General features: G+C 40.7%; 6 protein-coding genes across 9 annotated transcripts; 4 read left to right on the top strand and 2 right to left on the bottom strand.

The window, feature by feature from the left end:
* Positions 1-24,299: 24,299 nt before the first annotated feature.
* Positions 24,300-29,550, top strand: syf2 (SYF2 pre-mRNA-splicing factor). The gene is made up of 7 exons (XM_029461452.1): positions 24,300-24,370; positions 24,691-24,774; positions 25,021-25,146; positions 25,848-25,965; positions 27,135-27,225; positions 27,769-27,867; positions 29,119-29,550. Exons 1-7 carry the CDS (start codon positions 24,353-24,355, stop codon positions 29,282-29,284), a joined length of 702 nt encoding a protein of 233 aa, XP_029317312.1. The 5' UTR covers positions 24,300-24,352; the 3' UTR covers positions 29,285-29,550.
* A 3,463-nt stretch (positions 29,551-33,013) lies between these two features.
* rsrp1 (arginine/serine-rich protein 1) lies at positions 33,014-36,219 on the bottom strand. 3 transcript variants are annotated; one of them, XM_029461249.1, is made up of 5 exons: positions 36,000-36,219; positions 35,082-35,556; positions 34,806-34,975; positions 33,465-33,542; positions 33,014-33,369 (listed from the first exon to the last, which is right to left on the bottom strand). In XM_029461249.1, exons 2-5 carry the CDS (start codon positions 35,533-35,535, stop codon positions 33,211-33,213), a joined length of 861 nt encoding a protein of 286 aa, XP_029317109.1. In that variant the 5' UTR covers positions 35,536-35,556; positions 36,000-36,219; the 3' UTR covers positions 33,014-33,210. The 3 variants fall into 3 exon arrangements, 1 of the variants encoding a protein (XP_029317109.1); XR_003834397.1 differs by having other exon boundaries at positions 33,297-33,369; positions 33,465-34,009; XR_003834396.1 differs by having other exon boundaries at positions 33,297-33,369; positions 33,465-34,012.
* An 828-nt stretch (positions 36,220-37,047) lies between these two features.
* mgst3b (microsomal glutathione S-transferase 3b) lies at positions 37,048-38,696 on the top strand. Its single transcript, XM_029460681.1, has 4 exons — positions 37,048-37,285; positions 37,392-37,514; positions 37,804-37,876; positions 38,370-38,696. Exons 1-4 carry the CDS (start codon positions 37,160-37,162, stop codon positions 38,468-38,470), a joined length of 423 nt encoding a protein of 140 aa, XP_029316541.1. The 5' UTR covers positions 37,048-37,159; the 3' UTR covers positions 38,471-38,696.
* Positions 38,697-39,634: 938 nt separating this feature from the next.
* On the top strand, positions 39,635-43,210 carry tmem50a (transmembrane protein 50A). 2 transcript variants are annotated; one of them, XM_029460949.1, is made up of 7 exons: positions 39,635-39,791; positions 40,277-40,382; positions 40,745-40,857; positions 41,764-41,831; positions 41,983-42,075; positions 42,362-42,422; positions 42,514-43,210. In XM_029460949.1, exons 2-7 carry the CDS (start codon positions 40,281-40,283, stop codon positions 42,557-42,559), a joined length of 483 nt encoding a protein of 160 aa, XP_029316809.1. In that variant the 5' UTR covers positions 39,635-39,791; positions 40,277-40,280; the 3' UTR covers positions 42,560-43,210. The 2 variants fall into 2 exon arrangements, with proteins under 2 accessions (XP_029316809.1, XP_029316810.1); XM_029460950.1 differs by lacking the exon at positions 39,635-39,791 and adding an exon at positions 39,845-39,993.
* Positions 43,211-43,225: 15 nt separating this feature from the next.
* rhd (Rh blood group, D antigen) lies at positions 43,226-46,742 on the bottom strand. The gene is made up of 10 exons (XM_029460948.1): positions 46,517-46,742; positions 45,815-46,001; positions 45,231-45,381; positions 44,966-45,113; positions 44,643-44,815; positions 44,369-44,506; positions 44,167-44,294; positions 44,012-44,091; positions 43,586-43,659; positions 43,226-43,392 (listed from the first exon to the last, which is right to left on the bottom strand). Exons 1-10 carry the CDS (start codon positions 46,665-46,667, stop codon positions 43,366-43,368), a joined length of 1,257 nt encoding a protein of 418 aa, XP_029316808.1. The 5' UTR covers positions 46,668-46,742; the 3' UTR covers positions 43,226-43,365.
* Positions 46,743-47,980: 1,238 nt separating this feature from the next.
* On the top strand, positions 47,981-60,497 carry maco1b (macoilin 1b). The gene is given in 12 exon segments (XM_029461436.1): positions 47,981-48,404; positions 49,778-49,919; positions 51,151-51,277; positions 52,366-52,489; positions 53,187-53,365; positions 53,980-54,547; positions 56,046-56,204; positions 56,504-56,570; positions 56,572-56,687; positions 56,808-56,928; positions 57,682-57,856; positions 58,304-60,497. Coding segments are annotated over 12 exon segments (2,163 nt in total). The 5' UTR covers positions 47,981-48,324; the 3' UTR covers positions 58,609-60,497.
* The last annotated feature ends 451 nt before the right edge of the window (positions 60,498-60,948 follow it).

A 60,948-nucleotide genomic window follows, 5' to 3' on the forward strand; every position in this document is an offset into this window, starting at 1 on the left:
GTGTGTTGTTAGCTAATGGCTGCCGCTCTGCACTGTACTCATACAGTGGTTACTGCTAATAACGCCATCCCGACCGACAGCGTCATCGCGGAAGCTAGCAGCCACCCTCAGGATAACACTGTTGTCTCTGTCAGCAGTGGTGCCGTTGTTTGCGTGCCGTGTGGAGGCAATCCCTATGCTCTAAACTTCCAGAACCTTCAACACGAGTAGCAATCGGCGAGTAGAGTTGCAAAGTCATTTCTCAACGCCACAGGTCTTCTCTGAACTGCATGGCCAGTGGCCAGTGCAGGGTGATAAAGTGGGATTGCAGGCAAGAGGGTCGTTGTGGACATTGTCTCAAAAAGATAAACAATAGTAGGTATAATGCAGTGCACTTGTGTACAGAACAACATTACTAATGTAGAGGCTGAGTGGAGAGTCGTACTTTGGCGCTGTACGGAAAGTCTTTCTGATTAGGCCCATTGGAACGCTGGTGTGTTCCCCTCAATTGCCTAATCAGAGGAAGATAGTGAAATCAATGAGGTGCATGGATCCTAACAGGAATCTGAAATTAACACCAGCCACTTGGATCAATGCGTGTCTTGAGGGGCTGAAGAGGTTCGACCTTCGCCATGATAGCAACGCTTTACACTTTGGCTGTATTGGATCACTTTTGGGAAATGATAAAGGATGAGGAAGGGGGAGCAAAAGGGGTGTTAATTAGAGGTCAAAGTTCTGCAGAAGGAGTCCGCCACCACAAGCCACTTCACTAAAATCCAAACACAATCTTTCAAGGCCAAATCAATCTATATATTGTATGAAAGGACAACTGATCCTGAACGATCAGTCATAGCCACCATGAAGGATGTGGGAGTTGAAGTGAATGCATATTGATTTAGTCTATGGCAATTGTATTGGAAATCAAAGGCAATAAAAAAACATTTTGATGGCGACAGCAGAGGAGGAGCTGACAGATAAGATAAGTGAAGGACCAAAATAAAACCACATGGATGAGAGGTGAAGAGGAGAGAGACATGGGAGTGGCTTGTCACCAGCTCTTCACCATCTGGTCCGCATCACCTCTGCCATGATTCCAGTGATGTCACTCTGAGAGGAGATGGTACCAATTAGAAACCAGACTGAAGATCTCCTGAACAGGCAGATATGGGCTCAGTCCCAGGTCTTTGTGTTTGTGTTGTTAATGGATCAGAGGCTTAAGAGGATGGTACCTTTGCCACAAAGGCCAGGCTTGTATGTTTCTAGTTATGGCTGTTTATATTTCTACACGCTAAAGTATTGATCCTATAATTGTCACACACAAAAAAGAAGAAGGGTGCAAATCAAATCGCATTATCGGTATTCAGCTTTGTAGATAATGGCAGTCTGGCTGGGAAAATCCACCACATTTTAAAGCTCCTCTGTCACCTCAGGAGCGAGACGAGCAGCGCTGGCTCTCCTCTTATTTCTTTATCAGAACAGGAGACGGCTCAAGCGCTTTCCCAGAATCTGTCAGGGCCCGGCGAGCACAACGCTTCATCCATCACAGGAGCCAGCTCCACAGGCTTTTCATTTTACCGGGGAGGCCCACTTCAGAGGCCAGGCCCATTAAGTTTTCACATTCGTGTCCCAACGCCTGTCATTTGGCTCACATCAACCGAAACGCTCTTTCATTCTCGCTGTTTCTCCCTCTCTATTCCTCACGTCCCATTTATCTTGATTTCTAGCTTCTCCCTTTTTGCCCCCCACTGTCACTCCATGACTTTTCTCACTTCTAATGAGGAGTGAACTCGTTTTGAAAATTATGAAGTGATCCCGAGGTCAAAGCTGCAAATGAAACGCACGTTTCGGAGCTCACCCAAGACAAAACAAGGGCTTCCAAAATATAGTGTGTGCGTGCATTTGTGTTGCTTTCAAGGTGTGACTATAAGTTCCCAGTTATCCCACATAAACAGAACATTGTCCTGTAATTGCTGGTTTAACAAAACAATCTGCCTTAATCCTCAAGTCACGTGCATAACACGAGTGAGAACAGCGCTGGTCTTCCTCAGCAGTTAAGCAGAAAATGTCTGAACGTGCTGAATACTTGAATTGACCATCTAAACACTATCAGGTTCCTGCTATTACTCTATTTTCCCTTCTAAAAGTATGGCGTGCAGCGTGTGTCGTTCTGGAGGGCCAGATCACAGGCTAACATTGTTGACAGTCAGATTTAGTCTTGGAACAGACCTGATGCCTCAATCGCTTTTTCCCTCTTCATCTTCTCTGACCATTTAAAAGTGGTTCTGGTATCACTGCCAATCATTCCGCAAACATTTTCCCTAATAGGAATCCGATGACTCAAGGCAATTTATCCCTCATTCTGGCGCTGCCTAAAATTGTTGTGAGGCCACAAATCTGGCATGATGACATTTGGTCTCAAAGGAGGAGCAATGGCGTCTCTGAACTATCCTTGTTATGTGTCTACTGTAACACAGTGATGCAACAAACGCAAGGTACAGTGTGTCCCTTAACTTACATTAAGTACTCTTCATTTAAAGCGAGAATTAAAAAGAAATAGCCCATTCGTTCTTTACAAATGAAAAGTTTAAATTAAGAGGCTATAAAATGTATAATAGCCCAATTCTATACATTCAGGGATGTTACCGATACAGCCTTACATGTTCTAGTATTACTCACCAAACAAACGTATCAAATGCATTTCCTTCCTTCCATTTACAATGCCATTTTTTATTTATATTTTGTAACCAGAATTGTAAATCCATGTTCAGCGTTGTCTCCTTAAAGTGACCTTCACATACAACGAAACTGCATTGTCAATTACGTTTGGAAGAGAAATGTATTTTCCCCTGATTATGTTTTTGTTTTATACGTATAACAAATACATTTCTAATGGTAGTGAGGTCGGGGTGGATGGAGGGGTCACATAAACACAGGACTTTCGCCCAGGAGACCGCTGTTCCTGTCCCTTGTGAAATCAAGTCAATGTTTACTCAATTGAATTTGCAGTTTTGTTGTGTTTCTATTTACAACATTAACCACTTACTTAAAAACGTTATTGAGAATGCAGTTTAGATGTATGGGAACATAGTTTTGTAGCAGACAGGGTTGCCATGTTTACATCAGGCAGCATTCTCCTTTCCCGCGTATCCCGCTGTGTTTTTTGGCACATTACTAACATTATCAGTTGAATAGCTATAAAGCTGCTGGAAGGAATGTGTATTGAATCACCGACGTGTGTGTGGTAGTAGAGATACAAACTAAGGGGACCTGCTCCTAAAAACATTGTACCATAGCACCACTATTATTTGTCAAAAGGTCCACAGGGTACCTTTAATAAATTATGATTCAATGTATGATAGCCATTATACATAAAACCTCCAGTAGCTTTTAAAAGTTTTATAACCAAAACCAAAGAGTGGTATAATCCAGTGGAAAGATTATAATGTACTAATGTAATGTACTGTAAATGCTGTCAAACACATGTATTATATAAAACATCATAAGTTAAGCACAACTGAAAGCCACAAATGTTTTTCAACAGGTATTCAGTAGGTTTTATATTTCTTGTAAAGGGTAGCACAGAAATAATACTACGCTGAAATTTACTTCCCTGCAGCTCTTCTTTACAAAACATGCCACAGCCACAACCTTTGGTAAATCCCATGTAGTATTTCTGTAGTTAGGTGTTCTCATTGAAACCACAGCTCCAAACTCATTAGACATGAACAGACATGGCCAGGATTGGGTTTTGCCATCTCATGTGCATGTTTTCATTGTTGGTGTGCATAGCACAGATTTTTGGCCATCCACATCGGACTGCCAATAAGGCAGCATTAAAGTAAACATGCTGAACAATCCTGTGTGTTGTGACCGTGGTACAGTGTGTTCTCGCACATTTCTGGGGCAGTGTTTGAGACACGCACCGCCCTCTGCCTGTCAACACTCGACACTTAGGGTCCAAAGGGAGAGTATTGATCAGGGGTCAGCGGTCGGCAGGCGGTTTATTTACTCTCTTCTGCAGCTCGTAATTTGAAGGGAGGAGTTGAAAAATTCTCCTGAACAGCCTCTTTGTCGATTTTGACCTTTTTCTCCTCTCTTATTCCTCTCTACCACTCGAACCTCCATCCAGGAAGGAAGCAGTTGTTGTGAAACACTTGGCCGGTTTCCTCTGCACATCATCTCTCGCCTCTCTCGTAAAACAAAGACAGAAGTGGTTTTGGACATTGTTCTATCTACCCATCAGCATGTTTGGGTTATCTTGCAAAGCACCAAACATTTAGTTTGAAGTCTTTTTGCATATGTGCAGCACTTCAACGAAAACTCCACTTTTATTTAATCTTGACTCGTTCTCTCTGTCCCTCTCTCTCTCAGCTCTTTAAGGTGTTTACATAATGAACATATTGAATTTGTTACTGGTCCCAAGTCTTATTTCCACTTCGCTCTGGGTAAATAAAAGGATAGACCCTATATTAAAACATATTTTTAAAATTATATGATAATTAAACCAATTAGAAGTTGTTTATGGCCCCGTGCTTGGGTTATGGCCACTTTGGGCATACCATTGAACAATGTGGATCTTGTTTGGCTGACGTTTGAAGCGGTTTGGCTGTTTGGAGGGTCCTGTTAACTGAGACTTTTAAATAGCTGCTTTTTGAAGCCCTGTCGTGCGCTCCGCACTCAGCCCAATCCGTGGGCTCCTGGAAACCCGAGGGGAACATTATCAAATTTAACACAAAAACACACATTCTGTTTTATATTTTGTCAACCATATCCCCTCCTCCAGCCCGCCCCCCAATAAAAAAGACACTAGTCCCCTTTTTTCTGGTGGAGCTCCACCTACTGTATTTCAACGTCTTGACTAGAAAGTGTTGATCACACTTGGCCATAATTATCTAAATTTTCCTGGAAAGGTGCCGGTGTGTTTCATGTTGATGAATCATGGAAATCACTTTTATACAGGCCTGATCTCAACTGTAATGGCCCCTTCTTTCACGAGCCACTCGATGCATCAAAGTCTAACACTGTTCACCTCAATTGACTTCAACTTATACTATTACAACAAGACATTTATATAAAACTTATTTTGTTTTTATTTGCATGTCATCTGAGCTTTTAAAAGTTATGATTTTGTATTGAGAATGTCATTACACTGATTGTCTTGCTGCTTGGAGTTGAGCAAAGACGGATGAGAAACCATGCATCAGTGCCTCTCCTCCCGTACATTTCAGAGAAGGCTTTCACAAACCACTGGTAAAAATGTTTGTCTCAAGTTAATGGTCCTCTCCTCACACTTGAGACCAAACAGAACAAACAAAAAGCACTTATGTCAAACAGCATCCTTCATTACATAGGAAAGAGAATGTTTTATTAACTCTAAATAAGCCCCACACCTATCGTAAACACCTATATTACTGTAATGCTATCAATAAATGAGCGAGAGGAAGCCTTTCAGCCTGATAAACAGCAAACAGGTCTCCATTTGCCTCTGACTAAAATGATTTAATGGCCAGATTGAATCAGGGAAATTAAGTTGTTGTTTCATTGCCAATGTATAAGCAGCCTACCCCGAGCCAATGGAAACGTACAGTATGTTCCTCCAACTCCAGGTAACTATAACTTTTGAAATTTGCAACAAACAAAACAAAACGTAAACAGAATACAGTAATAAGTCAAGAATATAATTATATATTTATATCATTAAATAATATTAAAATAAATATAAAGCCTTTTCCACACACTGAGCCTGGACCAATTACTGCCCTGGACATACATGAATAAGCCCATCTCATTATCACATAAGCATTAGGAAAATTGCAAAAACAAATTGTGAGGAAGTAGGAAATAGATGAATGATAAAATGTGTGCCAGAACCCCAAAAAACTGCAAAACTAGAATGAACACAGAACTCTGCCAAGGCCAATGGTGCATTCATGTGCTCTTTGGATGATACCATTTCCCCTTGTTGTGAGGTCGTTCCGCCTCTTGTCTTCCAACTTCGGTGTGTTTGTGTATTTGTAATGTGGAAACAACATGGGCACTACGAAGAAGAAATGTTATGTTTTATTGTTTACAACACATTGAACTATTTTCAAGTTTTTGTTCTGACTTGAGGGGGCATGGAACTCATTTTTTTGATTATTTCCAACACTACATGAATGCAGCACATTGATAGTGAACCAAAATTTGTGTATCCTCCCTTTGATTCGGATCTGCTCTCAAATTGAATGGGTTCTTCCTTGGCCCAGGCTGCACTCTTCCATCCAGCTAATATGAAAATCAGGTCTGTAGTTTTTCCGTAATCCTGCTGAGAGACAAACAAACAGAGAGACAAATCAAGCCAAGAACCAAACCTCCTTGTGGATGTTAGTAAATAAATTACTCAGTGAAAGATAGAAGGTTTTTCAGTTTATTATGAACAGATTGGTGGTAAAGGTGCTTTTATTAACAACTGGTATAAAGCTTTATATTTATTTTTGCTCCATTTGAGCTATTTAACTAACAGTATTATTTATTGATATACTGTATACAGTCATTTCTGTCTCATAAACTTTAGCTGCATTTTGTTCATTTCAGGGCTCCATGTGACCTGTTTTATGAAGCTCAGGGTTTATCAACACTTCGCCTTCGCAGCCATAAACCTTTCCACTGCCTCTAATATTGTTGAGTGTAGAAAGACACAACATCATTGCAGCATCATACTGCATGATAAGGCCTTGTTTACTTTTGAGTATCAAACGACTTGGTTCATGCCCATAAAGAACCCACACGACTTCATGTGTGGGAGGACTCCCAGGCCTGCACTCATACCTCTGGTTAACCATTATCTTACAAAAGGTTTAGAATGCTAAGCCGCAACCCAGATCAGGCCTGAAATGGGAGGTTGATGTGAAGAGTGTGGGGGGGGGGGGGGGGGGGGGGGTGAGCGGCATAGGTCTGCTCCAGCCGATCGCCGTTAGCTGCAGCACCGCTAGTCCGGCTCAGGATATTTTTAACTGTCAGCACTAAATGCCTCATTCAGCCCCGGCATACCCCCCCACCCACCTCGTAACCTCAGCCAGAATACCTTCACTTCTGTTTACACAGCACCACAGGCAGGCTTGCCAGCTGTTTACACATGCATACACACACTCAGACACACATGCCCTTACACATACTTAAAAAACACAAATATGCAGCATGCTTTCTCTGCTACACACACAGACAAACACTCAAACACAGAACACATCTATATAAACTCAGTCTCCATGAAAACATATTCATATTTGCAAATGTACTCACACAAATAGACTCTTCCACTCGTACACACACATACACACACGCACACACACACACACACACACACACATACACACACACACTTACACACACACATACACACACACACACACACACACGCACACACACACACACACACACACACACACACACACACACACACACACACACACACACAGACATCATGTGATTTGGCCCGGGCCTGTCCCGTCTGTTGGCGAGTTAGAGGAACGGAATGTGTAAGAAACGGTGCCCACACATCGAGCAGCCGCCCAACACCCAAGTTGGCATCACACACAGTGGGGAAGTGTACCAAGTGAACAGGCAGAGAGGAATGCAGACACAGAACTTGTCTTTATTAAACAATACTGCAGCAATTAAACATGCTCTTTCTCACCTTCTGTCTCATTCTCTGTATTATCAGATTAGCGAGATAAAGGGTGGCACTATGTGACGAGACGATGGTTATCTGCCAGAGCCAGCCAGAGGGCAATCAATCATTTTGGCGTGACAGCTTTATGACTTCTAATTAATTTCTCCCACGCCACCATCAACGCTGGATATACAATGGCAGCCAGAAGAAGTTTTTGTCTCCAGGCTGAAATCTAAAGCGGCATTTATCTGCCGCTCATCTGACTTTGTGCTCTTCTGGCAAAAGAGTCTGAGCTTTTTCTTGGGCGTGGATGAGCTCTGAGTTTGTCTACTAGTTAGTAGGCAGCCGTTGTTTTTCCACACCTAATGTTGGTTTTAACATTGCATCACCCCGTGTGCACAGCCGTCTCATGGGCCCCTGCGCTTCTTTCCCTCTGTTAGCTCCTGAGTCTGTTCAGTGCTAATGAATGAACGAGAGGAGCTGTGGCTGAGCTTCTCTGTATTTTTAGGGCTGTGTGCCTGTGGTCTATGTGGCCTGTCCCATTCAGAGGAGCCATGGGGGGATATTTTTGGCCACGGGCTGAGTTGAGTCCAGGCCCACACAGAATCGCTGACAGACGCAGGCAAGAAGGAAAGAGGGATGTTTTCCTATTGGGAGGAAACCAGGCCTGATTATGGAGGGGAGAGAGAAACCAAGAGAAAAGGCAGATGACTGTGTGTGTGTGTGTGTGTGTGTGTGTGTGTGTGTGTGTGTGTGTGTGTGTGTGTGTGTGTGTGTGTGTGTGTGTGTGTGTGTGTGTGTGTGTGTGTGTGTGTGGACTAAAGATGAGAGGAGAAAAGAGAATTTTCTCAGATTTCCACACCCTTCCTCTTTTTTGTCCACATATTTAAATTTGACATTTAGGTCTAATGACGAAAAAAAAACTGCCCTTTGTCAATTGTTAATCGTTAATGTTATCCAGTAGCGCACCCACACGAGGTCAAAGAAACCATGCAGTACACCACAGCAAGTTTCTATGCAAATTAAAACAAAATAATGATAATTACAGCAATTGTTTCCCAGTTTTATGTTATCTTTTCCCTCCGCAGATGGTTTAGTCCATATTAATGATATCAAAGATACACATAGTCTTATTTATACAGCTCTCCAGATGCTATTGCAGTTGGCTCAATGATTGGAGCGATTTGCATGCTCCATGTAATGTGGATACAGCTCTCAGGCTATGATTCCCCATATTAATATTTAATTGCCATCAAAGTGTGTTTTCAAAGTATAGGGTGACGCTCCGGTCCACAGCCCAGTCACGATAGAGCTGATTCCGGAGTGGGGTGAGGAGCGTAGTGTGGTTCCAAAGAGACAAGCTTTCGGTCATCTTATCCGTCCCTCCTCGTGTGCTGGCACCTGTAGCGCCTCTCCAGCAACAGTAAATCACATGACCATTTCCTCGCAAAGACATCCTAATCCTCGAGCCAGATCCGTCCGGGGAAGAGGCAGCCTCGGCCCAGGACATGTTGAAACCTGAGGCGACGGCATTAAGAATTAAAAACGCTAGAAAGTGGTCCCTGTGCGCGCCTTGTTTTGTCATCAATGTTCCATTAGTGTCACTTTATTCCTCGCCTCCCCTCCTTCTCCCTCAGTGTGTTTGAGTCAATATCGGGAAAGCCGGCCCGCTTCTGCCCAAATGGTTACAATATACCTTCTTCACGCCTGAAGAGCTGACAAAGGTTATTAAGCTTATCTGTGTTCTGAGCAGTGGACAGGGCCCAGCAGATAAATCAGAGCTGCTAAAGATATGTTATCGCAAGCCCTGGGAATTCGCTCAGAGAGAGAAAGTGTGAGGGACATGGGCTCATAGTCCATTAATTATTATGAAGTGGCAAATTGAAACCATCTTAAAATCTAGAATAGGTCACACGTTGAGACACCTTGTCAGTAGTTCTTTCCTCTGTTGTTCCCCTTTAATGTCTTGGTTTCACAGTGGCGTACCTGACTTCCTGGACAGTGGCCTTGGTGTTTAGATGGTTGTCCTCCAGCAGGAAGTCTCATGGATATAATACCTATGTGCGGCTCCAGCCAGTGGCCAGTGTGGTGATGTTGATACAGAAGCAGACCTGACCCACAGCTGTTGTTTATGATGTGGCCAGCCCAGGTGGACGGGCCATGGCCACAAGCCAACCTGACCCCGAATCCACAGATCTATAGTCCCGACCAGAGCTGTTTTTAAGTCTTTTTGGGGAAGAGAAGTCAGTCAGGTCTCACGCAAACTCCAAACTCCTTTCAAGCAAGCTCTTATAAGAAAGGAAATTGCAGGTCTTTCAGGTTTAATTGGATTTCAACATTACCTTATACGTTTCCTCTTTGTACTGTCAGTGGTTAAAATCAAGTCCCTCAAACACATTTTATTGGCACTTTTGAATTATTTTTAAATATGCTACAAATTTGTGAGAAGAAAGAATTAATGTTCAGATTTTTACAGACTTTTTGTACCCTTTAATCTTACATGAGTCAAGAAGTGTGATTCCAGTATGTTGTGTGTGCATATTAAGATATATAAATTGACATTAACTACTTCTTTCTCTCACACAGTGGATGACACAATTAGGAACATTTTCAGGTTCCACTTTCTAATAATTCCAAGAAAGGAGTTTATATGTAACGAGTCATTTATAAGAGGTTTCCTGGAAGCATCATTATATACTTATTATATTGAAAATGGAGTAAAAGGCCATTAGGCACAGCCAGTAAAAGAAAAGTCCAGTAATTATATAGTAGTTATGTAGAAATAAAAGAGGCCAGTTTGATTGAGTTCATAAGAAGATGTTAATGACAAAATATTTCCCTGGAAAGAGCTGTCAGGCTGCTGGATTCATAATTGGAAAAACTGAGGCAGAGATCCAATGTGTGAACCATGTTGGTGAGTAAAGTGTTTTAAAATGCTGTAGGATCAAGAGCATCAGTTATTATTAAAGAAACAAGCAAAGGACAGTTTCAGACACGTCAACGACAGGCTAGTCTGTACAAGCAGGTCTTCAGAAGCTGTGTTGAATAGCCAAACTGCTGTGTAATGTCTGTACAAAGACTGTGTATCGAAGCCACAATGGGAAACACTTTGTCACTCTCACTGTAGAACTTTGGCAAACATACTTATTTACCTAGTTGCCGAGTTTTAAATGAGAAGATCAAAACACTTCTTATAGCTGTACTTTAAATATGAATCTAGAACAGAACTTTTTCACAGCGGCCATTTTGACATGTCATTGCATTGTAAACGCAGGTATAATTAATAACGTTAATTATGGTTCCATTCAGGTGGGCCAGGGCCCTGGTGTTGTGCATGCTGGCTCACTGGAATGGCTGTGACACACTAAGGCATTACTATTTAAGAATATACATATTTCTAAGCAGTTTCTAAGAAACAAAGAAAATAAAAAGATGATTATCAGCTGTTTAGGGACATTTAAAAAAGCTTTCAGCGTTGTATAAATAGGAAAATACAACCTTTTTGATATAGACTTTCTGTCATGATATTTGTGAACCTATACAAACATTGTTAAAGGCTGACGGCTGCATGTACACTGAATGCATTGAGTTGTACTGATACGCATCTACACACACAAACACAAAGGCAGTAACAGAACTCTCTGCTCCCTAGCCTTCGAGTCATCTCACTACATCAATAAATACAGCAAAATAGCATTAGCAATAACTTCAACGATATGACCAGGCTCTAATATGATAGAATTAGTATCAGTGTTTTAAGGTTTGGCCATTTAGGTGAAATTCTAAGCCGAGCAGGGAGTAATTTGGACACAGGGAAAATTGATTTTGACCATCAGCACTTTCTCATTTTCAAACAGCGCCTGCGGCTAAATGGGTTAGCCTGTTAAGCACATTACACAGGTAGCTTCTCCTTTCCTCCCCAATGATTATGTGTCCGCCTTGAGCAATTGATATTTCTTGCAAATAAGAAAATTATCATATTCCATGACTGGAAAGAGAAATTAGGGCCTGCTGTTATGGAGTGGAGTCTTAGGACTGAAGGAGGGAGACCGAGGTACATTTTTCCTTTCTTTTTTTGTTTTTAAGGGAGGGGTGCATGTATCAAATGTCCCAAGCTATATTGGAATTGGGGGTGCTGTCAGGCCTCATCAATAAAAATATACAGTGATAGACTGTAAGTGGTGGAGGGGGGACAATGAGGGTTGGAGGGACGCTGAGACAGGAAGACGGGCTTTTACTCTATACTGAGGCAGAAAGAGCTGGGAACATATAGAGCAGGGTGTGTCATAAGAAAGCTGTAATTTCACCACCAAATGTTCATTGGTCTCATAAATTATAACTCTAACAAAATTACTCCTCTGAACTTATATTTGGCTGCTGTGTCTGTTGAAGAAGCATTTCATTGAAACCATCGTTTTACATCCGCCATGGAGGATATTTCTCCGGTTCCCTTTGTTGGATTGTTTGTCAGCAGGATTACGGAAAAATTACGTACCCAATTTTCAAGACACTTGGTGGAAGGATGCAGCATGGGCCAAAGAAGAACGCATTTTGAGTGGATCAGAATCACGGTGTGGAGACACGCATTATTTTCCTCTCGGCCTTGGCGGAGTTCTGCCCTCTAGTTTTATCATTCAATTGATACATTAACCTTAAAATAAATTATGAAACCCAGATTGCCTTTCTCTGACCTATCTTATCATCCCAAGTAAGCAAATAAGTAATGATCAGTGGGAAGTGGCACATTGAGGACCAGTTGCTAGCGATGAGGTGTGTGCCATGTGGCTTATTAAGCCGGCTGCATGTCCAGTCAGTGGTGCCTTCCCCTCACCGCTCCCGCCTTGTGGCCTGAGAGGCTGTCTGCAGACTGTAGCTGGAGCCCATGGCGGTCTAAGTGGAGCCACATGGGGGAACCTGATAGTGGCGCTTGGCCAGAGGAGAAGTTAACCTGGGCCCGCAAGATGGATGATCACTCCGCAGCCAGGCCTGACCCTTTCATACACAATATCATCACATAGTCTCATCATACATGCACACATATGTATGTATGCTCATCTCTGCACAGACACTTTCTCTCACTTGTCCTGATGTATACACTTCATCCATCCTACACCCTCTCAGGGGTTTCTGCGGCTGCAGTGCCCTCAGGAGTGGCCGACCGATAAGGAGCATTTACCGTAGGGCCGGTCGGCATTCGAACAACACCAAACACACTAATGGAAGGACACAAAGCCACAGGCCACAGACATCCAGTAAACAGCAGACCACAGTCCACGAGATGTACACTCTCTCCTTCATTCGACCACGCAGGTACACCGAGGCACCAACCAGAGTTTTGACTTCCTCAAGTCTTCTGTGTGTTACCACTTGCTTGTGTGGCCAGGGTAACTGGAGTAACCGTCTACAGTAGGCTTGTATATACCAGCAAAGGGCCAGCTACTGTGGGAGAACAGTGTCATTAGGTTGGATGTTGTCTTACACCTCAGCACTGTGAAAGATCTTTAATTGGTGGGTCAGTTAATAGGAATGATCAGTCTCTCTGCCTCTATCTAAGTGCTGTGCAGCCATGTGCTTTCAGTTAAGTTGGCGCTCAGCCCTGAGCAGAGGTTAAGTGAAACTACCTGCTCCTCTGTGTCTGCCGATTATTTGCTTTGTCCGCGGTGCTGCCAGATCATAAAACACTTGCGTCCACTTTCCCCCCGCTCTCAAAGTCCCTGAGGTTCATTATTGTTACGCCTGGACGTGTGGCTGTACAAGGCCGCCTTTTTAATGTCGCGCTGTGACAGCCCATTGAGGGTTTCACTAACAACACATACAGTATACCACAGGACAATATTTCTATAGCAAAATGCACTTCAAACCTTTTCCAAAAAGATTTTGCCCCCTCCTTCATTTACTCAATATTGATGATCATCAGTCTGGAAGTGATACAGTAAATAATGAAAAATTAGGTTTCTGCAGGGAAATGGGATGAGACATGAAAGCGGACTGGAGTGCTGGCTCTGGTTTCCTGTCTGAATGGCTGTTAATTAATGGAGCAGACGAAGGCCATAATTCTTCACTGGCCCAGGACTGCCACAGTACCCGGCAGTTCAGCCATCACAGTCATCCACATGTTGCTGGCCTCATGCTTACATTGTTTAAGTGTTGCATTTATTTTCAGTTTAAAATAATTCATGTCTTCTGGGAAACCCAAGCCACTCTTGCTTTCCTTTTTCTTTTCTTTTTTACCCGCCACACGCTCGCAGAAAGAAAGAGAGATAGGAAATCTGAAGCAGTAGATCCAGCAAAGATCAAACCTTTTTCACCCCCTATCAGTTCGGAAAGCCAGTCCGTTCTAAATGATTTCCAAAAACCGCAGGTGATTCGTCTCTGTCTCTCTCCTTGACTTCATTTGCAGGATTCAAAGATCAAAAGGGCATGCAGCTCCTCCAAGATGAGCTCTAATCGCTTGAACTCCAGCGCAGTCATTAAATACAGTAGTATGGATGTCTCTGCCCCAGTGCCAGCTGAAAACGGCCTGCTCTAAATTTCTACTCTCTTTAGCAGACGCCACTCATGGGGAAACATTGGCGCCTCCCATTGACTTTGATTAAAGTAAATGAATGAAATAAGATACAAGGAAATTGAAATGATTAGTTTTTATAGTAACCACGACGACTGGCAAGGCCCCACGGCTTCAAAACAGGAACGACTGAGCCAATAAAGCGTTTGCATTCAACTGTAAACGAGGGGATGGGCAAGCAGGCGTGGAGGGTATAGGAGTACATAGCAGAGTAAGACAAAAATGACTTTGATTATATATTCCAAACCATGGATTTCTCTATGAAATACGGTCGGCTTTCAAACATGGTTGAATTTCAGAGGTATAGTCTGGAATCCCCTAAACAATGTCTGGTTTCGATTGCTGACAGACACTGACATTTCTGTCGTGCATGTAATTCCCACCAAAAAAACACTTTAGCGTTATGTGTTTTTGGAATGTGCACATGTCCTGCCTCTTGGGAGCCACGTAAACAATCCCTGAACCCAACATAGGGATATTATTACCTTTAAGTTCATGTGTTGTTGGATACACAAATGATTTTTCACTTTTGTTAACATTGTGAGATAGGGCATGGCCTTGGTGAAGATCTGCGCTCTCTTCTAGTTATCTATAAGTTCATCATTATGCTCACATACTGTTCATATAGTAATGTGATCCATTGTTGATTTATTGTTATTAGTTGAGTATGTAAAAGAGCTGAATTCCTCCCCACCATAATGAGTAGCCAGTCTCTGTCATAAGCCATTCCCACAATATAATGTATGTCAATTTTATTATAGACTGAATTCATACATATTTTCTTCCTGCTTGACTTGGTGACCTTGTTTTGCTCTTGTCAGCTTCACTCTTCACGGCTGTATTTCTTATTTTTACACCTCATTCTCCCTCTCTGTATCCTTAGGCGTGGGTGTAAAAGGGACCGCAGTCCCATTGGGGACAGTTAAGTCCCCCACGAGTGGAAGCAATCAGACCAAAACCTCTAAATTGACGAGTGTCATCTTCTTCCTTCCCCAATCCGGCCGGAGCCTGTGAGTGGTGGTTAGTTTGTCCCATCCTCGTCGCCACTTCTGGGCTGGGGTTCCCCACCGAGAACCCACACGCCTGTGCTGCATGGGCTGGGATAATGAGACACTACAGGGACAACAAATGCCTCTGCCCCCGCTCTTAGTCACATCGCAAGTATGTATGTGAATTTCCCAACCTCAAATACAGTATGAAGAATCGGAGTTTGGACAGTGACGCTGTTGACTGGCAAATTACAGACATTGATTGTGGTGGAAAAGTGGTATATTTCATGAAATATGCTTTGCTAGTACACATGGGGGGGCATGACTGAAACTATACATACCTCACATTAACAAGTGTTTTTCAAAGCTTTTACTAAGGCTTTTGACTATAGGAGAAGTAGTGCAGGATCTATTTTCTATCATGAATGTTGTGTGTCATTTTGCGTGGTATCAGAAGGTCATTAATGGCCTCAGTAATATTTCCAAAGCATAGACGGCGAAGCCTCATAAGCACTAACTTGAGGGGGGAGAAATAGCCAAAGAAAACGCGTGGACGATTTGTGCAGTAATTAATCACATATGAATTAAAACTGTCCAGTCAATTGACCACTCATCACACTCACTAACCCCCACCACCCTCCACTGCCTCTCTGCTGTTTGATCCCAGGCCTGTGTCCACCCACCAGCCTCCCAGTGCCCTCTTTCATCCCCCGCCCACCTGGCACGAGAAGAAAGGCTGCCTCTAAACACAGTGCAGAGTGGGCCGGGCCCAGCGGGCATCGTGCCATACGTACATTTCCACATTCTCTCATCGCCTGTGCTGTGTTTCCTCTCCAGAAGCCATACATCAGCCACCGCTGGGCCTGTGCCTGGCCCTGCCCAGCTCCTTTCCGCCTCGCAACACGACTACAAAGCCACGGGGTAAATGACAGGAGTGGAGACCATGTACAGCGTGATGGGGGAAAAAATAAAGGGGGGGTGTTGGATATTTAACATGGAAGTATTAAAGTGAGCACAAGTAGAAATAGGGGCATAGTCAAAAGCTCTCTGGTGAATTAAAACATTCTTGTATTGCTGTGAAACTGGGTGAGAGTGTGGATGTCATGGCTGGTTGCCAACTTGGAAGCCTCAGGGCTTCCTAGTAGGGCACAAATTGTCACATGCACCAGTGGCCAAACCCAAACCACCATGACCAAGGGTGGAAGTGACATCATTCTCTATGGCTTGGCAGGCAGGGATGATGGCATTATAATAGAGATGGCGTCGCACTAGAAGAACGAGCCAAGAACCAGTTAACCACAGAGGAAAAGACATGGGGATGCAATGAATGACAAGAAAGGAAAGGGAGGATTTGTCTTGTTTGTCAGGTGAAGGTTAATTGATTTCATTTTTAGCAAGGCTAGCGGCATGGGTTTGGGTCACCACGTCCAGATATCTTTTCAACTGCTGGATGGATTGCCATGACCCATTAGGATGAATTCTAATGACTTTGGTGATGGATTGCTATGAAATCTGGTACACACATTTCATTGTCCGTCTTATTCTTGTGAACGCTATATCTCAAGAACGCCAGGAAGGAATTTCTTTAAATTCAAAAATAAGTTTTTGTCCATAACTCATGAATTCATATTGTAATTACGACAATTTCACACAAATATCTAATAGGGTAAAATAATAAATATAATTCCAGTTTCAATCAAATAACCAATATGTAACCATTAAAATCATATTGACATGCTGCGGAGGAAATGTCAAACACCTAACTTATTGTTTTTATTAGCCCAATACAATTTTTCAGCAGCCGTATCAAATGGCTCCATTTCAAACACCTCTTCTAAGGTTTGCTGTCCGGACACTGAGGCTCCACACTCAGCACTGGGGCTTTCAAACGAATGATACTCCCGAAGCATCCTGAATGTGTGTTTATAAACAAGACTAAATATTATTGTGATGTCTGAGCTGAATTCGATAGATTCCTCCTCTGTCAGTTGTGCTTCCGCTGCAATACGATCCGAAATTACATTCAACAGCAACAGGAGACGGGCACAGCTCGTTCTGTCTCTCTGCTGCAGCGCTGCCTGCTGCCTCTCTAACCTCATCATGGGGGCTCGCCAGGGGCCATGGGAGTCTGAAAACACCCTGGTCCATTACTCAGAGTGAGAGGCTAACCTGGAGTTAGAGTGTCTTGGCTACCTCCATCAGAGTCCCGTGTCTGGCTCGAAGCGTTCCCTCAGAGGCTTTTGGCTTTAATGGACTCTGCTAAACGCATTCTCTCTGTATATTACCTTTAGGATTGGCCATATCTGGTTTCTATATACTCTGTTTACACATGGCTCGAGCTTGTTCTGTCTAATGCTCTCCTTTTCTTTCCTTTTCATCCCTCCATTTTAGCAAATATTCATTTTTTTTTCTCTTTCTCTACATTCCTGTGTTTTTTGTTTCTTCTTTGTCAATTTCAATTCAATTCTCCTGCATGTAGAAGATTTAGAAATGGACCTCCAGTCTGAATTTACGCTGAACATTTTCCACAGCACTGCCTCCGCCTGCTCCTCCCTCCCAAGAGGGTCAGATTATAGCCCACATTAAGGAAAACACCTCATTCATTCACACACATAACCCTACATCACTGCAGATTGTCTGGCTGAGACAGTTCATTGACTCTGGAATATCCGTCACAGTTTTCCCTGTCCTGTTCAGTGCTCCCACGTGTGCGTCTGGTTTTAATGACTGCGAGTCACCCACAGACCCGTTGTAATTTGATGGATCAAATAGTGCCAATACCACACTGGAAATCTTTACACTTTAAAAAAGCTTTTTTTCGGCCTAACACCAGCAAATGCTTTTGTCATTAATTGTATTTGGTTGTCATGGTTTGGTTGCATGCCATGGCTCCGTCCTCCTCTCTTTCCTCTTCTGCTTCTTGTTCTGATTCATCACTTCCTTTGCTCCCCTCTCCTGTTGTCTCAAACCTGCCATTCCTCACCTGCCCACCAGACGTCCCTGCTGAGTATCCTCTGCCTTCACATCGTCACAACCGAAAGTGGCACTACATTTCATTAAATTAATTTTTGCGTAAATTTGGTGGTGCAGGTTCTGCTTATATCAGAGCTTCCTCTATTTTGAACTAACCAAATATATATATTGATATTGATATTTTTTTTTATTAGCCAAAATATTATGCAATACTAGACAATGTATTACAGTACGAACAGATAAGAGAACATACACATTTGGCCACATTTAATCAGCTAATAGACATGAAATAAGACTAATAAACATCATCATTGATTCCATTGAAGTGAATGATTTTGGTTGATTGTAGCTGCTGCAGATGTGACCTCAGTCCTCTGGCTTCTTGTTGCAGATTGTACACCTGCCTTTTAACCCAATAACATTAGTTTTATTTTAAACAGCTGGTTTGTTGGGTACTCGAGCTGTGAACCAGTGTTACAGTTTATAATATTCACATGGGGTCTATTAAGTAAATGTACTGGAGCTTTCAATGTGATCTTCATCATAGTCATAGAATTTGCTCAGTTGTCGTTTACATTTTTCTCAGAGCTCTTTATCTACAGTATGATATATACAGTAATCTTTATGTATGATTTGAAGCGAAGTTAATTTTTGTTAAATGATTATCCGTATCAAGTATTAAATGTTTCCTTATTTCTAATTCTACTTGCTATTCCCTTCTATTCCCAGGGGAAGATATTCCCTCCTTGAAAAAATTACTAAATTCAATTTTCTGCCTTATAAGTTGAGTTGGTTCATGTATATAAAAGCTCTCTTTAAACCCAAAAGAGTTCAGAGAATAAACCATACTGACTACGAAGAAAGAGTTCATTTATCACTTTCAGAAGTTTAACAGTAGTGTTGTTGTTGACAGTTGTTTTAGATATTTGGCAGTGGTTTGTTCATCATCAGATTTGGAATTAGATCCATCGCCTTGAACTTGAGATGAAAGGAGCCACAGCAGTTTTGTGCGCTAAACAGATTGTTAGTTCTCAGAGAACAAAATTGGGTGGGAATGGGATTCACTTTTTATGTGTGTGTGTGTGTGTGCGTGTGTGTGTGTGTGTGTGTGTGTGTGTGTGTGTGTGTGTGTGTGTGTGTGTGTGTGTGTGTGTGTGTGTGTGTGTGTGTATGTGTGTGTGACACGTGTGTTTCCGTGTGAGGTTATTTGATCTAGCAACTGATTTTGCGTGTCAGGCCGGGGACAGATAGAGAAGACTGTTCGCCTCCACAGCTGCATGTCTAGAGGCTGTTGACTGGCCACCTCTTATCACATCCCTCTACAACAGCGTATTGTTTGGCCAAGTGAGAACTTTACTCTTTCATTAAGGTCACTGGGTAAGAGGATGGGAACTCAGAAGCGGAAACCCGTGACGCTTTTTGGGCCCCACTTAAGGCGAGACACTCGGGTTGAACTTGTGTGTGGGTACGGTGGTGAAGGGATGCATCACAGCAAATAAGGAGCCCAGTGCTTTTGTCTGTGTTGAGAACTCACATCTATTGGTGATTGTGGCTGTGGGATACAGAGACACGATTACATAAGTAAGTATAAACATTCAAATGTGGTCTTTTTATTTAATATTCTCACTCAGTTTTAATAGGACTGTCATTTCTGGTAAAATATCAGGGAAATGCCTCCCTCTTGTGGTAAATAGGAGTTTAATGGCCTGTAGGAGAAAGTGGCTTCAGTCACTGCTTCACTTCAATATACTCTACTATACCTCAGGATGAACATCTCACTAACACTTCCCTCTGATAGTCCCACTTGACCCGTTTTACAGGAATCGCTCAAAAATTTTTTTTATTGCATCTTCTGAGTTTATATTGTTGTTGCACTTTAATTTTGATCAGTAATTATGACCATAAAGTTTGTGGATCAGTCTGAGTTCCTTTGGATGACAACACAGGAGACATCTGTGTGCCCGCAATGTACGGGCCGTGGAGCTGCTCTCCCTGCGGTTGCTGCTAGTGGAAAACCCATAATGGCCTTTAATTGGGACTTTAATTGTGTGTGGTGGAGCAAAAGCATTGACTACAAAACTGGTGGTATTTGAGTGCATACATGCGCCTTTTGTGTAAGTATATGTGTCGCTCACCAGATCCTCTTCCTCCCTGGGCTGCCAATGGCTTCAGTTGGAATCAAAGCAGATACCGTGTCAAATCATATACTTCACAATCTAAGTGATATTAGCATTATTTTGCCTACAGGGTAAGACTTTACGCCAAAACAAGATCTATAAGGACACACATACACTGACATTAGTGTTGACACAAAGATGCTTTTAGTGTCCAAAAAGCTAAATGTTCCCTCTATTCATACATGCCCTTTGGATATGTCGAGAAGCAGCAGCAAATCAATGGGAAGCATTTTGACAACAAGGGACGGGTAGTAATGATGGGCTGTGAGGAATGTTTCAGCTGAAAATTAGCTGGAGGACAAATGACCCTGTGAGATTGCAATTTCTCACTTCGAACGTATATAGCTGCAGTAAGTATTTGGGGCACATTACAGAGGAACGCTCTTTTAATATGTCTGATCATCATCATCCTATATATGTTACGTTAACAAGCCTACATGGACTAGATAGCATAGATTGCATGTCAGGGGGGAAAAACGGGAGAGAATTAATGTAAGGGAAGAGAAGTATAAATGGGGTGGAGAAAAAGGTGGCGGGGCATGTGTTGAACACACAGAGAAGCAGCAAAAGAACAAGAGCATGAGTGCAGAGGGGAAGGCAGGAGGAAGAGGACGGGTTGTGCCTGTCATGATTATACTGGCACCAGTGGGAACATTTAGATGGAAAACAAGACGCCATCTTGTGTTCCATTCATGTCTGCGGCGCCTTGGCCTCTGTTCCTTATACATACGCACACTCACGTTTACACGTTCACACAAACACACGCTGGCAGAGCGGGGCAGGAGCTTGTGGTTCCAGTCCAGTGACAGCGGCGTGTAGTCAGGGTGGCGACGCTTCAGGAGTAGCTCCTCGTATTGAAGAAGCATGTTTGTGTTGGCCCCGAATTAATAACTTTTCATTTAGTGCGGAAATGACAGGAATAGTAATTAAGGAAATGGAATGATTTTATTGGCCATGATGTTTATATTAAGTTCCAGATGTGAAGCAGCTGCCTGCGCAGCAAGAGGCCCTGCCCCCCAATGTGCTATCTAGAGGAACTCTTATTAAGAGCAAGATAACAGCGGCAGTTAAATGTATGTCTCTGTGTACACAAAACACAGAACTGCATTCACAGCATGTACAAACTCAACTTATATCATGTCCCATTTGATTAATGGTTATGAAGGACCATGAGGTCTGCTATGTATTTATAAATGTGCCCCTAAAGTGCAATTTATTTGCAGATATAATGTTACTCTTTTTCAGGCCTGATTTGCCTGACTGGAAAAGTTAATATGGAGGAGTGGCTGTTCAGCATTTTTGGGTGGCCCCAACACCTGTGAGATACACATCTATGCTAAAGTTTAATATCCCTTAAAGGGCAAAGGCAGCGTTGCTTAGATCCTCACATAGCCTGTCACAAAGCCAGTTTGGATTTCAAACTTAGAGCAAACCAATATCTACGGTAATATACGACGATGTTGTCGGACTTGTGACAAACACTGGAACAGGAACGAACAGAAAGAATCATTTCTTCTTTGCCTTAATCAAACCTAGAGTGTTGTAGAGTAATGCTCACACATACTGTAAAACCTATGTGTTTATATTGTCTCGACTAATCAACTGTAATATATGTTCTGTGTAACAGTTTCTCAAACACGGTTTCATTATTTGAACCCGCATTAACTGTTGCTAAAAAGGAAGCTACTATAACATACTTTGGGTTTATACATAACATCAAACATGAAGTTACAATAGTTGCTACATGAGTTCTTGCTTACCAGCTCTCTGTCCAAGCAAAACATGCCGGAGCTTCCAGGCCAGTGAGTGAATGCACCCGGAGGGGAGTTTAGTTAACATATGAGAATACTTGAGAACTGTAAAGGACGTGTGGACGACATTAACAAAGAGATTAACATTTATTGAAGACAAAGAACACACTTATAAGACATACAGTAGACTCTCATGCTCATTTTGTATTGATGTTTGGAAATGTAAAAGTCACATACACAAGTGTATTCCTGTTGCGTTGCAGCTGTTCTGCACACAGCTGAATCTGAATTAAATACAGAGGAAATGCTCGTTTGCTTCATCCTCTTTCCTGTTACTCTCCTGTTACCCTCTCTGCATTTGAGTCATTTAATATGATATGTTTTCTCTTTTGCATGGCAATAGTAGAGCCCTGCACATTACTGTAGCCAATTATGTTTTGTTCTGTTGTGATGTGCTCCCATCTGGTCTCCAGTGAAAATGCATCACTCCATTAACATTGCCTGTGATCTAGAGGATGCTTTAATCTAAGACTATAAACTCCACTTAATTACATCCTCCAAAAGAGCTCTATTAGTATATTGCAATCAAACAGGGAGCACATCCATTTTGGCAAGTCAAACATGCTGAAATTGCTCTTGAAAATGTTTACTTTCGTCTTCTGATCTGATCATAGAATCATATTTGGAAGTCCCAGATCCCAGGCCCTGATTGATACTTGTGATTTTTGTCGGTAAAAATAACATGCATTGCTAATACATATGAACTTGCATTTCTCTGCAGCAAAAACCACCATAACAATTGAGTTTGGGGAAGTCAGAACAGACTCCCTGTGTGGCACACTGATGACTTTGTGCTTGACCTTTCATGCCTCTTACTGGATAACCTCCAGTCATATTCATAATTGCTGTCTGTGTGCGTCATGCTAGTTTCCATTAGTCTAGCAGTATTTTTCTATGAATTTAAACTTCAAAAGGAAGCAAGAGGACCTGGTTTAAAATGATACACAAAGACATTTCTGTAAAATACAAGATTCCTGGCAATAGCTTTTGCCACGGTGCTATAATTTAAAAAAAGCACATTATATTGCAGCAAATAATTAAAGTTATAGTTTCTTGTGGTGATTTAACAGGTTTGAAATGTATTTATGTCCACTCATGGGAAGCTTGATTAAAATAAGATAAAGAACATCTACAGGAGTTGTGGTAAATTACAAAATACCATCTGTTCAACAAGGAAACACATACAGCTCTTTCCTGGGAGGCCATGGGCAAACTTAGTTATACCAGTAAATGTATTTTTGTGATAGACTCAACTGTTGACCTCTTGTCGTTAAGTCACTTTTTATGTAGCGTTACTTTTATTTTATCCACTGGATCTGTCTGCTTAGAGTAAAGCATGAAATGTCAGCCTTGAAATATGCACAAGGTAAAGAGGAAACAAAGGGTAAGAACCTCAACTTGTCTTTATCAGCCAAAAAATAAGATATGTATGTATACAATTGTATTCTTTATCAGGTAAAAATTGTTATAGTAAAATAGTATTTATCGCTATGTATATATTCAGAAAAAAATGGTGAGAGGGGGAAAAATTGCAGAAATAATATTTTGTAATTGTATTCCATTTATTGGAAAACTCCTTCAAAGTAATCTATTCAGTCATGTTCATAGGAAGAAATGTATTTCTGTATTTAAATATTTTCTGACAAAAACAATCTTTTTTTTTAAACATTAAAATATACAAACATTGTACATGTACTCAACATAACGGTACAGAGAAACAATAATATTCATTTAAATACATTATTAATAGTAACATTATTAATTAAAAAAAATAGAAATGGGATATACCAATTTCAATAACATAATATTATTTAAAAAAAAATGTAATCAATGAAATTGGGGTAACTTATTACTTAACAGTTATATATGTAAAATGTGCCATATGTACTACACTTTTACAATGAATTCAATGTTATATTTATCATCTCCAAAAGTTATAATGCCTTTTTTAAACTCAAGTTTGATAATATATTAGTTTTACGCAATATATTGCCATTGATTCAAGTCCTAAAAGTAACTGAATGTATATAGTAGTAGTAAAATAAATTTAAAGTTAAAGATTCTAGGTCATCATTACAAAATAATTACATTTGTTTTCAATATCTGGCAAAAATAATCTAATATGTGTAAAAAATGTTTATCTTCTTCGTAATATCCGGTATGAACGTCACACTTCCTGTCTTCTTCCTCCGTGTAACATTTGCGCAACAATGGCGTCCTGTACTGAGGTTAGTAGTTTCTCGATTTTAATGGAAAATTACCCAATTCATTTGGTTTTGTCTAATTATATTATATTAATACAATTCTTTTGAGAACGATGTTTCGTCCCGCCGGCGGAGACTGTGTTCCTGTTCCACACTTGTTGTTTACAATCTCTTGTTGTTGTGCTAAGCTAACCGACGTTAGCGAGTGCTAATAAACGTTGGCTATCACTGCCCGACGTTCGCAGCTTTCTTGTCTGTAATAGACTTCACTTGGTCATCTAACCGTCTCGTTTTATATCATATTATCCATAGATAGTTGTGAATTTAACTGTCGGTATTTCCAGGTGTCTGCCACAGCCACTAGAGAGGTTCCGACCGCGAAGAGGGAAGATAGACTCCGGAAATTCCGAGAGTTACATTTCCAACGGGTGAGTTGTTTAACGTTACCTGATTACATTTACGTTATCGAGACACAATCTTATTTTCGAGTGCTCCTCTTAGCTGCTCGCCTATGTGGCGGTGGCAATCTAGGACTGACTTGACAGTTGTGAAAAACACCTTTTAACAACGAGAAATAATCCTGTTTTAATAGGTATACAATCTGCCCCAAGCCAGAGTATTACTGTTGGATTTCACTTCGCTGCTTGTACAACGTTTGTTATTTTCTGCTGCAGAATGAAGCACGTAAACTCAATCACCAGGAAGTTGTGGAGGAGGACAAGAGACTGAAACTCCCTGCTAACTGGGAGGCTAAGAAAGCCAGACTGGAGTGGGAGCTTGCTGAAGACGAAAAGAAAAAGGTAATTAAATATAGTATTCATAAACTCTCTGGTACTGTGTGTATTCTGCATGATATGATGTTACTGTGTGTATTCTCCATGATATGATGTTACTGTGTGTATTCTGCATGATATGATGTTACTGTGTGTATTCTGCATGATATGATGTTACTGTGTGTGTTCTGCATGATATGATGTTACTGTGTGTATTCTGCATGATATGATGTTACTGTGTGTATTCTGCATGATATGATGTTACTGTGTGTGTTCTGCATGATATGATGTTACTGTGTGTGTTCTCCATGATATGATGTTACTGTGTGTATTCTGCATGATATGATGTTACTGTGTGTGTTCTCCATGATCGGTGTAGTTCAAGAAGAGGGGTACTGACAAATGTTTTGATTAAGTAAAACTGCACATACTAAGGCAAAGTGCTATGGTAGCACATTAATCACTGCAAAATATTTAGTTCACGTCATGTCTTTAATTTAATACATGGCGTGTGCAGGGCTCTATGATGTCAGCATCACCTGCATACTTTCTAGCCTAGACTTTATGTTACTGCTGTCCTTAAGAAGAAAACATGATTATGTGGATTCCTTTTTGGAGAACCAATAAGCTCCATCAATAAATTTAAATATTGCCACAAACTTAACATGCGGGCAGTTTGCTCATGAAATACCAAATCAAAGAGTCATATGTTAATGTTTGGCTTACAGGAATGTGCGGCCAAAGGGGAGGACTATCACAGAGTGAAACTGCTTGAAATCACTGCTGATGATGCAGAGCGCTGGGAGAGGAAGAAAAAGAAGAAGAACCCAGACCAAGGATTTGCAGGTTGGTGGCAGGGTCTGCAGTAGTGACACTTGTTGTAAAGTATGAGGCATGTCATAAAGTATAAATTAATTCATTAGTAAATACCACTTTTAGTTTTTTTTCATCTTCAACATATAAAATCACAGACGCATTGTTCTGACTAAGGCTGCGTTCAGACCTACTTGAGCCCTGCGTGAGAAAAACGGAGCCCTCTCTTTCATTTAAATGCTGCCAGCCTCCCCACGTAGAAGGTTCCAGCTCATGGGGCTTCGGCAAAACAACACGTGGTCATCCAGCAAAGAAGTAGGAACGTCTCGCCTTAGTCGATTAGTCAACTAATGTGTCGTTTTGGTCGCTGTCATCTTTTGAAATGTTTTTTCCATTTTGAATGACTCTTTTCCAATAAACTCTAGTAAACACAATATTTAAAGTTGTGCTTTTGTGGCGAAACTCAGTTTTATAAATATGTCTATTAAATCGATTACTCGACAAAATTATATGAATGTTAGACACGGTTTGCACAAGAGCACCCAGCAAGGCGCTTGCATCACATGCACGCATAGATAGTTTCTCACCTAATATGATCAAGGTTGGCAGTCATTATCTAACACATTGAAGTGGATGTCACTCACTGATTGTATTGACTCTGGAATTTTGATGGAAGCGGTTGCCGACTGGATCAAGCTGCTTTATTTTAGTCATGACACCACCAAACCTCAGTCTACTCATTTAGTAAATTGTAATTGAATGCAGTTTGCTCTTGAGGAAAAAGTAGTACACTGTGATTTTTCCTCTACTATTCTGTTCTGCTGTGCCATGGCATGGGACTGTTTTTAGAAGTTTTACCTCTTCTTTACCACAAAGTGAAAATGATACTGCCTAAATCCTACAAAGCGGCAAAGTATAGAGCAATACGGGTTGCTTGTAAGAACACCCATAGGATGTTGACCATCTCGAACTGCTCCCAATGTCTCCTAAATATGGCTGCCATCTGTTGCATCAAAACCTTCTCTGAATTAAAACCTCTGAAGAGAAAAGTATCACCAGAGGGGCTTCAAGAGAGGAAGGGAGGAGGAGGAGTTGCCTCTTCATCCCTCCCTAACCAGCCGCAGGTTGTGTTGTACAGAGCCTCGTGCCTGCATGCAGTTTGTTCCGGTAATTATAACTTTATTTCTCTCCATTTCACACAGGCTATGCCGAGGCCCAGTTCCGACAGTACCAGAGGCTCACCAGGCAAATCAGACCAGACTTTGAAGGCTACGAGAAGCAGAGAGAGGAATGGTGAGTTGAGCCTCTGCCATCTTCTTTCTGTCTTTTAATACTTTACTCGGATACAGACAGCTCAACATGGGAACTAACGGGGCCATAGAAATGATGACATCAGGAGGTCTCTGCTATTAAGACCGTAACTGTGAAGTTTCTAGTCAAGTAAAATGAATTGTCACATTTTGCTTGGCGTAATCTTCTTAGAAATAACCCATCACATGTGCACAAAGCATTTTCTATATGTTAAGTCATGTACCCACTCTTTTGCCCTGGGGTTAGTGCTGGCCCACTAAGAGTAAATTTAAGATTTTAAAGTGAAATGCACGCATGCCAAGTTTAAGATGGAGTTCGGCGCCTGCAGGTTTTTCACCCTTAAATACTGACATGCAGAACCGTGAATGATGCACATACAGTTTCCCCTGGAGCCACATTATCTATCTTCCCTCATTGGGATGATCATAATCACAATGATGGAATAGAAAAGTCGGTTTTAAATATGTTGAAATTGTGATTATCTGTGATTAATGCGTTACGAATGCCTTTGCTGGTGCTCCACAGTGGCGAGGACTTCCACCCCACGTCCAATAGCCTGATCCACGGCACCCATGTCCCCACAAAGGACGGCATTGACCGCATGGTGGAAGATGTTGAGAAACAGTAAGTCACACAAAAACCGACTGTTGAAGGGAGAGATGCCACTTCCTCTCCTGGCCCTGCGTTAGTTTCGTCTCACTCTCAGCTTGACTCACTGGGAAGACCACGGAGATAAACTTTTCGTACTTACTGACTGTTCTTAGATTTCTGCTCTCTGTGAGAAATAACAAGCACTCGACCGGGATAATGAGGGAAAACTTTGACAAAGTAATTACCTGTACACAAGGCAGGGCATTAGTCGTATGTAAAATGTTTTATTTAATGTTTTATTTAAGAAAAACATGTTTAGGCTCAACCTAAGAATAGAAGACAGGATAGAAAATACTTCATTGTCTACTTTTTGAGTGCAAAAGGCAGAAATGAGCTACATCTGCTATTAAAAAGGGTACATAGAAACTCCGATCCAGACAGGATACATTAAAACACATTCATGTAAAACGCAGTATACAAAAAAAGCTACATTAAAGGGAGCTTGATTAACTGTTTAAGATATGCTATGTTACAAACAAGCTCAGTAATTATGATTGGCTTAAGCAATACCAACCATTTATTTTTGGTCATGTATCTCAGTTGGTACATTCAGACCTTTTTCCGGTGGTCCACCAGAAACGTAGCGTTAGTCTGAAAGTCTGACACTGCCTCAGTTATAAAAGATGGTGTGTGGAGTTGGAGACTTCTCTGCCTATTGGGAAGAGGGGGATGTTTTGTGTGAACCAGGGTCTATCTGATCTGAGGAAATCAGCCCCAGGGTGATGCAAGCGGCTGAGGGCAGGCCGTTCCTTATTATACGCACTGGATGATGCTTAGATGGAGGGGCGGCGACTTACCCAGGTGGACCACCTTAAACAGAATATTTCTCGGGTTGGTTCTCTGTTGAGTTTCTGTCTTTGCTACAGAAGTCCTTTTCACCTTCTGATTTCCCAAGTCTTTCCTCGTGCTGTTCTGTATTTGAGACAGCCTACGGCTTGTGTTAGCGATGTGACTGTGGGGCATTAGAAGAGCAGTTCAGTTGCCAGGGAATGACGCACATCAATGCTTTGAAGACTCATTGGGAGCTCACAATTTGACAGTATTTTCCTCTGAGTATGCATGTGTGTGTTCGGTTTTCCATCGCCACTCTCCTTGCCAAATTTAAATGCACACCCCCAAAAACATAATTGCCTGTTGCCAATTATTGTTATTGGATATGCCATGGATATTGGCCATACTGGTTTGCAGAATCCTCCCTAAGCTGCTTTTATTTGCAATTGTCAGGATCGAGAAGCGGGCTAAGTACAGCCGGCGCAGGGCCTACAACGACGACGCAGACATCGACTACATTAACGAGAGGAACGCCAAGTTCAACAAGAAGGCGGAGCGTTTCTACGGCAAATACACTGCGGAGATCAAACAAAACTTGGAGAGAGGCACAGCTGTCTAGTTCCTTCAGTCCCCTCAGTGTGGCTTCATTTAGAAGTTTTGGATGCATCTTTTTCTTCTCTGTACAATACATGTATTAAAAAGCTAAAATAGACTCTGTATTTTAAGGCCGTTGTGTCACATTTTATTATATGCTGGGGGTATTTTGAACTGAAAGATCATTCATATGCTGTGTGGTGTTCCTTTGTACAGTATTGGAAGTTAAAACAACTGCTATGATTATCCGTACCCTTTTTATTTTTAAATAAACCACTTGGTTATCTTGCACACTTGTTTGTGTTTCTGTGGGTTTACTGCGTGTGGTCTCGTGGTGGAGATGTTGCCAGCGTGAGAATGAACTAGCATTAAGTAGGCTACCATCTAACCTCAGGGCACATTTAGCCGACGGTGCTTGCCAAAAGAATATTTTAATGTAGGTGCAAATGGAGAGATAAGGACCAACAATTGAGCAATTCAATGTGTTCATTATCATCTGGATCTCCAGTCTAACTAACTCGCCCCAAGCTGTGACATGAGCAGGAAAGCCTTGTGACTGGAGAAGAGGTGAAAGACAACGACTGGTTCCCATGAAAGTCTCCCAATCCTCAGCGTGTGTGTGTGTGTGTGAGAGAGAGAATACAGACGCATTGCCCCCTCTACAGGGAGACAGGCATTGCTTTGTGTAGTCATACCAGCATTGAATTAAGTCCAACTTTATATTCTGTTATATCTAATCTAGATGAATCAACCCTCACAGAATAACTGTATGGGAAGCCCTCAAAGGAAAGTGTAAAGACTCCATGACACAAGTTGTTTATGTTTTAAAGATGAAGGGTAGGGGTGTGTTTCAATGTCTTTGATATCTGACTCTGCACTAGAGTTGGGGATTAAATGTTCAGATTTATGATTGATATTTTTGTAGTCTTATCTGATTAGCCAGAAGAAATTGGCAGAGAATCGTATAAATTCACTGTTGTGTCTCATAATCAGACACCTTTGATTCTTTCGAGGCCAGCTGCCAGTTAAAGTGTTCCCCGTGAAGCAAAATGGGTATTATTTAAGCCGAGTAAACATTAGGAAAATGTCTGGATACATAGCAATGAGTGTTAATAGGGGAGTTTTTCCATAGACACAAAAGCCTGCAAGTGATTAAGTGGCACAAATTCTTATTTTAAAAACCTAGAATAAGTAAAACATGTGACGACTTTCCTGTGAGGATGACTACTTATAGGTACTACAATACAAACTCTGTCTGGTAAAACCAGAGCTACTATGCTTTGCTTGTGTGCATATCAATGACCTTGATGTGTATCAAATAAACACTCCCTGCTCTTCTGCTCCAGTTCCATTTCTAATCAAAGCAATTAATCAGTATTACAGGTCAGTTTACAGCAGGAGACACGCAGTCTGGCAGTCAGACATCATAAAAACGGTGTGATTTTGCTTTTTTATTACAACAGATTGGGACATCTTAAGAACATTATAATTTATTACTCACTTAACAGAAATTGATAAGTTACCTTCGGGCAATAATACACTCGGAGTTTTAACATGTGCCAAGAACCAGTCAATCCAAAGTACTCACACACTTTAGGGTAAGCTGGGTACATCTAAATTATATCCTGTTACTCAAGAAGGAACATGTTCAAATTGTGTGTAAACAGACAGATGATCACCAAACATTAATCTCCATCAAGTCCCCCACCCCCTCCAAAAAAAACCCTTCTGTGTGTCTGTGATTCCTAAAAGTGATGGAAACATTATTACAGGTGTGATACACAGCAGAAGAAGCACAGGCTTTGTTCTGTTCAAGTGTCTCAGCAAGCACAGTCATGCACTACACCAGGACCCTAAAGCTAAATACAATTAATGTAACATAATATTAATATGATTTAGAAGATGCCAGTGTATAAAAAAGCAGACGTCAATCAAATAAAATGTGTAAATTAATTACATAAGAAATGTCAATATACCTTAATCGGGCTACAGCAAATAATTATTTAAAATATAAAAAATGTTGTTTGTCATAAGTGTTAATGTATCTCTCTACAAATTGAATTCAACCAGAACAATATCAAAGTTTGGGGAAGACTCTCGAGGTCTTTCTCAAAGATTTGTAAGTCATGTAACTCAAATGTTTTCTCATAACATCTGAACAAACTTCTCTAAGTCTCTCCAAAACACAAATGAGACCAAACACGTCACAAACAGCTCCAGAAAAGTTGTATTTAACATCCATGTCATTACATTTGAAAATGTGAATTTTCAATTTGCAACCATGCTTTGCAATTAAACTTATATATTTCAAAATGTCTTCCATGAAAAAGGCTGTCGAGTTGTTTTTGAAAACACTTCTGTACTGTAACAGCATTATATATTGATACATTGGTATTATTTTAATGTAGCGTTGAAACCACTGCTTCAACTAACCTGATATTTGGACTGAATTCTCATTTTGTATGACTTCAATCATAATGAAATCCCCAAACAAATCAAACATGTTGGCATTGATTCAGAGGCTACTGTATCAACCTCAGCCTGAACTGTTACCCATCCCAAATAACAGTGACAGACGAAAAGAAATCTGTAAATGTATGGCAATACTGACACAGTGTGGTCATCATAAGAAATGCAGAGGACTTCGATCCATACCTAACGCTGAGGCTGAAGGATAAAACCCTCGACCCTGACCCCGGCAACAAACCAATTCTGTATTTGTTTTGGAAAATGTGACAAATCCCTGTTTACGTGTTTGTACATGTTCTCACTATGGCGGCTATTTACTCATTTCCAAGCTATTATATATAATAAAAGATATTGATCAAAGAAAGTTAGGTTTTGGTAGCGGGATATCCCACCACATTTTTCACTTAGTTTTTTCACATTTTTAAATTATTTTACATAACATTCAGTTGCACAGAATTGTTTGCGTTATTATAATTTACGCCACTGGAATATGTAAATACACAATTATTAAGTTACTGAAATTGGATTACGTAATTTCTCCAGTATGGATAATTAACGTAGTCACTCATGTTTCATTTTCGCTACATGCATGATTAGTTTGAAACCTTCCCGTTACGTGTCAAGCAGGTTGCATTTAGATCTTGCTATGTTTTTTCCTCCCCTCCCCCTCTTCTATCACCTGTGCTCTAATTAGGTGGTGATTACCTGATTGGCTGGCCTATCAGGATGAAGGGCCCTCAAAAGGACCAGGAAGAGCTGGCCTGGTCTCTTCTCCCTGTCGTGGTCTGCTGCTGACATCTAGGGAATTGTGTTTGTGATAATGTGTGGTGTGAGGTTGTGGATTTAGGTAAATTGGGGTTCCCTGTACATTTTCCTCCATGTAGAGACCTCTGTTAGAAACACTAGTTTAGCAGGTTGTTGCCACCTCTGTATGGGTTTTACACCATTTGTTAAGTGATCAGTTAGTGAGGGCTTTTGTTTGAAAGGACAGTAGTATCAGGCCTCGTTTTGTTTTTTTGGCTCAACCATTTGTTCCCTTCCTCACCCTTACTTTTGAGAGTTCATTGGAACCAGTTTCATTTCAACAAATAAACAATTTTACACGTTCACTCCTATTCTGACTCGCTCAATCATTGGTTGTTGTGTTATTGTCCCCTTCCCCTAGCTACACCTGGGGGACGTAACACTTCCAATTAAATGTTTTCCCTGAACAGTTTTTAAAGGCTCAAGATGAAGTTGCAATTCATGGTTTTCTGAGACAAGTTACAAAAACACAGAAACAATATTTTTATCAAATAAATATCTTTATTGATTTCATAAAAAGCACAATATACAAGGGAAAAAAATAATCCCACCTGAACGAATTCTTCACCTCTCCCGACTTAACTCTTTCAACATCTGAAAGAAAATGTCGGCCATAAAATGGTAAAGCATAAGTACAAAATATGTACAGTATTTACAGTGTCCATGGATTATGGCACACTAGTGTGATGTGGCGAATGCGTGTTTGCGCACATTGGAGCTTTGGCCTGATTTGACCCGAACCCAGTGGCCGTAGGGCTTCCTGCTGTCAAAGCTGTCCACCCTGGAAGTTACCTTAGCACTCGATTGAGATGCCAGGGATGGTTTGAACAAAGAATTCTAAAAAAACAAACAAAAAAACAGACATCAATATAAGCTCAGCATAATGTATAACAGGGTTTGGTTTGTAAGAAGCTGCAATTCAAGTCACTTACATTAATGCTGAAAGAGATCGTTTTCCTTTTTGGGGACATCTTAGAGCTGAACATATCGTCAGGCTCCTCCTCATCGCTCTGTTTGAAAAAGATAAAAGAAAAACAGACCAAGTCAGATATGCGTGTATAACTGATGGTAGAGTGAGCTTTGACAGTTTGTTATGGTCATATAGATACGTTATAGTTCCCATTGGCAATATTGTAAAGCACTTCTATTGCATATTAATTATTTAAGTGTTAGCTTCAACACTTAAAACCCCCCATCCTACTGCTGTCAAAAGCTTGGCTCGACCATTAACTGAATCCTACAAAGACAGACCTTGAAACAGAATAAAATAAAATGTAAAAAAAAAAAAAGGGATGTCTTCTCTGTCTACAGTGGCAGAATGATGGTGACGTAGCTTTCCCAGCCCTCAGCACACGGCTGGTGAACCAACTTATCTTTGGCATACGGAGAGGAGTTCTTCATCTGTTTTTAGTTCTCGACAGGGATAGTCACTATAATGCGGTCCACACGCCTTTGCTCCATCAGCGAATGAAGGATTCTGCTAAATAACAACGACCCATTTCAACTGCAAGCATAAATACATTTTAAATGTCAAAATTCGACTGCCTATCTATATGAAGTGGAGTCAGTGCAATACAATATCTGAAATTTCTTGTGCATCAGCTATGTGTATAATTAGCATTTGTGTGAACTGTGTGCATGTCTGATTGGGAGGTAATCTACATATGTGTTTGTTCAATTGCAAGCCTCCAGTTGATAAACTTACACATTGTGAACATTTAAAGAGGTATCAGATAAACTTTCACGCAAATACATTGTTGTCACCCAAGTCACATGACAGCCCTTTAATCCCAGGTGCCGATGAGTGAAGGAGACCACTGTCATGTTATCTATGAAGACAGGAATAAATACAGAGAGCATGTATATTCCCTCAGGGGTCCAAACATACAAGACAGGAAATTCAACACAACATAGACCTCAAGCTAAATAAAAGACAAATGTAGATATGTTTGATATGCTGTATCGATTTGCAACTTTGATAAAAAGTAGTGTGACAGCTAGGATCAACTTATTATATTAAAAAATTCCAAATTAAATAATATAAAAGTCATCCTGTACAACCAAAGAGCTATGAGATCATTACCCATGTGGTAAAAAAAAAAAGAATTATGCACAAGTTGAATAAAAACTGTTTCTGACTAAAACTCTCCACACCCCTTACCTTGTAGTTACATGTAGTCCAAGCTGGAAAAAAACTTATTTGCCTTTAATAAGAATCTGTGACAAAGCCTTATTGTTAGTGTGTATTGTGACATTCATGCTCAGACACCCACCTGTGACAGAGTCTTTTCAGGGTCTTGTCTCACCCATGTATCTAGCGACACCCGTTTGAACTCCGACTGCTCCAATAGGATTGGTTTCACACTCTCAGGAAGCTCCAGCTTTTCCACTTCTAGGATTGTAGTAGCAATGACCTTTGCAGCTGTGAGGAGTTCTCCTTTGTCTGAGGAACAAAACAAGTGGGATGGGGGTCGATTTAGTCACTTGTGCTATTTAAACATTTTTTGCCATAATAATGACTAATCCCTCATTTTAGAAAATCAATTTACCATCCAAACTCAAATTGACAGAGTTCTCTGAAGATCCGGATCTTGAATCGCCTCTGTGGGTTATGGATTGGGAAGACGGGCTCGCAGCCCTCCTGCTCCGACGGCTGGAAGACCTGGAGTGGGCCCTGGAGCGCCGTGGTGGGGATTGGCGGCCACGGCCATTTTTGCGATGGTTGTCACAGCGGCAGTGGGACGAAGGCCTACGGCAACGAGTGTGAGAGCGTGACCGCGTATGAGTGGGGGACCTGCTGCTGGATGAGGACTTGTGGCGTCTCCTGTGGCTACCACGTCCCCTAAAGCGGCCAGAGCCAGGTGAGAGTTTGCTGCCACTACTGCTTCTAGATCGTGAGCGGGACCGAGATGAGGCAGGGCTGTTTTGGTCAAAGATCACATTGATGCCATCACTCTGACGATCGTGGGCCATTTCAGAGTGCGATTCTTCTCCCTTAGCCATTGTTTTGTTTTCGGACACAAGCTGAAATGAAACATACATAAATGCTTAATTATATATTTTGTTATATTTTAATGTAACCAGTAAACCTTGTCGTCAAAGTAGCAATAACGTGCGTCATTAGATCGATTAAGAAAGTGCCTTGATAATAGTCTATCTTTACGCCTACGGCTATCGTTGAATAACATGGCGAGCAAAGCAGCGTAACTGCAATGGCTGACCGGAGAGAAGGCCTACTGGAAATTTCCGGAATGACGCAAGCTAAAGATAGCTTGAGCTAACATCTGTTATCACCAATAACAAGCCAAGTGCAATTCATTCGCTTATGATTCAAAAATCATTTTGATACAAAGCTTTAGTTACATGGACAGGTAACATTTATATACACAAACATCGATACAGTTACTTCTAGTTTAGGCAATACTATTAGCTATGCTAGCTGACGGAAGTTAGTAGTTAGGACTTACCGAGTCGACTGAAGCTTGAAACCTTTGTTCTGGTGATAACGCCGATGTAAAGAATATATGGCAAGATAATTGCCTTCAAAACATATATCAAAACGATAATTTACGAATAAAACTCAAATGTGTGAGTTTGTAGCCAAATATTAGCGAAAGCGCAAACGTTAGCTCTTCCTCGAAGTTGAACCGTCTGTCGTCGTCACTTGTTTGAAAACGAAGCTGGCGGAGCAACGGTCTTTAGCCTCTGGAAAATTCCAGTCACGTGGTCTTCCAAACGATTCAAATCTTTTGAATGGCTCACTGTGAAGGGATTGATTCACTCTGGGCAAACATGTATACTCTTCCACGATATGTATTTTTAAAAGTGACATTTCCACATGTGCTTTTATTATCTAATAATGTCTCACCTGAATTTGAGAATAAAGAAAGGCGATTATGCATTGACTCTTTCAGACTCTTATACCATTAAAAATAATCCAATAATCTGTGCCGACCTGCAGACCAACGGAAAAACAGAAGTGTTCTACTTTGACAAAAAAAAAGGAGTGAAAGTAGGGTGAAATGCAGCATTTAATATTTGCAACAAAAAATATAATTCAATGCCTGTTATGTCTTTACAGCTGTTGCAAATGCAAAATGTTTCATCTTCAAAAAAGCATGTCCTTCATTCAGATGGCTGTACACATTCAAATAATTTGAAGTAGAAAACAGAGTTGAACAAGTAGGTCTATATATAAATGTATATATTTTTTAAGGGTTTTGATTAACTCAAACTCTATAGAATCAAAACCCTTTAAAAAAAACTCAAACTGTTTGAGTATGTTGCCTACATGTCACAAGAACATGCTTATTTTTTGGTTAACTTACACTTCTTTCATTTACTGTCTGTACTTTAGGAGTACAGTTATACAATTATATCATCAATCAATTCGGTGTACATTATTATGACCAAGCAGCGAGCTTCCATCGCAGCAACTGAGAAACGTATTATTATGGTGGTATTGCCCTTTAAATAAAATCTCGGCATGCATGAGATCTCGCGATCTTTTATGTAACCTCGACTGTTTACTTCGTTACCTCCTGCCTCTTTACTTGACTACGAAGTCGCCGCACTTTCCCCCCAGTCTTTTGAAAACTTGAAATCCAGGCAAATTTATCGAGCAGAGATGGACATGCTGACTGTATTACCGTCCAATTTTGGATATGCCATATTTACCTACCTCTACAGCTGGATTATGCTGGGGTATTTAGCAGTCAAGGTTGGGGCTGCGAGGAAGAAGTACGATGTTAAGGTAGTTACTTTGATTTAAGTAGTAAAGTTAGTTGGACGCTAATAATTGTATTGAAAGCGTTTTTATTAGTGGCTAATATATGATATTCTTGATCTTTACTTTGCAGTATCCCACTATGTACAGTGACACGCAGCAGGTGTTCAACTGTATCCAGAGAGCACATCAGAACACCCTGGAGGTGTACTCTCAGTGGCTTGTTTTCCAGACCATTGCAGCTCTTCTCTACCCGGTATGTATAAGTTTTACATGCATAGCCACGAATTACTTTGTGTGTGTTGTCTAACGTTAATATTGTTTTACCATACTATTATAGCTCAGAAATAGATATTGAGGGCTACTAAAAGTGTTACGACACACAGACGTGTAGGGGGGAAGGGCAAGCAATCCTCATGATCTTTGGCATAAATCTCCCAGATAACAGAGACTGTGTCACCGTGATAAAGCATATTTGTATCATACTGTATCACCCCTGTATTGATCTGTTTTGTAATTTTATTTTTCCTTGTTTATCATCCTAGCTATCAGCATCTGTGCTGGGGGCTATTTGGGTGACCAGCAGGTTTTCCTATGCCTGGGGCTACTACACAGGAGGTAAGACTGGTATTGTTTTAATTTAATGTGGATTTAATGGAGGTCAAAGTTATGAGTATAGGACCCCTTAAGGAATTAGACACAATCTGCACTGCGAGCATGTGATAAAATTACTACAACACTGACCGATGTAATTCTTAAAAGAGAGTTAACTCAAAACAATTAATCTCCAATTTCCACAAAATAATCCTCATAACTGTATAGCATTAGAGGTCTAAAGGTTGCAGTCCAGGTTAGTAATTGCCAGCATTTTTGTTGCTCCTCTAGTCTGACTTAATCATTTACAGAATATAGCATCGAGCAAGAGATTGTAGCAAATTAAGAAATGCATTGATGGAGTCTAAATTATGGTAATTGTTTGAGTTAAGTGGTCATTGAATGTATTATCAACAAAATATTAGATTTTTGGAATTTCTAAATCAGACCAACAAAGCATTCATATAATTCTGCTTTGGTTAAACTTTACATTGTCATGTTTTATGTTTTATTCCAGATCCATCCAAGAGGATGAATGGTGCCTATGGCTACATTGGATACTTCGGTGTCATCTTTCTGTCCATATCTGTAGCCTTGCAATTGCTTGGAGTCTTTTAAGACAAGTGTCATCGTGTTTACTCATTTATTCTGGCTTGCATGAAATTTTCAAATGTATCAACTATAAAGTAGCTGTACAATACATGCTAATCTCAAATTATGATATTAAACATAATTTGGACCATTAACTTGATGCTTGATATCTTTGTAATCCACTATTTGTTGTGAATGTCTACTCCCTGTGATCTTTGACAATAAAGTAGATGCTGATCAATACCGCCCTTTAGTTGCAGGCATTACAGTTTGTGAAAAATGTAAGAGTCTGCAGCATGTGTGGAGGCCCCATGTGACTCACACATGATGTCCCAGGCCCAAGTCTCACAGCAAATGGCTTCAAGAAAATCTACTGGTCATTTTAACAAATTATAACACATCTAAGAAAATGTTGATTGTTTCTAGAAAGTTCTCTGAGATAACCAAAGTTTAAAATGTCCTCCCTTTTGTTAAAACCCCCCCCGCATATTTTTAACAAGTAGGCACATTTAGCTGCTTTGCACCCACACCACTAAACCACAGATAAAGCACAAATGAACCTCTATGCAAATAAATAAATTAACATAAATACATCAGTCCTCTCTCATATGTATTATAAAACTGTTTTTGTGAATTATATTGAAGTTGTTACTGTTTTGTTTATTTGCTAAAATATGAGTTAATTTAGTTACAAAGTGACTCTTGTATTTTCAGGATCGAGGTCCAGCTAGTGCTGAAAGTCTGCATTAATTTAAGTGAATGTGAAAGTATATACGGTCACAACAAAATGCTCATTCACAGTGCTTCCTTCAAGAACTGGTGCTAAACTCGTACTTACCGTACGTAACTGGTGTGTGGCAAATTTCTCTGGAAATAATGGAAAATAATAACTCGGAAGTCGGCTTTTATAGTTTAGGGAGTAACACTATATGTGTAACATAGGTAACACATGGATGTAGTACTTTTACGGGAGCGACTGTATTGCACTAAAGAAAATGCCCGATGTTGTTTTCGAGTTCATCACTTTTTAGTATGAATTAGTTGCGAGGTGATACTACCAACTCCCTTGCACTCATTTATACATCACATCTTTTTCAAGTTAATTAACGTTTTAATGTCCCTACATACCAAATCTGCCCTAGGCGTAGCCTGTTAAACTACTTTTGTAATGGTCCATTGGCTTGTTGCGCAAATTCCCATGTTATCCACAACACCTGAATGCACCAATATCAACAGCGTCTCTGATCAAATGGGTGTGTATGAACTGCGCATGTGCATGACCGAGCTAAATCAGAAGCAAAAGTCGGGTTTATACAGGGGGTTCTCATCAGAAACACGGAAATAAAAGGTAAGAATTCCTTTGAAAATGACATTGCAACAAATTAATGGTGTTGGGGTGTGTGTTTTAGCTCGGTACTACCGTTGTCGTTTGAGTTATGCTATTATTTTTTTAGCAACTTCGTAGCAAGAAGAAACCTTCAAGGAAATGTTTGCTAGTGCCAAAGCTATGAACAAAAGAATCCCACGACACAGCCCTGTTTTAATCCACTGTATGAATACACTTAATGTTGTTACAACTTTAAAGTGGATACATAGACCGTCTTGTTGTCGAATAGATTACCTAGTTTAAGTGTAAATATAGTTGGTGCTTGGTATATAAGCCAGGGAGTTTAGCATCATCCTGAGTAACGTACAGCGATTGCACTAAAACATTGTTTTTCAGAGTTCGGTTTTTAGGGGAACTGAATTTGGCTGTTATAGCCTATACAACAGACATTTGTGATCACGAGATGACTGAGTATTTCTATAAAGCTTTTTGATGTTCTTTTCCAGAGTCATGTCAGGGTTTCTGGACGGAATCCGGTGCGGAGACTGCGAGTGCAATGTGGACTGGGGAGAAAGAAGAAACTCCATCGCATCTGTAGCTGCTGGAGTTTTGGTATTTCAGTTTCTTAATTACGGGCAGATAGACTAGCTACAGAAGTCAAATGTAGGCCCTTACTGTTTTGTGTTCGCAACTGGTTACTATTGATTAGTTTATGCAGAGCCGTAGATTCCTCTTTTAAATGACCAGGGTGCCGATTTATTATTATTATTATTAATAATAATAATAATAATAAACTTTATTTGTATAGCACATTTCATACAAGAATTGCAGCCCAAAGTACTTCACAGCAAAAACATAAAAAAATGTACAAAGTTAGACAGAATAAGTAGGCTACAGGAAATAGGGAATTATTACACATTTCCTGACACTTGTCATTAAAGTCTTCAGGCTAACTGTGGATCTTGTTGTTGCAGTTCTTCACTGGTTGGTGGATCATCATCGATGCAGCAGTGAAATATCCTGACGAGGGACAGTTTCATCATGCCTATCACACTTGTGGAGTGATCGCTACAGTGGCCTTTCTCATGTAAGATATACTCTACAGACAGTTTCTGTCACACAAAATTCACCCAAAAATCCAAAATACATACTTTGTCTCTTACCTATTGTCCTATGTATCGATTTAGATTGTTTAAGTGTGAGTTGCAGAGTGTTTGAGATATCAACTGTAGAGACGTCGGCCTTCTCTCCAATATAATGGAATTAGATGGCACTCGGCTTGTGTTGCTCAAAGCACCAAAATAATACATTTGAAAAACTCAGCAACAGCAATTTCTCTTTGCAGAATTCATGACCCGGTTACTCAAGATAATCCACAGACCTTGTTGTGAGCAGTTATATGTAGGAACTATTTTCTTTCAGCCGAGGAGGACTCCATTATTGTTTACATCACGTGCTGTGCCGAGCACAAGCCTCGAGTAAAGTGAGCAGATGCACACTTTCTTCTGCCGGAGATACGATTGGTGGGTGTAGTTCGGTAGAAAGGAAATAGTTCCTACATGAATCTGCTCACAACAACGTCTGTGGATTACCTTGAGTAAATTTCTGCAAAGAGACATTTCTGTTGACTTTTTCAAATATATTCTTTTGGTGCTTTGAGCATCACAAGCCGAGTGCCGCCTAATTTCATTATATTAGAGAGAAGGCAGGCATTTCTACGGCCGATATCTCCAACACTCTGCAACTCACACCCAAAAAAATACATATTTGATTTTTGGGTGAACTGTTCCTTCTTTCACCAACTAAACAATCTCCATGACAACCTAGCAACCCAGCTCCTTAGATGCTGCACATCTTACAATCCAAGGGGCAGGCATGCTTATTGTATCCAATTATTACCATGGGATCTGTCAACATAAGCAGTCAGGTACGGGTAACTTGCTAATGAGCTTCTGATATGTTTGTAATTGTCTTTCTCATCTGACCTATTTAGGATAAATGCTGTTTCAAACGGTCAAGTGAGAGGAGACAGCTACAGTGAAGGCTGCATTGGACAGACAGGTGTGTTCTGACGATGGCTTCTTCACTTGATATTTGGATACTGTCAAATCTGGCTTCTACAGTACTCAGACTGTTTCCTTGTAATACCATCACAACATGCATGCAGTAAAAACACCCCCAGTAACGCGCCCTTTCTTATCTCTGTTTGCAGGCGCTCGAGTGTGGCTCTTCATTGGCTTCATGCTAGCCTTTGGCTCCCTCATCGCCTCTATGTGGATCCTGTTTGGAGGATTTGTAGTGCCTCGTAAGTCCGGTTTTTCTTGCAACTTGTACCGACTGTTCAGGAATCTGTTTTGGAGTGTGACGTTGAGATGCGTTTTACAGTGTTAAGCAATTCGGAAGTGTTTTTTGTTTTTTTTAATTGCAGAGAAGCCAGTATGATGCAGAAACGTAATATAGATATGCTGTATGTTGGACAGTCCAATCATGAACAAGTCTTCATTTACTAAATGTGGCACTGTATCAAATTTATAAATGTGGCTTCCTTTTTGTTTGTTTTTTTAAACCCGTAAATCTGTTGTCTCTTGCAGAAAAGCCTGTCGTGTACCCCGGTATTGCCATTTTCTTCCAAAATGCGTTCATTTTCTTTGGGTAAGTTAATGGTCGCTTGCTCCAAACCACTTCAGCACTGGTATTTTGTGGGAATATTTTTCTTACGCTCTCTTCCTGTCTTCTGATTCAGGGGCTTGGTCTTCAAGTTTGGACGTACAGAGGATCTGTGGCAGTAATGGACTCTGTGTCTCCATGTCCACTGTTTATACACTCTGCTTTCTATATTGTATGAGACAATATGCTTTAGTAGTTATTTACTTTTTTAGCTTTCAAATTAACATGTTTAATTTATATTGTTTGCTGTATAATGGTTAAATCATAACACATTTTTCAGAGGTTCCTTTTAAAGTTTTGAATATTTTCTGTGTATTTGCACTCAACTTTGTAGCCATGTTTGTTATAATGGTTTACAACTTGTGTATAACAAAATGTGTATTTTGGGAGCTTTACTTCTCTGAACTGTCCACATCTACTTTAGGTATTCTTACTCGTATAACATACTTTTAATTTGAACAGTCTTTTAAGTGGAAACAGCATAAATTATTATGGTACAACATATCATTGAGGGTGATGCTTCATTATACTGTACACATTAACTGAATGTAACCATATGGGGTTGTTTGTATTTTTGCAGTCGTCTGGATTTATTGTTGACGTTTGAGAAGCTCACACTGCTGACATGAAGCTGACAAAGGTTTCTCAACTGCAATATGTGGAGATTTGTATTTGATTGCAACACTCACCCATCTGCTTGTATAACATCCAAACCACGAGGTCAGTTTCTGACGATCATGGCAGCATTAAACGGCAACATACTGCGCAGTAAATGAGTCTTGCATTCATGCATTTTCTACTTTTCTTTTTTTATCCTGGTCTTGCACACATAAAAACATTTAACCACTCTGCATGAAAGCAAGAACACAAAAGTATGAACACCAAAAATAGTTTGTACTTCCAGGATCAGACTTCTTTCTTTATCTTCTTACTTTTGTACTGCAAGATGGGGAAACTGCAAAAAAATATTTTGTATAATATAAATGTTTATGAATTACCGTTTTTTAATTTCATGGCACAACACAAAATAATACCAAGTTCATTACTGTTTAGTGTCATTAGCAATAATTTAAAAAACACTCAGTGCAGATATAGAATTATCTTCAGCGAGATATTTGTTGTCAGAAGATAAAGTCTTGATTGCCTACCTCCCAGAAAGCCTGATCATCAAAACATTTCTTGTCTTGAGGCGGCCTCCAGAAGTTCCACTTGAGTAGGAGTCCTTTATACCGTGACACATAAAAGTTATCAAACTTACAAATCGACAATAGTAGAAAAATAACCTGCAACTATTTTGATAATCCATTATTTGTAAAAAAAAATATTGTTTCATTATTTTCTGACATTTCATTAACCAAAATGATTCATCTAGAAAATAATCAATAACGAAAATATTGGTTAGTTGCAGCCCTAATGGAAAGCGTACTTGCATAATATGGGGTTGACGATATATGTTGAGTCAAATTTCACTGTTGACATTCTGTTGCGACTAAATAATTAAAAATGGACCTTCTGTCTTCCAGTATGATCGTGCCAGACTGTTGATAGAGTAAACTACTAGAGAGAAGACTTACCTGTAATGAGTCCCATGCACAGACTTGAAGTGATGGTGATGAGGATAGTACAAATGTGAAATACAGCAAAGCGGACTGCCCTAGGAAACGAAGGAGCAATTACACAGGGTTTCACACCTTTTGTGTGTGTTGCAATGAAATCATTGTGTTCTTACTTTGTGTGATCATCACAGTCTCTAATCTGTAGGAGGAGATGTGCTAGCCATCCCAGTAGACCAGGGAGTCCGTGTGTGCTCAGGACAGCGCAGGTGTCGTGGCAATGAAATGCAAACAGCATGTGGGTCTGGAAAATAAGAGTTTATGATGAGTTGTGATTTATAGATTATTTACTCTACGTGTCCATGTTGTGATCAAAACCTTGAGATATCGGAATCCAACGGTGGACACAACAGCAGCCGTGAATCCGATTGTCATTGCTTCCCATGGCTGATGAACCACTGGCATGGAAACCCCAACTGCAACACTACCAGCAAGCATGCAAGACTGCATTTGGATCTGAGAGAGGAGTGATGTAAGGTCATATTAAGAGCACTGATTGATTAGATTTAGGTAAAGGTCATTGTGCTCCAGCAAATAATGACTGTTCATGAAAGAGCATAATGTTGTGTTCACATATCAAGTGTAAGAATACCAGGTTGAATTTCCCCTTGGGGCTGGAGAGCACAGACACAGCAGTTGCTGTTACAGCACTGACAGCCAGGGCCAGGTAGGTGCTGAGCACGGCCTCCAGCCTCCTGCCAGGAGTACGGTTATCCACGAGGATTGAATTAAAACTGGGCCAAAACATCCAGAGAAACACAGTCCCTGGAGAACAGAGGATTCACATTCTGCTTTAACATAATGGATGGTTTCAAATGCATGGTTTGAACTTAAATCTCCAGTTGAATAGCTAGCCAACTTGCTTTACCATCCTACACAACCCTATCTAGCAGTAACATCAGAAAAGCACCTTACCCAATACGGAGAATAATCCTGTTTTGCGGCTAAATTTCTCTTTTTCAAATTGCTGCTTGGATCCTTTCCGGTACAGGATCCAGGTCAACGTGAGCCCAAAGAAGGCCCCAAAGATGTGAAGCAGCATGATGCTGTTCAGAGGCTGGACCTAGAATTAGAAAACATGATTAGAAGCACATGTCTTTGTACTGCATGTACATGATGTGAGATATACTTGGTGTATACTGCTGTAAGGGTGAAATTCAGGATTAAAAGTGTTTTATACCTTCAGCAAAGTCTGGAGGAGCCATTCATTCAGGACAAACCCTGACACCTCCAGCAGGGCGATGATGATGAGGTGGACAGGGTTGGTCTTCCCCAGCACGACTCCTATTGAAATGAGGGCAGAGGCTGCGCACATCTCGGCAACAACTAAGCTATATTAAAGAGGACATATCATGCTCATTTTCAGATTCATACTTGTGTGTCAGGTTTCTACTAGAACTTATTTGCATGATTTAATGTTCAAAAAGCACGTTATGTGAAAGGGGAGCCAAAACTGAACGGCTGAATTAGTTTTTTCTGACCGAGGCAGCCCACAGAAAACTAACTGGGTTGTCTTATTTCACTGTGGGACTCCAGATACCCACGAGTTTGTGCACAAGCACTTTTATTATAATGTGTCTCCTTTAAAACATTATAAACATTGATTTATTAGAACTGTGAAATATGTATATTAGGTTTGTAATATTTTCAGAATTGTGTTTTTGATTAATAGATTTATGTTCAATTAAGTGCCATTTTCTTTTTCCTACACATGTGTGACACCAAATTTGAGTGAGAAAATGACTCTCTTATTCGATGACCTACCTTCTCAAATCAATCCGGATCTTTCCTCTGTGATACCAGGACTCTATTCCATTGAGTATGATAGCCCATTGGGTGGCCATGACAGCCACAAGGAGGTTGAACCCAGAGCCACTGAAACTATACCGCATTAGAAATGTGTAGGAGAAACCAAAACCTAGAATCACCATCACGTTCACATCCTGGAACTCTGCAAGAGAAAAGAAGTATCAAGCTTTAAAAACTGCCAGAGACCTGAATCACTAAACAGTCGACTCTAAAATGTGACAAGACAAAAACATCTAGGAAAGAACATGTAGCCTAACTATGAGTCTTAAGATATGTTTAATTTATATGTGCTTGCTAAATGTATTTAACAAGCACAAACTTTAGTTGTATTTATGTAATTTGTAAGTGTTGTTGTTCTAACAACAAAGTGAAATGAACCTGTCCTTTCTTAGTGTATACAACGCAGTCACTTCTACTGCGTTTCAGTGTACAGCCTACTTTTCAGGAGACGACCTCAGATCATCTGCTACTAACTGTAAGCTCTTATCACTGCCCAACAGTAATGACTGCAGCCCTTCCCCATACTCCTGGATTCTAGTATGTAACTTCATTTAGCGTTTTAATGAACCAAAATGAATTAGCTTAAAATAGACTATTTTTCATTGATTGCTGATTTTCCATTGTCTCACCCACCACTCTTCCGAACTCACTACTTACCAGGGTAAAAGTCGCTGAAGGTAATCCCATGTACTTTTTCATTGCTTTCGATCTCAATGTAAAAGGCATATATGACAATGAACCCTATCTGCAGAAAAAGCAGCAAAGGTGCCAGACGGGAGCGCAGACTTGGTGCGTACTGAGGAGCCATTGGAGATGTTTCCTGCGCACTTCTCTTCCAACTGACCCACGTGTTGCCCCGACGCCTTGGACAGGGCGCAATCAAACCCCAAGCACATATTTTGTTTTTATCAGCTGCTGGCCAGAAAGAAAACGTCCTTCTTGACTAGCCATGAGAAAAACACTTTATTAATTTCAACCAAACAACAACAATGCCTCCCCTTAATACAAATTACAAAAGGATTTAGGTCATGAAAAATGTCTATGCAAATGTTGAATTGCATAGTTAAGTGAAGTCATTATAGCTTCTTTAAAATAAATACTGTTTTCAAGAAGAGGGACAGAACAAAATGCAGCATTATTAGCATATAATAGTACCACATTTAGAATTAATAGGCATAATGGCACCCTAAGAAAATTATTTTTTAAAATCCAATTATAGATTGCAGACCAAATATCAATGTTATGTGTTTTGTTGCTTAAAAACTATTATGGTCACTTCACTACAAGTATAAGTCCTGCATTCAAAAGTAGTAAAAGTAATGGCATCAAAATATACTTAAAGTACCAGAAGTAAAATAACTGCTTATGTGTAATGGCCCATTTCAGAATCATATATATTAAATGGAATTGGATTATGATTATTGATGCATTAATGTGTCTATCACAGCACATTTGACTTACTTTGTATATCGCTGCTGGATATCTTAACCTATAATTATATGTCAAAGATTATTTATTATTGATTGATATTTTGTAATAGCTAATAATGTGAAGTAGTAAGAAATAATTGCAGTGGAGTAATAATTACAATATTGGCTTCCAAAGTATACTGGTTTAAAATAGCATAAAATGAAAATACTCAGGTAAAGTACAAGTACCATTTATTTTAACTTAAGTATTCATTATATTCCACCACACTGGGTAAAGTTCATTACATTATAAGCAACAACAACAGAAACCCACATTGTGTTAGTCAAACACGCACCCGCGGACACAATGTGCACACATTTGAACCTAGTAACCAAACATAGATGGCATACAAGGCCTTGAGGCAAGTCTCTCAATGAACCTCACACACAAAGGACCTGGTATAAATAACCCCCGTGTGTTGGAATGGGTGTTTTTGTGTCTCGCACAAAGGGAATTTTGTCTCAAAGATTGCATATTTTCTGCTCATAATAAACCGAAGGCAAACACCTCCATGAAAACAAAACCCGCCTCCTTGATCAGTTCATTGGTCAATCAGCGATGCCCGATTAGTCCACAAAGTTCTGATTGGTTAAACGGGGAGACGTCCCACACACAGCGTCCCTCTCCTCCTCGCGCTTCCCTGCTGTCTTTGGCGGAGGAGAACTGAGCGACCAGGCCACGGTGCAACGTAAATGGCTCATCTCTGGATCCGTCAAAGAGAGAAGGCTCGGTGCTTAGAGTCATTGGATATGCCAGCCGTCTGACAAGTTGACATACGTAAAGCACAGCGCGGTTTGGACTTATTGAGTCTGCGCTAACAGAAAAAGAGGAGGTTCCCGAATAGAGTCCTTTATTTATTTCTTTGTGTCCAGTGGGGAAAAATAATAACAGCGACATATACCACAGGCACTTCATTTATTATCTTTGTCCGTATACTCAAGAAAACTGGATAAGATTACAGTGGTTACTCGAAGGCCAAAGCCAAGGGGAGGAGGATGAAGCGGCGCAATGCGGACTGCAGCAAACTCCGACGGCCGTTAAAACGGAACCGAATCACTGAGGGTATATACGGCAGGTAACTTATATGAAGCCTGACGAAGGGGTCCTCATCGCGACAATAATGGGGGGGCTGATGCTTGCGGCTTGATAGCTGCTGAATGTTGAACTTCCCTAACGTTAACATAGATATCAATGAACTGCCACTGCTAGCTAGCTTATTAACCACTGGTGATAGCGTAGTGTATGCTAGTGCTATGTTTTCGTTCTGCATTAGCAGGTAACGTTAGCTGTTAAGCTAGCCGTAGCGCTAGGCCCCAACACAGCATGTTTAAACCATGTCGCAAGGTGTCTTTCACAGCAGCGTTACTATTTTGTAATAAATTGTAGTGGATTTCTGGACACTAATTAAACAACCCAGACCATATGCCGTCAGTTGTCATCTGCTTGCCGCGTCTAAATTAGCCGTTTCCCTAAGGCTGACCTATGTTAGCTAGCACAACAGTAGCTTTGGCTATTCATTTCTAACTTCACCACAAGCGCCTTACTTATCAAGTAATAACGTAACATATCATGTTAACATTAACTGTACACACGAGTTGATAAGACTGCAGTCAGTTTGACGTCTGGAGACCTTGTGCTGCACTATTCAGACAACTTTAAAGTTGCTTAGTTTTCCTTTCCACCTGACAGGTCCTACCTCTGTGTGACTTCCTATGTATCTGACAAACCAAACATTAAAGGCCACTAGTTACACACGTGGCGTCTGGACCTAAAGATGTAGGGCAGTTCTTGAATTATTGAGCAGGTGCCCCATCACAAAACAGTTATCCTTTGAGATCAAAGTACACCCCTACTGTGTTACTTTTTGGGTCTTATCAACAATGTCAACAATATCAACTGTGCTCAAATATTTCTATTTTATTTTATCGACATGAATTGTGGCACTAACCAGCAACCATCTATAACATTCTGTGTGTATACGTTATCTCCACAACACCTTGAGAAATTGTTATAATGTAGTTTGGCACTGTTGCCATGTCCAAATGTTCAAAGCAGCATCACATAAGAACATGTTGAAGAGCTGATTTTAAACCTCTTCCAGAATGTTTTACAAATCCCTTAAATGTCTGCACGTGTTGTATATATGACGAGTTGCATTTTATAACGTGAGCAGCTCAGAATAAGTGCATTACACACAGGCATTTCATCTGACAAACATCAGCAATAGGCTCCAGACATCTTACACTTGATTCACACACACACACACCCACACACACATACACTTACAACAGGTGGAATCTCTTTTGATGTATTACTTCATGATGATTTGCCATACATTGACTGTAAGGGGGAAATGCCACATTGTCAATATATAAAACTCTTGAATGTTATAGTGTATTTGTGTTCCAAAACATCTTGTGTCATCCAGTTTTTCTTCTCATGTTTTAGTACCTTCCTGTACCTGAAGTTCCTGGTGGTGTGGGCACTAGTGCTACTGGCAGACTTTGTATTGGAGTTCAGGTTTGAGTACCTCTGGCCGTTCTGGCTCTTCATCCGGAGTGTGTACGACTCCTTTAGATACCAGGGGCTGGTGAGTAGTTATGTCCTTATACTTTATTTTGATTGCATAGAGGTGAAGAAAGAGCATAGCCATCTTTGCACCCTTTTTGTTGTTCACTATTCACCACTAAACTTTGAGATGTTGCACTAAAATAAGCAAGTACAGACGTGCTAAAATGATGGACTTGTATTATCATCCTGTTCTGATTTTCCCATTTTAGATGTTGAGTTTTGAATGTTTTCAGCACCATAGCGCTGCTGTCACAGTCGCTGCATTTACATGTGAAATTAAGTAACCCGGTTATTGTTGCCTTTCTGCAGTAACTTGATTTCTTAATGTCATGTGAACAATAAGCAGTTAACAGTAACCAGATGGCAGTGTGTAGTGAAAGGAAAGATTAGTACACATAGTGATGCATCTTTGTATCCATAGTAATTAAATCCAAAATAAGACTAAACTAAAACTAAAAAGTCTAAATACGGCAATTCATACAACTAAAATGTTATTTAAAAAAATGTGTCTCTCAAACTACAAGAACCTGTTGTATCACACTATTGTCTGTCGAAGTGCTTGCCTTTGACCTAAGTACAAACAACTTGATGCTGTAGCATTATTTATCAGTTATAAACTTTAAGATCAGCTTTCATTCAAAGATGTCTTAACTGATTTCTCCTAATAATCTGGTTTTTTGAATGCATGTAAACCAAAAAAAAAGAAATCAGGTATTCACTTGGTTAGCAAGAAAAAAGTGATAGATGGTGGCAGATAGATCTGATCAGGCTTGCCGGTCATTAGTCTAATTCATCTAACTCATCTAAATTCTGTATGCTAATGTTAATCTAGCATAGTTTTATTTTGCCGTGGTTCCATGATTGATTCTTGACACCTTGATCGCATTGACATGCATCGTGTAGGTGTGTGTTTGTTGGTGTATCTGTGTCTGTCTCACAGAAATGCAGAAAATGTAATATTCGCATAAACATGTGTGGTATAGTTCAACTATGAAATTTAGAGTTTAATCACCCAGAACAAGATCACTCCAATTATAAGGGATAAAATATGGCAGCCAACCATTCTGTAAACTGGCTTCTAACTTCTTAATGCTGGTTGTTCGCCTGGAAAGATGACCTTTTTCTTTCTTAAGGGAATGTTTAATCTTTGTTGTGTGAACGTTTTGAGCATGAATTACTAAGAAACAACCTACATGTTTCTTTACTGCATGTGTTGCTGTTATCACAACCACCTCTTCTCTCCCCAACAGGCCTTCTCAGTATTCTTTGTGTGTGTGGCGTTTACCTCGGACATCATTTGCCTCCTCTTCATCCCAGTGCAATGGCTATTCTTTGCTGCTAGTACCTATGTGTGGGTGCAGTATGTTTGGCACACAGGTAAGGCCCTCCGATGTGTACAGGTGTCTTGATATTTGTTGACTTAAAAACAGCATATGAGAAATTGGCCAATGGCAGCTATTGAAACATTATTCTCATTTGTCTGTACATGAGTTCTGTTCAACGATTCAAACGAAAGAAGCTTTCTGTGTATGCACACGATGGACTATCAAGATAAATAATAATTTGAAGTCATAGACCACACAAATTCTTAGAACTTGTATTATTTTGTGTTGTTCTTTCACTTAGTGCTTCATAGGGAAAGCAGGTGGGAAAAGTTCCCATGCACATTGTGTTATCTTATTTACAAATAGTCGGTTTATGCTTCTTAGAATTTTGCATGGTGTGTAAGTGAGCTGTATTCTGTGAATTAGTTGTCAGTCTGATTTAGCGGTATCCCCCTGTGTTGACCGAAGGCCAGGTGTCGGATGGAAATCCTAGTGCCAGTTGAGGGAGGGAGAAACACAAGAGTCGTCCCCTGTTGCTTTCTGAGCCCTCCAACTTAACGCACCAGTGACCTTCACTGTAGGAGTATAAATATCTCCTAACACTCCACAGCCTGGTGGTAAAAGTGTCTTGCAGCTTATTGCAGCCAAGGAGACAATGGGTAGTGTGTATCCTGTCCAGCCCCTGTGTTCAGTGATGATGGTGTCAATAAAGACCTATGTAGATCAGGAGAAGCTGATGGTTTGTATAGAACGATGTTCTAGCTGTTGTGACCGTGTGAGAGGGAGAAGGACAGGTCTGTGTTCATCAAGTTTTTACTCTCTTGACAACATTTTGGTTAGATGCTGTTTAATCAGATGCTCTTAAAACGCAGAAATATCTGAACAAATCTGAAGTATATTTTATAACAAGCAGGATTTACAAGATGAGATCAAGAGCACAGTAGGGACTCTCACAGCAGGGGGACGACAGAGTCCATAAAGACTGCAAATATCCATATTCTAAACTGTTTGGGACAGTCAAATTGGTTGGCACATCCTCTAGTCAGCAGTGTTATTACTCATTGCTATGGACACAATTCAGGTGGTACTCGTAGTTCAATGCCCATTTATATCTTTTCCTGCTTTGTGTTTTTTTTTCAGAGAGAGGTGTGTGTCTGCCCACCGTGTCTCTATGGATACTCTTCGTGTACATAGAGGCAGCCATCAGATTCAAAGACCTGAAGAACTTCCACGTGGACTTGTGTCGTCCTTTTGCTGCACACTGGTGAGCCACCGTTGTGTTTTAACTATGTGAAACGTTGATCCTGACAGACGTGCGTTGACTGAAAGGCATGTCTAGGTTTATTGCAGAATATGTCAGCATGATGGAGAGAAATTATGTGAACACAGCATTATATCAGCTTAACTTTACACAGCTTCATTCATTGCTTCACACTACATGAAGTCAATAATGTCCCATGACTGGTTATGTGGTGGGCTCTTTTGTGCTTCCGTTTTGCTCATTTTCATGAGAAATCAGTTCAAGGCTGAGTTCAAGTAGCAACTATAACAACACGTTTATATTTGCACTTGTTGCAACTGCTGCACAGCAATTTCCCTTTTGATAAATAATGTTGTTTCTCTTATCTTTTAGTCTAGAGACATTGTTTGCACCACAACACATGTTTGCCATATTGTTTTCTGTGTTTGTTAAACAGGTCTGAGGTTATCTGACTGTTAACTACAGTGTAGGGTTGTAAGAGTGGTCTGCAACTTTATTCTATGGGGCCCCCACAAGCTTCAAGCTGTGTTAACCTATATTGTGCTGTGAAGTTGAGCTGTTACCATACTAAATATATACAATTATAATATATATCATTTAAGTGCATTATTGTAGCAGTGTTTCCTTGATTAAATCCGTACTTTGTGATATTGACCCAAGAGTAGACTTATGAGTGTACTTCTTGTGCCCGTCTCTGTAGCATTGGCTACCCAGTGGTAACGCTGGGCTTCGGCTTCAAGAGCTATGTAAGCTATAAGATGCGCCTCCGGAAGCAGAAGGAGGTGCAGAAGGAAAACGAGTTTTACATGCAGCTCCTACAGCAGGCTCTGCCTCCAGAGCAACAGATGCTTCAGAGGCAAGAGCGAGAAGCAGAAGAAGGTAAGATTCAAAGACTCATGCATGTCCATACGTACTGTGTCTGCACACATGAAGCACCTGGTTCAGGAAATCTGAGGCTCACCTACACCATCTACTACGACTGAACAATAAAATGAATGAGACTTGTGAAAAATCATCTTGCACGCTGCCGTGAGTCGGTGATGACGCATCTATGGATTTGGTAGTTGAATAATCTGCCAGTCAAAGTTGCGTCAGTCAGGAGTATTGACAAAGATGGCAGATAGCCACCAGAAAGTTATGAGAAAAAAGACAATGACTGTATATCTTGTTGAGTTTGACATACACACACACACACACATCCAGTCCAGTGGTACTGTGAAGCTCACATCTCGAGCCGCGAGCCTTCTCTCCGGGCGGCCGGGCCTTTAAAGCCGACTTAGTGCCTTTCACTCCGCATTGCAGCCACAGAGGACATGCGCCTGCAAGGGCCAGGCCACCTGTTAAGAAGTAAAAAAAGTTTTGGTTCATATATAGTCTCAGACATGAAGAATTACACACAGGACTCTTTTAAGATGAAGTCTCGTGGAAGTTGTCAAATATAATATATATATATTTCATACGTATCCCCTTCACTTCCCTCTGTATTCATACAGCAGCAGCAGCAGCTAAAGGAATATCTGAAGTGGACACACCTCCAGTGTCACAGAATGGCGCTCCAGCCAATAAAAAGACATCGGCACCACTGCCAGAGTTAGAGTATAGAGAAAAAGGGAAAGAGGGAAAAGGCGGTGGGGATGCTAAAAAGCAGCACAACAGCAACAGCATCCTGCCATCATCAGTGGACTCTAAACACCAAGAGATGGAGTATATGGAGAACCATATGAACAACAAGAGACTGACCACAGAGCTGGGCAGCACAGAGAACCTGTTGCTTAAAGAGGACAACAATTCCTCCTGCTCCTCCTCATCATCCTCCTCCTCCAAAAACTACAAAAATGCTAGCAGCAATGCTGCGATGGTCAACTCCTCGCCCCGCGGCCATAGTGCCACCAACGGCAGCGTACCCTCCGCTGCACCATCATCCTCCTCCTCCTCCACGGGGAAGAACGAAAAGAAGCACAAGTTAGCAGTGGGGAAGGGGACGTCGGGTGGCTCCCACAGGGATCCCACAGACAACTGTATCCCCAACAACCAGCTGAGCAAGCCAGAAGCACTCATTAGGTAAGATGCACACAGATATATTCTTCACGACGTATACTCAATAAGACTGTACTAACAAACTTTACGGACAAAAACATTGTGGTCACATTTTATGAAATGAATTATTTCAGCTCGTCTTGTGTTTCGGTAATTTCTTCCACTGTCACATGTGTTGAGGCTCGGGATGTCCTGGTGACATGTGTTCCCTTGATACTGATACCAAGGCCAATTTCTATCTTGTTTTTTCTGCTCACAGCCACACTTAAAGCTGACCTACATCTCATTTTGTAGTCTAGATGTTTTATAGCTTAAGAGCTCTGAATTAAAATAAAAATATAGCCTGAATCACAGCTGACCTTTGATGGCTTCCTATAATGTTGTCCAGGGTCCTATATCCCTTTTGGTATTTTGTATAATATCTCAAGCGTCAGTGTGGCTCTGATGTGGCAGACATCTTTGCACAGGATTTGGACAACTTCTCATCTCCAGCATGAACAGAGTACTAAAGTTGAAAGCTTTTCATCTAATGGCAGTCATTTCAAAGCATGGTATGTTTTCTTCAGTTACATTTTGACAGCTTGTGCACCTGGAGCAAACAAATGATCGTGTTCAACGGATCAAACAAAAAATATCGGCCCTTTTCTGATCAGCTTGTAACTTCCTTAGTTGAGAAATCATATTGTAAGCAGATGGTCATTAAGAGGGGCTCTCGCTTGTGTGATTTAATTGGGATGAGAGTGTTGAAAAATGTAATTTCACTCAAATGTTTGCATTCTTTTGCACACAACATAGAATGTTGATTTAATGACGACATGTTTTTTACGGTTGTCTTTTCTCCGGTGTAAAGGTGGGTTTAGTGTAGGGTTGATCATTTAAAATGTCAAAGAAAATATGCATAATGTGCAGAGTCTGATTGTTTTAGTGCCTCCCCTGCGTGAATAATATCATTTCGTCAGTGGTTTAATCTTTGCAATGTGGATTTCTGTTGCTGATTTTTGTTGGTGACAGATAAACCAACATACATTTATACCAATATCTGTAACATCAAATTCTATTTAAATGTCTTGGCTTGTTTTAATCATGAATGTCAGACTTTGGAGGACATTGACAAGGATTGATGATATTCTGTCCTCCATGTAAGACATACAAATGGGAATAAAACTTTGTTCACACACTTTCAATTCAGAATGAAGGCTATTACCATTTACTCAAAGACATAAAGTTAATGTGTAGTTTTTGTAGTTACACTGTGTTTTTGACTCATGTAGGACTTCATTTTATTTATACGTCAGTATAGATAAAATATGAACAGGCCTTGGCTGCAATAATAATTTAGGGACTGCTTTTCTGAGGCAACTGTTTGCTACCGGGGGTCTGTGTATAATTCATACCTGGATTTATGCATCTATAAATACGGGTAATGATGTACACAACATATATAAGTCATGTTGAATATAAGCAGCCTGTCAATGTGTCTGTACTCTGTTCACTCTCCAACCTAACCCTACCCACGGGACAGATTGGAGCAGGATGTTAAGAAGTTGAAGGCAGACCTGCAGGCCAGCCGGCAGGTTGAGCAGGACCTGCGCAGCCAGATCGGCTCGCTGGGCAGCGCCGAACGCTCCATTCGCACTGAGCTGAGCCAACTGCGTCAGGAGAACGAGCTGCTGCAGAACAAGTGAGTGGGTCTACTATTCACGTGATCATTGTCGTGCGTCAGTATGTTTACCACTGTAGGAAAAGAGCAGTTGTCAGCAGAAAAATAATCACATTTCAACAGCTTTACATTCACAAAGTCATTTATAACTGACTTTCAAAAGAATGACAAGATGAGATTACAAATACCAAACAATTTGTATCGACTGCTCAAATAAACTCTATTCATGTGAAACAGTGATGCAAAGGTAACAAATCGTGATCCTGCCAACCTGGTTGTTAATGTGCTGTTCTATGATTTGTGTGTCTGTGCACTTGTAGGCTCCATAATGCTGTGCAGGCAAAGCAAAAGGACAAACAGGCTGTGGGCCAACTGGAGAAGAGGCTTCAAAGCAGAGCAGGAGGCTCGAGCCACCGCCGAGAAACAGCTCGCAGACGAAAAGAAGCGAAAGAAGTTAGAGGAAGCCACAGCAGCCAGAGCAGTAGCGCTAGCAGCAGCATCCAGGTAGGTGCACCTCTGACATTGGAAATGTAGTTTTCAATAACCATTTAACTCCTGACTTGTCGCTCGTTACGATCTGTTATTATCATAAATCCACTGCTTCTTTTGAACTCCATTTTTCAGAGGGGAGTGCACAGACACGCTGCGGCGGCGGATCACTGAACTAGAAACAGAGTGTAAGAAACTAACGATGGACATCAAGCTAAAGGAGGACCAGATCAGAGAGCTTGAGCTGAAAGTTCAGGTAAGGATTTTAAAATAAATGCAAGTATTTATAGAAACTTTAGTATTTATAGTCACAATCAAGTACAATTATCAAAGTTGTTCCAATGTAATTGTTTTGATGCATTTGTCTCTTTGTTCCATTGAGTCATGTGTAATGCTTTATGCCACATGCAGATTCATGAAAGTTTGGATTCCTGAAATGTGAACCTATCGGCGATACTATCCCAGTTCTGCTTTTGTCGGCGGACACAAATAACTTGCAATAGAACAGCTTCACAAAGTCAGAAGTGATGCAGCTGAAATGTGACATGTCCATGTAATACATGATGGAGCATTTCTTGATGCTCTGTCCCCAGAACTAGCTAATGCCAGGGCGCACAAGTCAAGTTCTATAACTTATACCTTTTCTCACACATTTTCTGAAACTCATTCATGGTAATTCACGGTATTACTGTTTACATTAGGCAGTACAGTAGAAGTCGAGCCAGCAGTCAGCTATGGGTTGTGACACTGCACCATATAGACTTTAGAGGAGCCAGCCAACATTATGTTAAGAGAATTATTTTAGTTTACAATAATATCCACAGCACTGTAGTGCTAACAGGTGGGATTTTTAAACTCTGTTGTTTGACTCACTGCAGTGATGCATACTTGCCTCAAGCACTTTTCTTCCGATTTAATTTAGATTCTAGGTCAAGGTTTGGCTCTCTGTTTGTTCTTCATGCAGTACAACCAGTGTGCTAAACTGTATCTCTTCTCCTCCATCTCTCAGGAGCTTCATAAATATAAGGAGAATGAAAAAGACACAGAGGTGCTGATGTCGGCACTGTCAGCCATGCAGGACAAGACCCAGCACCTGGAGAACAGTCTGAGTGCAGAGACCAGGATTAAACTGGACCTCTTCTCTGCGCTGGGAGACGCCAAGAGACAGCTGGAGATTGCACAAGGTCAGTCTGATGTCCATTAACAATGTCCATATTAACGTACACACGATACTGGGGTTTGGTCAATTTCTGGTTTTGCCAGTCCGGTGTACTGAACAGGCCTCCGTCACTATGACATGTTCTGGCAAATTAAAAAGAAGCATACCTCAGCAACCTGTTGCGACGGCGCCAACGTGGATCCAACGTGATTAACATAATATTGTGTTCGTTTATAAACGGACTAACGGAGCAGCGAGTGTCTGAGAGGCGGTTCACTGCTGAGCAACCGGCAACATGAAGGAGATAAAAGTTATGGGCGGCTAGTGGTAAGATTTGGTATGCTGGTCTGGTGTTTGGCTTAATATCAAACCATTTAGAATTCTTTTACACCGGTGAAACCTGACACTTGGACGGTGAGCATATTCTCAAAGTTGCCTTGTTTTGGACTGACCTGTTGATGTCTGATTTCAGGTCAGATTCCTGCAGAAGGACCAGGAGATAAAAGATCTGAAGCAGAAGATAGCGGAAGTGATGGCCGTCATGCCCAGTATCTCCTACACGGCCGACACCAGCAGCATGACCCCCGTGGCCCCCCACTACTCCTCCAAGTTCATGGACACCAATCCCTCCGGCCTAGACCCCAACGCCTCCGTTTACCAGCCACTCAAAAAGTGAACGCTTCGTCCCGCCCCCTCTCCTGCCTCGATCCTCCCCATCATCTTTATTCTTCCTGCAGGCCCACCACCTTCCAATCTGCTCGGCATGTCTGCGGCTGAGAACGTTGTTTTTCTTGGGTTTTTATTTTTCTCCTCGCCAGGTCAAAAGGATGTTGTATCGTGTGACTGTACTTGTTGTAGTTAAAACAAAAGACAAAACAACTTTAAACGGACATCACATGTCAACCCAGTTTTTATTTTCTCTCAATTGTCTAGTGAAACCTCACAGAATCGGGTATGTATCTTCATCTCAAGGGGTGTTGCTCTCCCTTTCCCACCACTGCAACCACCTGCGACCAGTTACCTGCTCTTTGGTCCTGGGGCATAGCTGCTTCATTATTTTAGGTTGATTATTGCCTCCTAAAACTTTGAAAACAAAGTTCTCCTTTTATCATACAGCCTGACTTGTATCTCAATTTCTTTCTTTTTCACAAGGTAGTATGGCAACATCTGTACAACCAGAGGAATGTAGTGCGAAGTTGGCACAGACTCACCCCTGTTATGTTTAATTAATTTTTTTAAGACACTAAATTAACCCTGCTCTCAGCTGCTTTTGGGGTTTGGTGGTAACATTTTTTTAAATGTATTGTGCGGTTCTATTTGTTCATTCTTTAAGATTTCAAGTGTTGATTTCAACAAGTTGGAAGAGATCTTGTGTTATAAGATTAAACATGGACCATAACATTAAATGAACCCAAGCAGCTCGTGTGTGTGTGTGTGTGTGTGTGTGTGTGTGTGTGTGTGTGTGTGTGTGTGTGTGTGTGTGTGTGTGTGTGTGTGTGTGTGTGTGTGTGTGTGTTTCATCAGTTGTCACGATTACAGTGCCTTGAGTTGAGGACAGAGTGAGTTTGATGATGAGATCGATCCAACCCGTTCTGAATTAGTTGTAAAGCATCTGGCTAAGCTGGAAGAATTTGACCTACCCTCGTGAAGTGGGACACTCGACTGTCCACTCGAGGGCAGCGTTGTTCCTTATGTAAGTCACATTTAACTGATATATTGGACACCACCAAATTCATTGTACTCCTACTTGCCTATCGTCAGTATGATGACATGACGCCGGCCACCACAGAGTCTACTGCTTACAGGTGTCAGGCTCCTCACATGTTCCCTCACAGAAGTTTTTCTCTGCTGCTGTTAAACCCCCATATCCCTCGGTTTATCTGCTGCCCCCTCTGTTCTTTTTTTAATTTTAAAGTTGCACTGTGGAAAACACACGAAAGGGAAAACTCTAAAGATGAACTGTGCAATGTAAACAAAGCTTTGGAAATGCCAACTTAAATATAGCAGTTTAAATAATTGAATTGAACTAATCCTCCACTTCAGTTTGTGTGCCAAGACTGGGAATGCTTGTTTCTCTAGTAACGTGTTAAAGAATGTACTGCAAATACATTGGCTGACGTGTTTGTCAAAAATCCAGTTGAATATCACTTAATGGACGTTTCTGTTAAGCAGGTAGAGAAAGTGGTCACCTGTTTGTAGTAGACTGCGTAGTTAAAAGTAAGGGACTAGAAAGTCACATTTCTTTTTGTGAATGTTACAGTATTTGCAACGGTTGGGGAAGTGGCTGTTTTTAAAGCAGCTTTTCTTACTCCTGTTTCTGGTATTATTGTTATTTTCCTGCAGGGAGAAAATCGCTTGAGTCTGATGTGGTTTCGTCATCATTTGAAATGGTTATTGTTGTGCGTGTGGTTTTCACCTACTGTAAATGGAGATGCTTTTTCCCCCCGCTCAGATTGCATCATTAGCTTCATTAGCTCCTCGAAAACAAATGTTGTGAAAATGACAGTTTAGTCAGTTGTTTGGTCAACTGATTGTTGAAAGTGTTTTGTTTGTTTTTTGTTTTCTATGCCCACAGTCACTGCTCTGTTTCTCCCCAGGTCTGACCTTGGCTGTGCTCTCGCTCTGTGAGGTTTACAAGGAATAAACATTTTTTTCTTGCAAATTTACTTTTCTCTGCTTGCTGTTGTTGATTTTACTCATTAAGTTCAGTTTATGTGCTTTCTAAACTTTGTCATCGGGGTTAGTTCAGTTTTGGTGTGAGACTCTCAGAAAACCTGCTTTACAAAAGTTGTGGGGTTTAAAGGAAGTGGGAATTTAGGATGCAGGGGATCTGATAGAAGACTCTTGAGTTGCATTGTGGGAAATGTAGGATCCAGTGTTTTTAGAGCTTGAGTCTAGACACGTCAGGATATCTCAGCCTCTGGTGCTTCAATTGTGACCATTCTTTTATTTATCTCTTGCAAGTCCTTAAGCTTTATGGAAGTGCAATACTAAAATGCTGGAGTATCCCAGAACCCTAATTCATGTATGTCATCTGAAACCCTGTCGGTCCATCCATTTCTCTCGTTTTAAAATATTTGAAGGAAAATACAATTTATAATTTAATTGTATAGAGCT

The sequence above is a fragment of the Cottoperca gobio genome, chromosome 22, assembly GCF_900634415.1.
Source record: "Cottoperca gobio chromosome 22, fCotGob3.1, whole genome shotgun sequence".
Classification (NCBI taxonomy): Eukaryota; Metazoa; Chordata; class Actinopteri; order Perciformes; family Bovichtidae; genus Cottoperca; species Cottoperca gobio.

What these genes read in the sequence shown, in the direction of transcription:
- syf2 (XM_029461452.1), top strand. An exon ending in CCCAGACCAAGGATTTGCAG is followed by an intron (nt 25,966 to 27,134) that starts GTTGGTGGCAGG and finishes CATTTCACACAG; the next exon opens with GCTATGCCGAGGCCCAGTTC. An exon ending in GAGAAGCAGAGAGAGGAATG is followed by an intron (nt 27,226 to 27,768) that starts GTGAGTTGAGCC and finishes GGTGCTCCACAG; the next exon opens with TGGCGAGGACTTCCACCCCA.
- rhd (XM_029460948.1), bottom strand. Translation starts at nt 46,667, where the DNA reads ATGGCTCCTCAGTACGCACCAAGTCTGCGCTCCCGTCTGGCACCTTTG. An exon ending in CTTCAGCGACTTTTACCCTG is followed by an intron (nt 46,002 to 46,516) that starts GTAAGTAGTGAG and finishes TTTCTCTTGCAG; the next exon opens with AGTTCCAGGATGTGAACGTG. An exon ending in CCAAGGGGAAATTCAACCTG is followed by an intron (nt 44,507 to 44,642) that starts GTATTCTTACAC and finishes CTCCTCTCTCAG; the next exon opens with ATCCAAATGCAGTCTTGCAT.
- tmem50a (XM_029460949.1), top strand. Translation starts at nt 40,281, where the DNA reads ATGTCAGGGTTTCTGGACGGAATCCGGTGCGGAGACTGCGAGTGCAAT. An exon ending in AGGCTGCATTGGACAGACAG is followed by an intron (nt 41,832 to 41,982) that starts GTGTGTTCTGAC and finishes CTCTGTTTGCAG; the next exon opens with GCGCTCGAGTGTGGCTCTTC. An exon ending in AATGCGTTCATTTTCTTTGG is followed by an intron (nt 42,423 to 42,513) that starts GTAAGTTAATGG and finishes CTTCTGATTCAG; the next exon opens with GGGCTTGGTCTTCAAGTTTG.
- rsrp1 (XM_029461249.1), bottom strand. Translation starts at nt 35,535, where the DNA reads ATGGCTAAGGGAGAAGAATCGCACTCTGAAATGGCCCACGATCGTCAG. An exon ending in CTGAAAAGACTCTGTCACAG is followed by an intron (nt 33,543 to 34,805) that starts GTGGGTGTCTGA and finishes TTTTTCAAACAG; the next exon opens with AGCGATGAGGAGGAGCCTGA. An exon ending in CGATCTCTTTCAGCATTAAT is followed by an intron (nt 33,370 to 33,464) that starts GTAAGTGACTTG and finishes TTGTTTTTTTAG; the next exon opens with AATTCTTTGTTCAAACCATC.
- mgst3b (XM_029460681.1), top strand. Translation starts at nt 37,160, where the DNA reads ATGGACATGCTGACTGTATTACCGTCCAATTTTGGATATGCCATATTT. An exon ending in TTGCAGCTCTTCTCTACCCG is followed by an intron (nt 37,515 to 37,803) that starts GTATGTATAAGT and finishes TTATCATCCTAG; the next exon opens with CTATCAGCATCTGTGCTGGG. An exon ending in CTGGGGCTACTACACAGGAG is followed by an intron (nt 37,877 to 38,369) that starts GTAAGACTGGTA and finishes GTTTTATTCCAG; the next exon opens with ATCCATCCAAGAGGATGAAT.